Raw genomic sequence first — 71,661 nt, forward strand, 5'->3', positions numbered from 1 at the left:
ATTTTAGAATAAAAATATTTAATAAATATTATATTCCTGAAGTGATAGCGTAAAAATCCAATCTTCCAGATGAACTGAACAGCTGGATAGATCCAGTTATATTAATTGGTTAATATTTCATATAAAAATTATAATTTTATAATTTTTTTAAATATATTTTATGACTTTAAATATATTTTTTTGTTCAATTTATAAAATAAAAAATAGTTGCCTCTATTTTTTAATATCAGTGGTATAGTTAAGTTTAGTCAAGTTTATGGTAACAAATAATTTTAAATAGTGAAATATAGATATATTATAATTAATGAAAATTTACTCCCAAACAGATCACTTGAATAATCTTGCATATGCATTTATGAATTGGTGATAACGGGTGATGCGGTGCATGACAATCCATCGATGCTTGCTCTGTGCTCTACCAGTCCGTTGATGAATGCTTAAGCTCTCCTTGAAGTCAGAGAGAGGGGCAAAGTTTTTGAGCTTGATGCTTTGATTCCAAAAGCGAGATACATGAGGTATTTTTTTTAATCTTGTGCTTGTGTTGCCTTCATTTTTTTTATTTTAGCCTTGCAAGATTTACTATGAAAAGAAAATATAAATATAAGTTGAGTTACAAGTTCTTAATTTTAATATACTGTTTATTAAAATTAGAAAAGATAAATGATAGTTCTTCACTTTCTGGTTATTAATGTTCTGAGCAAAGTTTGTAAAATCTTTGATTTTTTATGTGTAATACTAATCAAAGATTTATTTTTATTGCATAGTGTGTTTTATTGCAGGGGAAACTTTGATGTAAATAGTATTAAGGAATTATCAAGCATTATTTTTTATGTGCGTGTATTTTATTTTATGATGATGTTATCTGTTATTTTATTTAGATCTTTTGAATGCAATGATTTGTAAATTTGAATTTTATTTACTAACCGGTGTTTGTTATTAAATCACCCCCCTCGCTCAAACAAATCAGAAGAAGAAATATTAGGAAGTTCTTACAGGATTGGCACTGACAATTTAAACTAGGTTGCAAGAAATATTTTATATACTTCTGGAATTTACTACAAGAAAATTGGACAGTTAGAATATCAATACTGCACTTGAGGGATTTCACAATTGGCTCCTCTTTCAAGTATTGATCCTATAATAAATAAATGAAAAATGATAGAAGCGTTCGTTTCAGAGCTAGGACAATTAAAATATGTTTTTTATATCGAATACAAGCTCATAAAAAGTAACCAAATAACTCAAAAAAATAATATAGTTTTTCCAGTTTTTAATGTAAATTAATTAAATTAAATTTAAATTGGTTAATTAAAAATAGTTTTAATTTGGTTTTCATTTTAATCTTTTTAAAAAAAATAATGTGATTGTTTTTCAAACAAAAATCAAATTTTTCATTTTAATCTTTTTAAAAAAAATAGTGTGATTGTTTTTCAAACAAAAAATAATTATTCCTGATTAAAAATATGCTTACATAAAGAATTTTTTTTTAAATAACATAATTACAATAAGATTTTAGGAATTTGAAATTATTTTTAAAAAATAACATAGTTTGAAAAGAACCACTATCTAATTTGTACTTTTATTAAAACCATGTTTTAAAATCATGACTGTAATAAAAATAAAGATTCAGAATCACATGATAATTTGATTAGAGATTCATTGTAGATGATATATTTGGTGTCTTATCTTGAAAAATAACAAAAATGGCTACTATTCGGTACCTTATCTTCCATAATTATCCCAATATACTCTGCATTTTTCTTCTTAAAATTTTGCACCCTCCTTATTTTGAAGTGCATCTATATTTTTCTAAATTCTCTCTTAAACAACTTACTTTGTTTCTTTATTTTCCATGCCTTTTCACTACAAACTCATTAATAAACTCCAAAAACCTTGCCAAATCTCAAGTAACTTATGTTTTTTCATCTTTAATCAATGAATTGTGTCACCCTAAAAAAAACCCACAAATCATAATCATAAAGAATATTACAACAAAATTTAAAAGAGACCCATTAATGATATACCTTAATGGAGTCAAGTGAGAGGAGATGTCCATGGTTTTCCGAGAAACAACCTTAAAATCAAAATGGATTTTGATGGCTATTTTATTTGTTAAGACAAGGAGAGAAGAGATGGGGTTGGTGTTGGTGTTGCTATCACTATTATTGCTATTATTAGAGAAGATTAACAAAGGATTATCGCATTATATTAATGCAGTCCATGTAAAATAATTAAGTTAATCCTATTTATCAATTATTCAATATTATTTAACTCCAAGGTAACCCATTAAAAATAATAGTTACTTTCTAATAAAAACACAGTCACAATATTGGTTGTTTAAAACAACCATTATTTCTATTGGCAGCTTATTAATATAATCACGATTATTGTTAGCGGTCAAGTAAAAGTATGTTATTTCCCTTTTTATTAATAGATATATCCTAAAATTGTTTACCAAACTATGCTAGTTTCATAAAAAATCTTTCCGTAAGAGGGTTTTTTATTTTAGCATAATAATAAAAGGGAATTGAGAAAATAACACATTCAATGAAATATTTAGAAAAATAACATAATTTGGATAGTTGAATGCCCCATAACGACTCGCAATTTGCATATTACTCCAGACGAATTAAAACCTCTTACCTCATTTTCTTTCCTTTTCTTTTCTTATTTCCCCACTCCCCCTCTACAACCACTCATGGCGTTGCTTACACCCTTCTTCCTCTCTCTCCTCATTATGAAATACCCATACTACCACGCTGAGACAACCTGTTTTTTTTCTTTCTCCACCCGCGGGTCTTTTTTGAATTTCTGACCTCCACCGCCATTGCCATCACTCGTCACCACCAAGAATCGAATTCAACACTTAGAGATATGTTACACACTTCTCATACATCAATTTAATAGAATTTGTACTAATTTATGTTAATTGTTTATTTTGGTTATTTTAGGGTATAGAATGAAGGTTTTTTAGGAAAAAATAGGGTTTTGTGAATTATGTTAATTAGATATAAAATACATTAATTTGAGTAGTTAATTAATTATTTGTGAAGAAAATCGATTATTTTGGGTTGTTGTAGATTATAAATTGGGGTTAGAGTTATGATTTTTAGGTTAAATTAGGGATTATATAGAATTAAGTATAAAATATGTTAATTAGTTATGAAATATATCAATTAAGTTGTTAATCTTGAGAGAAAATTGATGAATTTGAGTTTTTACTGATTGTGAATTAGGGTTAGGGTTTTTAGGTTAAATTATAGATTTTATCGAATTAGGTACAAAATATGTTAATTAGCTATAAAATATTGTTGCGTTAATAATTTTGTTGCTTATAGAGAAAATAATGGATTTCATTTTTTGTCAATTAAGTTATTGCCAGGATTTCATTTAAATAAACTTTTATTAAAATTAAGTATCTTAATTAACCATATCTTAATTAACCATACAATATTGATAAATTACTTACGAAGTAATATGCTCCTAACTGCTATATTATATGTCTCTTATCGAACCATTTATAATGTTATATGATCAATTTGATTGAAATCTATTTGAAATTAAAGTTGAAATTACTTTGATGATGTACACTAATATTAGTCCAATTTATCATGTTGGTGTACCTATTTATAATGATGAAAATATGAATCCAATATTTGGTTTTACCAAGAACAATAAGTTGTATATTCTAAATTGTATATTTTAAAGCTATGCTTGAAAAGTAGACTTAGATGATGAAACAAATTTATCCAAGTACCTAACTATACAAAGTACCTAACTCTACAAAAAAACAACGCGTGCATCATTTACAGCTGGTCTATTTGGTTTAGATGATAATTTAAGGAACCTAGCATCGACACAATAACTTGTATGTATAAAAGCTCAGTGATTAGGAAGATGATTGTAATTTTGTTAAAGTTGAGAAAGATGGGAAAGATGTTTTGTACTTTTATCGTATACAATGGTATACGATAAGATATTATACTCTTCTATCCCACGTATCCCATATGAAAATGGGACGAATGGATAATTTCTGACAATTATCATGTTCACGTGAAAGGAGGACTCCAGATACAGCTACTAATTTCTCTGTAGTCAACGAATGGGTTAAGAAATCACTTCGACTAAAATCACTCTCGGGTTTTCCTAAATGCGAGGCAGATCAGATTACAAAATACACTTTAACATAATTTTGAAGCCCGATAAGAGAGCCTACACAAGCATCGTGCCAGATATCATTGGACCAGTAGCAACTACCAAGTTGAAACATCCACCAGAATGTCCAGGTATAAACACTAATGCAATTTGGGAAAGCTTGAGACAACGCGGTACTCCTACCGTTGTATATCCATTTGCAATGAAATTCTTTCACATCTGTATTTATTCATGTACACGCGGACAAATATTCCCTTGCTGAGGAAGTATCATTGGCAGTGCTTTTGTTTCTAAAAGTGCAATATCAAAACTCAAACTTCAAGAAGAGAAGCCATCTCTTGCATGGAAGATATGTGAATGTAAATTAAGATCTTACGCCTCCATTACATGGGCAAAAATAGATAGCGAGCAACGAGCATTTCAGACAGAAATTCCATGGTTGCTGATTTTCGTAACCTCCTTGGACAAAGCATTCCTTTCTTGCTTTGCCTCAGATGCAAGGCTGGAAACCTGCAACCCAAATCATCCAATATATGCAAGTTTAAATGCTTTGATAACAAAACAAAGATAAAAAAAAAAAAAAAGTTTAGCAAGATATGATTATGCCTGCACTCAGTCCAGAATTCATTGTAGCAAGTGTAAGCCAAAAAAATTGTGTAATGGCCACAGCAGGAGTGTTCACAAGAAAGCTTGTATCCGCAAAAGTTCTAGCCCTATAATGACATCATAGTGATTTGTTTTCAAGAGGGCATTTACTTTATATAGTGTAGTTAAACTAAATCTATCCCTTAAGACCCTAATGAGTTTTGCCTGAAATTCTAAAATGTTGCTTGCTAGCCCACGCATACATACCCTGAACATGGTGCTATAAGTGACTGGTTTCATCTGTGTGCTAGAGCAATCCCACCCTAAGCTTACATCTGTACAGACTTTTCTTCCATTTTAATGTCACTGCTAAGCAAATAGAAAATGAACTTGGAAAAATTGTTTTCTTTTAACAAAACTAAAGTATAAACCATGATAAATCACAATCATATAATACAACACAAAGTGCAAGTTTTGTATGCTCTTTTCAAATCTTAACAGAATATAAAACCATATGGACACCATGTCTATGGTTAATATCTAAAATGCTTACTTGAGACCGGAATTTAGATGCTTCTGCTCTAGGCAATTCACGAAGGATATCCCTCAACCCTGAAGCAACAAAGCAAATTTGCTGAGCATGTGTTTTATCCATACAACTAGTTAGCTTAATGTGAAAAATAAGGAGACTGTGGTATTACATACCTGTAGCTTGTCGTTCGATCTTATAAGCTGAGCGAATTACACCTTGGATCTGCTTCCCTGCTTGCCTGTAACCACAGATAACACAGTTTCAGCAGGAATAATTAGCCAAATGGAAATATCTCCTTCCATGCTTTTCAAAAGTGATCATCAGAAGCCCTTTCTCTAAATTCACAAACCTGAGCTTTGTCCTTCCCCGGATCAATTCTTCTTCTGCTAATGATGCCCTCCTCTGAAAAACAACATTTTATGTCATGGGGTGCAGCCCAATGAATACATGGAAAAAGATAACTACAAATAACAGCCTGCGGTTTGACCTGAGGAACGCATGCTCTGTACCTACTCCTATGTCTAAAATATATTCCATCCTCATCCTGTATGGTCTCCCCCCCCCCCCAGGTACAGAGTGGAGAATTGGATTCCTCACAAAACATAAACCTGACAATTAATTAATTCTTAGAAGTTCAATGGTCAACTAGCACACCCAAAGAGAGTAAATTAGTTATCCCGCATGTATATGCAATCAGTCTGGTGGTCATAACGCCCATCCCCAACACCAAACCCTCCCAGAATCAATCTTGCCCTACATCCCAGCCTGGTAAGGCAATGAATCTCCCTCAAATATGTTCCAGATGAAGTAGGATTTGCAGTAGTATGGTTGAGAGGGAGCATCTTCCCTACAGACTAATAACCTTTCAGGGCAGAGAGTTCCTGCTGATATTTATATTTCCTTCAGCACTTTGTTTTCTCTGTCAACATGTATTCTTCATTGACTTTGTTGTTGGGGCATGGAGGTTGGAACAGAGAAAAATCAGTACATTTGGCTCCTGTCAAGTTTTCCCAGAGGCACACAGTGCATCACGTGTTCATGATGCCATGCAATGCAAAATATAAACTCCACTTTCTCCGATCAATCATCCTTGCCCTAGATTACCTTGCAGGCTTTATGCTAAATGTAAACTATAGTTCAAGAGTGGGGCCTTCCATTCCATGAATAGCAATAAACAATGAGATTTTGAACCAAGAAACAGCTTTTCTCCTTTTAGAGTTCAGACACGTAGAAACAGAAGATAAAAATAACACATTATCAATAACTTGTCATGAAATAAATGATACGAGTGAGAGTTTACCTCCAACTTCTCACTTTCAGCCTTCAAGAGGCTAATTGACTGTCGCAATTCCTTAACTTTAGCATCAGCTTGGGAAAGCAAGGCCTGTGACAAGCAATAGGGTTGAACTAAAGTTCTGATCAGCACATACATGATTAATGTGCTCACCACAAATGCTTAGCATTAGCATGATGCATCTGCACTCATGGAGTTGTAAACAAATGGATACCAGATAGACTTATCGAATCAAAACTATATCAGCCTTATAAACAACAAAGAAATCCTTGACTGAAGTGATAATGTCGCCCAAAAAACATTTCCCATCATCAGAAAGGTATTTGAAAAACACTGAGCAAGATGCAGTGAAACTCCGTTTTGTAGCATTGCGAAGATGGCTCACATTATGCAAACATGAAGTTTTAGTTGTTTCCAGGGAAAGTGTCTGCTCAAGCCAAGTTTCCTTCACACGGAGCATTACATATTTTTACTGACACATATTACACATGTGTGAATTTATTTGTTCAAGAGTTACAAGTGCAGAAAGAGGAACTGACATCCAGGTGACTTGTGGCCATCTTAGTAACCTTTGGAATGTAATTCCTTTTGTAAGCACATTTAACTTCTGCCAATGAAGGGGCATAGTAAAACCTCATTACAATGGGTTACTAACAGAGAAGTTCTGATTGAAGTGGCATATTTAGAACCTAATTGGTTGCATTTTTTCGTTACAGACCTACTTACTGGGAAAGAAAAGGAAAGAAAAGGTGGGGAGCCTTATGCTCACCTCTTCACTCGTAAAAAGGCGCAAGGTCTTGTAATACAAAATGCGTCTTGGTCCTGCATGACATAAATTGCAGCAATAGCCATCAGTTTGAAAGAAGCAACAAGCTACAGAGACAACTGGAGATGGAAAAAGAAAAAAAATGCTTCTTATATGTTACAAAATTCACCACGCATTGAGACTAAATTAAAAGGCAGCAACATTATCTAAATTCAAAATTTCAATACAATTCACATTCAATCTTATTCAGCGTTATTCCAACTCCTTGTACAACAAATTAATGACCCATTGCATGGTATGACAAACATTTCATTAAATAACATAAAAAGGTAAGCTTTGACTCGTAGAAACAATAATTATTCATAAAAATAATTTGAGGACCGTACTTTTAAGAACTACGAATCCCAAGCCAACGGCAACCGCACTGGTAATCAACGGATGGGAAGCTGCAACATTAATCCCCTCTAAAAAAATCACCAAACATTAAAGCCTCGAAAAACAAATAAAAAACCTCAACTCCAATTACAATGTGAACAATAAATTCTTAATACCTTTAGCCTTGCCAAATAATTTATCTTCATAAACACCAATCTCTGACTTAACATCTTGCAAGGAATCCTACAATTAATTCACAATAAAAAAAACAGTGCATATAAATTTATCCAAAAAAAGTAAGTAAATTTAGTGCCAATGTTTTTAATAGAATAATGAGCTCACAATTGTTTGGCTAAAATGAGCCTGGGAAGTTGTGATGATTTCAGAGAAGCGAGATTTTGAAGATTCAATGGCGATGTCGAGTGAATCTTGGATGGTTTTTTGGTAAACAAGAGCTTGTTGCAATGCGCTGTCGATCCAGGGCGCGGTTTCTTCTACAGCTTTCGATTTTAGTATCGAAGTCAAATCCGTTTCTGCTGTTGGTCGCGGTGGCAGATGGGTGCTTGGCCTCTCCTCCCGTGATGGTGATTCTGCGTCCGTCGGCATTATGGGAGCGATGGTTAGCTTCGATCAGACACGAGGTTCCGTTTTTAATTCGCTTGCGTTTGTGGTGATTTGGGCCTGGATGACTCAACCCTCGCATTTATTCGGGTCGAAAATATAATTTGGGGCAGAACATTAGGTCTTGAGCCCGTAGACGATCATTCAACAAAGAAAAATTGTTAAACGCCGTTAGTTTGTTAGTTAGTTTGTTGGGAAATAATTTTAAAAAAAAATAAATTAAAAAAAATAAATTATTTTTTAATATTTATAAAATAAGTTAAGAAATATTTTTTAGTATTTAATTATATTATATAAAATAAGTTGAAAAATTATTTATTTAGTATTTAATTATGTTATATAAAATAAGTTGAAAATTTATTTTTTAATTTTTTAATTTTTTTAAGTTTATTAGAATAATAAGGAATAAATCTTACAAGTTAAAAAGTTAAATAAGAATGAAATTGAAAAAAAACAATTTTATAAATTATCTCAAATAAAATAAATAATAATCAAAATAACAGAGATCAAATCTAAAAAAATAAAAGATAAAAAATTAAAATAATAATAATTAACATTTCATGAATTATTTCAAATAAAATAAGTAACAATCAAAAGAATAAAGATCAAATTTGATATATCAAATTTTAAATTAAAATATGATAAAAAAAAAATAACAATTATAAAAATGAAAGTTAGAGATAATATAAAAATTAAATTATAAGGGATAAAATTGAAAAAAATATTCAAAATAATATATATATATATATATATATATATATATAGCAATCAAAAGTTTGAAGACTAAATTTAATATAATCAGCAAATAATATAATATTTCTAAATTTTTCATAACTTTTAGAAAGTATTTTCCATCAAAAATATAAAAGAAAAATATTTTCTTGAAAGCCAAGATAAATTTTCTTTTGACTAGAAAGTATTTTCTGTTAATTAACTTTTTTAATGGCAAATAAACACAAAAAAGTTTGGAAAGTGATTTTTCAAAAAGCATTTTTCGAGAAATAGACACATAGGTTTATTTCATTTTACATTTTGTTAAAAATTATGATTTATTCTCTGAATTTTATAATTTCATAGCACATTATATATGTCTATACACACACATAAAAAATTAATAAAAATATTATATTATTTATATATCTATTAATATATTCAATGTAATAATTAAAAAATTTTAATTATTTTAAAATAACAAAATTATTATTCAAAAAAACTCTTTCTTTGTCTGTGAAACATGAAATCTTAATCACTAACTTCAATTCAGTCATATTATATATCATATGTTTTCAAATAGCCTAGCTTAGCTGATTTTTTTAACTAGAAAGATATTTGTCATATTTTATATTACGTTTCAAATAGAGATTGAATAAAATTTAAAAAAAAATATTTGTTCAAAATTAATATTTTTTATTTTTTGATATGTTGATCTCAAATATAATTTTTAAAAAAATATTATTGTAATATATTTCTAAATATAAAATATTTTTAAAAATAATAATTATCACACTTCCGAACACCGCTTCATCTAAGAAAGGGTAAAAGGATAAAAAATAAACTTTTTTTTATATGTATTGTGGATGAAAATATTAATTTTATATTTTCATCAAAGTGTATGACAGTTTTTTAAAGGGTTTATGCTTTTTAAAAATTTAGATATTGTTGCATCATCTAATTGTCAAAGTTTGCTACAGTGAAAGTTTATTCTACAATATAACAACTGGAATATATGAAAAATTAAAATATATGATCATAAGAAAAAATGTTTGAACTTTTGAATTGATATATTATATCATAGAAAAAGAAAAAATTGAATATGTAAAAGACTTAATATGCTTTTGACTATTTTAATTTGTGCAAATTTATAGATGATTTCTTCACTAAAATTAGAGATTAATAGAAAAAATTGAATTAATTTTAGGGATGCATGTTGTTAATGTTTCAAAATAGAAGAAAGAAATATAAAAAGATAAAGATGAAAATACAAAATAAATATTTTTTCAAAACAATTATAAGTAAATTACTATATTTTCAAGAAAAGACGCATAGGTCTGGTATAATAGCTAGACCCAGACTCTTAGGTCTGACGTGACTGTCAAACCCAATGCGTATGAGTCTAACAAAAAGTTGAGTAAAAATTTAAAAATTAACTCACTTTATTAGGTTTAATAGCATTACTAAAACATTCTCCATATTATTAATATTTTTTTATTTTTTAAAATGATATTCACCATTGAACTATTGCCTCCATTAAATTATCACATTATATAATAAATACTTTTTTATGGATAATTAACATATTTATGGCCTCTTTATGGATTCCAATAAACATGAAAGAATATATAGGTGATTGAAATCATAGTTACGAAATTTGGCGTGACTTGACAAGTTGATCTGGGACTCAATGACCACGGGTCTTGGTTGGGTTTTAAATAAGCAAAACCTGAATTTGTAGTTGGCCTGGTTAAACCCAAAAAACATAGCAGGTTAACTCAAAACCCTAGTGACTCGTCGTAACGCGGATGAGATTCCGACCTTTTTATATATTTTTTTAACAAACTCAAAAAATGTAAAATTAATATATGAATACTTAGCCTCATATATTTTTTGTATAGCCTACATCCACATGAAATGTTTCTTAACTTTTCCATAAGGGATAACTATATTCATAGTATGTTTGGGAATGCGGTGCAAATTGTTTCTCTCAAATTTTAATTTTATTTATGTTTTCATATTGTTTTGATGCATTGCTTTCAAAAATGATTTAAAAAAAACAAAAAAAAAACATCATCTTGATGTATTTCTAAGCGAAAAATAATTTAAACTGCTACCGCTACTACAGTCCCAAACAAACCAATAACCTAAATCCATATGAAATGTTTCTTAACTTTTCTATATGGGATATTAAAATCTCAAGCATTTTATTTTTATTTTTACTGGGCTGACACCGACCAAGGGATCGAGTTCTATGTCACACGAGTTAACCCAGGTCAACACCAAACTAGGTTTAATAATTATGATTAAGATTATTAGCAAATAATGAAAGAGATTAATTTGATGGTTAGTAGTAATAAGAAGCTTAAAGGTGGTGGTAAATCCAAATGTGGAGCTTGTTTCACCTAAAAGGATGAAGACTTCACAAAAAAAAAATACCAAGATTAATTACTTTGATAATAAGGATCCTAAAAAAAAGGCTCCTATAAGGAGTGCTTAATAGGTGATACTCCCATGAATGAGATGGCTGAGGAGGACGTCATGGTTTTTAACAATGATTTGGATTTGAAGAATAATGATGAAAAAAATTATTCTATTTATTTTTTGGCAGCAAATAAATATAGACTCTATAAACCTTGTGAAAAAAACCCTAATTATGAAAGTCCTTAAATAAAAAGTAATATATTTATTCTTGGTTGGCGACCTTCTAAAACAATGAAAATTGAAGGAATGATCTACATTTATAGGTTTGGAGAATGAATTATATGTTGCAAATTTTTATACTAAGTATTGTTATTGTACTATTATTATTATTTTTTGTGAATCATGGATGGTTATTGATCATATTTTGATTGTTTAGGAATGGTAGTCAAGTTTTGATTATGACAAGGCTTAAATAGATATAGCATTAGTCTAGGTTAAAATTATGAAGATACTTTTTTGAAATACTGTGATGAGATTATTCTCATGTGTATATGTAATTATATCAGATGTTTTGTTCAAGAAAATAACTAAAAAACACCTGACTACTATATTTTTTCTTGATACAAGTTTTGCTTTTTAATCATTTACTAGTCACTTATTCACATGACATAACAATGAAGTTTTCAACAATACTATTATACTTAGCCAAATTTAGTTGGTCAAGATAATGACTCATCGACCTGCCTCTAAAGTGAGCTAGCTTTCAAAGTAAATCGAGTAAAAGTTAACCTCGTATAGCACAACCGACCTACTAAATTTATGTGACTCGATCAAAACTCGATTTGAATTATAAAAAGATATTGATTTAATGTTCTTTTATTAAAAAAAAAATGGAATAATGATGTATTAGATTAATCCAAATCGAATTAGATTAACTTGTTTAACTCATAGCTCAACTCTTTGCTTTATCCTAGTTTAATACCTTGATTTTTAGAATTTATGTTTTATTTAATTAAATGATTATAAAAATACATTTTCACTGAAAAACAACAAATAAAATCATCGAGAAAAATATATTTTTTTAATCTAAACTTTATCTCTTTATTAACACATATTTTTATTATTCTAACTAATGCATGTTTTTAATAATAAGTATTGTTTTCTAAATAAAAAATAATCATGATCTTAAAAGCAAGTTTTTTTTTGAAAAATATATACAATAATATTCAATATTTAGTATGTGATTAAAGAAGAAAAAAATAAATAATACGATAATATCATGTCAAAAATCTATTAAAAAAATTATTTTCTTGGAATATTTATTCATGTTTTTTTTTGTCATCAAGAACATTATAATTGATACATAAATTATTAGCATTCCCATAAAAATCTATAATACAATTTAAGAACTATAAACAAAAAATATAATAATTTAAATACCATGTTAAGCTCTTTTTTTTTAATATTTCAATCAAAAAATAGAACAAAATTTTAGAAAAAAATAAAGAAAAGGGTTAGGTGCTTGGGATAAAGAGATGAGACCTGCACATATACCTATTAAAAAAAAAAGATAAAGTGCACGTAGACCTGCGAGTCAAGTCCACACATCTGGCCTCCTTTATTTAAAAACAAATAAATAAATCAAATAACATGTAATTTATTTCCCTAGATTTTGACCACTAAAAAAGTTTTTGGAAGATCAAGCTGGGTTTTTTATGGATTTAAAAATCTTTTTTTTTCCACTTGTTTTCACTTAAAAACACCTAGTAAATACTTTTTTGAACATCAATAGATTAGTCTCAACTTAAAATGCCATTAAATTGATTTAAAAATACCAAATTAAACCAAGAGTTTTTTTTTCTCAACTCCACTCTATTTTTCCAACCATATAACAGCTAAAAAACACCTCAATTAAACTCCTCTTATCATGAGAAACACGTTGATGCTAAATTCAAGTTTTTTATCCCTATAATCTAGTAAGTTGATTGTTTTATCTTTCATTAACTATTTTAACGTAAATCTCTCTCTTTTTATAAAATCATATTCATGAAATGTAAAAAAAATGAAAAAAAATGAAAAATGAAGAAACTTTAAAGACTAAAATTGTTAAAAGCATGCCTACTAAACAATTAAAAAAAGAAAGAAACCTATATTTTTATTTCATTGATAAATTTGGTCCCTGTATTTTTTATTTTTTACAAGCAATAAAATAAAATTCTATTTCGCAAAATTAAACATCGACTTGGTGGAGAGACTTTTTTTGACACCACGAGAACTCTATAACAAGCAAAACGAAACAAGTTATCAATTTTAATTCTTAGCTAATGCAATAAGGAAGGATGAATTGAAGAAAAAAAACCAATGATCAAAGTAGAAAATATTACAAGGATAAAAAAAGAAGAAAAAATTACTTTAATCCATAGTGTTTTATGAATGGAGCTATAGTGGTTTTTCCTTTTATTTATCTATGATTTAATTCTCATTAGCAAATCAATTTTCTTGTATCATTATTTATTTAAGTTATTCAAGTTCTTGCTTATTTTACTATTTTAGTCATTTTACTTAACTTTACATTAACGCTATGATAAATATTGTTAATTAAGAATATTTTATCTTTACAGGTAAAAGAGTCCATCTTAAAATTACTTGTTAAATTCTTAAAAATATACTTCAAATCTAACAATGGAATGATAGAAATTAAAAAAAATAGTATTGTGAAAAAAATCGCTTGAAATGATAGGTGATTTTTAGGATCCCACCAAAGATGTTAAAAAAATTAGAAAGAAATGAATGAAAGATCTAGTATAAGTTAACTTTTTTATTATGGTAACTGTTATTCATAATAGGTGTTTTAGAGATATTAATACCTTCTTTAAATTATATCTTAAATTATACTACATAAATCAAAATCTACCAACTTTAATAATCTTAGGTATTTATTAAAATTGATATAATTTAAATACGGTGGTCGATCATACCTAAACAATTGGAGATAACTTGTTATTTTTTATTCAAAACTATTTTGTGACCTCCCGTATCCCAGTAAGGGATTAAACATCGAGGGTTAAACCATTAATAATCATGTGGTAACCTAATCTAATTTGTTGGTTTATGTTTATCTTACTTTTTCTTTTTTGTATTTGTTTTATATACCTATTTAATAGGATTTTTTATTTTTTATTTGTCATTATTGTTTTATTACTAAAAATATTAAAACATTTGGGGTGAAAAACAATTGTTTTCAATGTTCAAATAAACAATGAAACAACCTTTTTTTAATCTATTTTAATTTTTTAAAAAATTTAGCCCCTGGATTTTTTTCCTTTCTATTTACCACGTTTAACAATGAATTAATTGGGTTTTGGCTTCATGATTTGTTTTATTTAACTTAATATAAGGATCTTAAAATATTGATATTTTGGTGTTTGGTGCTCGATTAGACATAATAAAATTTAATATTATGGATTCGAAACAATTAAAGGTTTAGGGACCCAATTCGAACCTAAAACAAATGTCTAGCCTTTTGTTACCGAACAAAGGACAAGATTAGATATATATGGAAAACATGACTGGTATATGTAACAAACGCGCCAATAAGCTAGATAGATGGCAACATTGTGACAATATGTGCAACAACTAACTAGTTTTGGACATGCTTTTTATGTTATCAATAGAATTGTTATAATGGGTGGTTCATTTCTTAGAGAAGCTTGATGATGAAAGGCCTCTAGCATGGTTATTCATTTCTTCTTTCCATTCTTTAATTTTATTGTAGCTCCTTAATTTTTATGCCTAAATCTCTTTTATTTTTTATATCAAATTTGATTTTTATTATTTTAATTGTTATTTTTAGCAATAATTATGGTTCGGTTTCATGAAATTAATGCTTTGTAAACCATAAACTATGTTTGAAATCATGATTGCGAGGGATAATGCAAGATGGAAGAAATATTAAAAAAATATAAATGCAATTTATAAAAAAGCCACATTTTACTGTGAGTTGCAATAGTTAGCTACAATGTTTTTTTTTTGTCATTTGACTTTTTTTTTCTTATTTGAGCCTTTCAAACTAGGTTGACTTAGGATAGAAATTGATGTTTTGTTTATGTTGGCTTTATATGGTGTTTTCACAATGTTAAAAATAACTTTCAATATTAAGTCAATGCTTGATTTGACAAAATAAAATTTAATTTTATTGATTCAAACCAACTACAACTTTAGGAACATGGTTTTAAACCGAAACAAATGTTCAATTTATTTTTCCTCAAAGAAATAACATATTTATCTCTACTTCCCGACTTAATATTTGGTGAGAATTGATAAATTTGTTATCTTTTTTAGCAGATAAAATTATCTAATTATTTCATTGAATGTATATATCAACTTTTTAGATTGTAATTAAAAACAACACCCATTTTTTTATAGAGAAGTTTTTTGTTCCATCTCACAACCAAACACATAGAATCAAACAAGTATAGAAAAAGTAAGGTTGCTAGGTTTTGACATGATTGATGGCATATAAGAACAAGCAGACAAAACAAACAACATGTGATTATAAAGTAGAAAGAGATTAAATGTTAAACCCTTGTTTTATTATATATAGATGTTTTGTAATCATAACCATGTTGTGAGCTTGGGGTTTGTAACTCTTTTTGAAATATATGAAGGCGTATATAAGCTTGTGAAAAGGGTGTTTTGCCTCAGGTTTGGAATGAATCGTAAAAACCCTCATGAAGGAGGGTTTAAGTGCATATAAAAATTACAAAGTAAAAAAAAAATGAATTAATGATACTTACATCTATTTAGGTTTGAACTATAGACCTTATTTATGGAAAACAACAAAAAACAACATGGTTTCCATGGTTTCATCAAAAGAGCTAAAGAATTTTAAAATTTTCCTATGAATGAAAGATAATTAGATATACTTGTATAATGATTAAGAAAAATCTAGTTGTAATAGTCATGCAAATGAATCTATTTTAATTGTCTTGTTTGAAACTAATGTGACAATTAAATTTAAAAGGTTCACATGATAACCTCTAAAAAATATGCATTTTCATAATAAAACAATAATTTTATATCCCATCAAATGAGCTAAAGGATTTTAAAAAATTTCCATATACAAAATATAATTGCATAAATTTTGATATCAATTATGAAAAGTTTAGTGTAAAATGAAAAGAAAGGATATTACCAACAAGTTCATTTTCTTCTAAAAAAAAGTTTGAAGCAAGAGTAATTTTAAAATTCATAAAAAATATCGTGGATTTTTAGATAAATCTTAACACCATTGAATAAAGAAATGTTAAAATTTTAGAAAATAAAGGATGAATGATCCAATAAAAGATAAGTTTGTTAGCATGGTGGACCATCTCATTAGAACCAATAGTTTTCATATAAATATTAGCTATTCGAGTCAAGAAAATAATTGAAAATATTTGTGTAATTAAAAAATTTCTATAATTAGGTTGATATTATAGTCAATAGTAGTTGATTTTGTTAAATATAAATCAAAATTATTATTATCAAGTGAAAGAGACACTTAGTAAATAAGTTCATTAAGTCAAATTGATAAATTTTTTATAATGAGTAACCATTTTTCAAGATGGGTGCATTTAAAGATAGTAATACTTTTAATAGGCACGAGAAAACTCTCGGATCCTAAATTATAATACGTAGATCAAAACCTATCAATTTTAATAAATCTTTGGTTATTATTAAAATTACTATAAATTAAATATGGTATCAGACCACACTAAATAAATATTAATATTGATTCATATTTTTATATTCAAAATCTTTTTATAAGCTTTTATGTCATATTAATAGACAGGTTATGATAATCATGAGTCTAGTAAAGACAATAATAAAAGACAATCAAGCAAAGCTCATTAAAACTCATCAAGTTCTTGGTACTCTTAAAAACACATTAATACTAGAATTAAGATACGAACATGCAAAGTTTAGGTTTAGAAATTTTATAACCAAAATTTAAGTATTGACACATGAGTTTATATTTTAAAATTCTCTTTTTTATATTTATGCATGTTCTTTGTTAATATTTATAATACTATTAGTGAACCTTTTAAATACTAGTTAACGAGCAAAACACCTTTTGATAATATGGTGTCTCATGGGCTGCATCACAACAAAAACATTATTTTTTATGTTTTTGCTGGTGAAATGAAATTATAATAACACCATATTATCAAATGAACACTTGTAAAAGATAACATGTTGAAACAACTCTACACCAAACCAAGAGAAAAAAATAAAAAATACATTAATCATTTTTTTTACACATGTTACTCTAATTAAAATAAACCTATTTAATTACAAAATTTGAGCCCATTGTTTTACTATCATCCTAAAACATTCAATTATATAATAAAAATTAAAAGATATATTTTTTAATATTTAAGCAATTATGATATAATTTTACCATGGAAACATGAGTTGTTTAGTAACAATTAAAACATTAAATAATTAGAAATAAATATTTAAGTATTGGGTTGATAATTAATTTCAAGAGTCTTTTATTATTATATAATTAAATAAAAATATTTTTAAAACATTATTAACCTTCTAAGTGTCAATTGTTTAAAGATTATAAAGAATTTTGTTTAGTATCAGGGACTTTTTTAGAATTAAAAATTAATTTAGAGATAATGATTATGATTTTTCGTGATCCTGCAAATGCAAATACAAATGCAAAACATAGAGAAGCGAATCATTTTTGTTCGCTACGTGGCACGTAAATAACTCGACATATTCATCCCTACCCACACCCTGTGGTGAGCGTAGCGAAACCCAGACAAACACCACACTTGTCATTTGCTCTAAAATGTTACACTCAACATAACAGAACCTCTCTTCATCAATTCTCAGTTTGCTTTTCGTGTAAAAATCTGCAGAACCACCACCTTCCTGCTTTCTCTCACTGTAAAACCAAAAAGCTAAAAAAAACCTAATTTATCTCCCACTCACCGAGTCACTCGCCATGATTGAGTTATCTTCAACAGTACCGAGTCAGATTCGGTTCCTCCTTCAATCCTTGAACGAAGCTAACGTTGATTCCGTCTTTCGTGACCTCTGTCAGGTACTCTCTTTACATTGCTTTATTATCCCTAATTTTGCTATCGATCGTTTATTTTTCACACTCTTTCTCTCTCTTTTAATTTTTTTCTAAAAACCCTAAAATTTCACGCTTTTTTTGACCGGCTATCTTTGGAAACAAAAATAAGAAATTATTTTAAACATGGAAGTTAATTTAGTTATTATTAGGTCAGAGTTTGTTTTTGTTTTTAAATTTAATTATTTGTTGCTGGCTAAGATTCAGAGGTTTTGTTTGGGTGTCGTGGATTAATGCAGTTTATGGAGTATGAACTTGAAGGAAGTATTTTGACGCTCCAAACATGTTTGGATTATTTGAAGACTGACTTGAAAAACTTGCATTTGGAACCTGTACTTGCATCGGTTTTCAAGTTTGTTTTGGACAAACCCAATTTTGCTACCGTGTTTTGTCAGTCTTTGAAAAGCACGGAGATCACTGAAGATTTCTTAGAGAAGTTGTCCAATTTATTGAAATTATCTGTGGCTGAGAAAATTGGCACTGGTCTCGCGCTCTCTGAATCAGAGAATGCTGATACCAGGACGTTCGGTGAGTTGTTGTTTTAATTTTTTTTTCTTGCACTTTATTGGGTTGGAGTTTTATTGTACATTATATTGATGGGCTTGTTGGTTTTTCAGCCAAGAAGTTCTGTTTGGCTAAAATTGAGGAATTGTGTGCAAATCCTGTTCCAATGAACTCTGTTGAGCAAATTCAGAATATTGTTATGTTCCTCCAGCGGTCTGAGGGGCTTTCCAAGCATGTTGATAACTTTATGCAGATGTTGTCGTTAATGCAGTCCAAAGATGTTGTCCCATTTGTTTTAACTCCGTTGATTTCTGATGAATTGCGCGAGGCCAATTTTTTGAGGTAGTCTCATTTCTTACTTGGCCTGGTAATTGACTATAACTATAAAACTCAGTGGTCTATAATACCTGCAATGCACTTTTTTTGGTTTTGTAGGAATATGGATCTCTTCCATGGAAGTACAGATAGTGAATTTGATGCTATTTTAGCTGAAATGGAGGAGGAGATGAGCCTGGGAGATATTGTGAAAGAGTTAGGCTATGGGTGCACATTTGATGTGTTGCACTGCAAAGAAATATTATCCCCTTTTCTTCCACTGACAGAAGTTACCATTTCTAAGATACTTGGAACAATTGCCCGAAACCTTACCGGTCTTGAGGACAACCAGAGCACATTTTCAACGTTTGGCTTGGCTCTTGGTTTTAACATTACAACTGATCTTCCACAGTTAAGCTCCTGGGACATTGATGTCCTTGTAAAGACTATCAAGCAACTTGTGAGTTCAGTTCTGTTTTTATTATCTTTGCCGTTTGCTTTGAATGTGACATTTTCTTAGAGGAGTTTCCTAAATCATTGCATATTTATGTTTTTTACAGGCTCCTGGTACTAACTGGATTCAAGTTATTGAAAACCTGGATCATGAAGGATTTTACATACCTAATGAGGAGGCATTTTCCTTTCTGATGTCTGTATATAGACAGACATGCCAGGTACATCTTCGTAATATGTGAAATACTTGCACTGGTAGAGTCGTGTCAAGATCTGTTTCTGGATATACAAGGTTTTTTGTTTTGTTTTTTGTGAATGATATTTATATCATCAAGAAACAACCAAGCAGGGGACTAAAACCTGCTACAAATCCCAGAAACCAATACAAAGACAATGCTAGAATGAAGACTAAACATTGAAGCTGATAATGATCAAATTACCGAGATCAGCAAATTTTAGGATTGTTTCAAGCCTCATGTAGAAAACTCGTATTGCACAATCTGAACTGAATCAATTGAACAATCTGAGCATCTACAACAGTGGCTCGGGAGCTTTTTCCATTGAAGATCCCGACATCCCTCTCCTTCCGAACAGAATCAATGACCCCACACAAAGCAGGCCCGAGGATAACAGAAGAAAAGCACTTCTTCTTCAAAATTCTATTGGCATAATCAAACTCATATTGCCAATCTCCTACAGCTCTTTGAATTCCACACAATTGGAAAATAGAACTCCAAGCATCTTTAGCAAACGAGCAAGTAAAAAACATATGATCCCATCTTCCCTCTCTTGACTTCACAGAACAGATAGGGGCTCGATATTTATCCCCACTCTCACTTGTTGAACTTTAGTAGAAAGCCTATTTAGGATAGGCAGCCAAGCATCGAAACTTTGTCTAGGTACATATAGAGACCCCAAGTCAGCTTAAACAACTCAACTCTACAGTTCTATGCTCTTATTGATCCCCACAAACTTTTGCATGTAAAGTTACCTCCAGGAGCGAGTTTCCATAAGACCCTGTCATCTTCACCATTGGAAGGAGATATAATGCCACGTATAGCACTCTGAATTTTCACCATATCATCTGTTCATGGATGTGGCCACCTCCATTCCCCGTCGCTAATTACAGCCGCAACATACATGATCATCATTAACATATATGATTCTTAAGCAATATTTTTAACTAATGGTCCATGTGGGTGCCAATTATTGCTTAAACAGGGATTTTTGTTGTCTGGTTATGAATCTGTATCTTTGATATTTGCAGGATCCGTTCCCTCTCCATGCCATCTATGGGTCTCTTTGGAAGAATACTGAAGGTCAGCTATCTTTTCTGAAACATGCAGTACTGGCACCGCCAGAAGTGTTTACCTTTGCCCATTCTGGAAGGCAGCTGGTATGGTGCCTTTGTACCCTTTTTTTTGCTTCTGTTCTGAGGTAATCCCTTTTCTAATAATGAAAAGTTATTTGCTATTCTTGCAGAACTATATTGATGCTTTGCATGGCCATAAGCTTCAAGCTGGGCATTCTAATCATGCGTGGGTGTGCCTTGACCTTTTGGATATGCTTTGTCAACTGGCTGAGAGGGGTCATGCTAGTTCTGTTCGATCAATGCTTGAGTATCCTCTCAAGCACTGTCCAGAATTGTTGCTTCTTGGGATGTCACATATCAATGTACTTCTCTTGTTTTATTCATGATTCTTGGAATTATATCCTACATATTTATTTGGCTGATCAATTTTACCTCTCTTATTGCAGACTGCCTACAGCCTCCTCCAATATGAAGTGTCTTTTATGGTTTTCCCTCTTATAATCAGAAGTGCTGCTGGTAGTGGTATGATGCTTTACCTCTGGCATCTGAACCCTAATCTTGTGTTGCGGGGATTTGTAGATGCTCACAATGTTGAACCAAACATCATGACTGAGATATTGGATGCTTGTCAAGAGCTAAAGGTTAATGGAGAGGATTCACGATTTGTTTTTTGTTCTAGCTGTTTCACAGTTCCATCACGTCCAGCAAAATTTTAAAGCTGCCCTTTTGTGGGAACTTTTTCCATAACCTTGCATTATTCTTACTGATTTATTCATTTCTGGATTCATCTTTTAGTTATGCTTCTTTGTTGCTAGTTTTGTGCACGATTAATTCGGAGCTCATATTTCTTGTTCCTTGCGCAGATTTTGTCATCAGTATTAGACATGATTCCCTTTCCTTCTGGTATTAGATTAGCAGCCCTTGCTTCAAGAAAAGAGCTTATAGACCTTGAAAAGTGGCTGGGTAATAATTTAATTACATACAAGGATTCATTCTTCGAGGTAATGTTCAGCTGTCCTTCTAAATTCCTCATGAAGGTGCCGATAACTTTTGGTTTTGCCAAATCTTATCTCTGGGATTCTAAATGCATTTTACTATGGCCAAGTTAAATTACAGTTTAGTGATGGAAATAGCTATACATGACATGGTGTGTATTTTCCAACTGTGCAGGAATGTCTCAAGTTTCTTAAGGAGATTCAGCCTGGTGGATCACAGGATTTTTCTGCCAAACCTATTCATTCGCAAAGTACCATTGTGAATCTTTATTCAGAGACTGGTTCATCCTTCCTGAAGGTTCTAACCTCTACACTTAATTTATTCTGGTCTTCTCCATACAATTGCATGTTGATATTCTAAATCTCTGCATACTTTTCAGGTCCTTAAAGCCCATAGCAGTTTAGTTATATCTACCCAACTTTCTGAGGAAATGGAAAGGTTGCATGTAACAGTTATGGACTCTAATCCAAGGCTGCAGAATGGTAGCTCGGCAGATTCATCTACCCCTGAGGGGTTTTCAGATGATGTTGAGGCAGAGGCAAACTCTTATTTCCATCAAATGTTTTCTGGTCATCTGACAATAGATTCCATGGTTCAAATGCTTGCTCGATTCAAGGAATCTCCTGTGAAAAGGTATAATGTTAAATCTTTATAAAGCATGTGCTTCCTTAGGAATCTTACTACTGGTGTCTGTGAGATTGTGGTTGTGAATGCGGTTCAAAGTATTTTTCACTTAGAAATGCATCAGAATAATATTTTTTTTTAATTTTTTTTGATATTAGGCATCAAAATGATCTGAAAACATAAAAAAATAATTTTTAACAAAAAAAAATCAAAATTTGAGGGAATGTTGTTTGCGTTCCCAAACAGACTCTACATCCCATGTCCTTAAACTTTATTAGTAATCTAATTATAATAAATGCATTTATAGAGTGGTGGAAGTTAGCCTTAAAATTATACTAACCACAATAATTTTGGTGAAGAAATACGTTTGATTCTTACTCCATGTTTTGTTCATACATCCTGGATTGTTTTTCCTTGCATACGTTGCATGTGTTTGTCTCCTCCAAGCATTTGAAATTATTGTAGTTATTTTTATCAGTGTTTTTTTGACAGACAAGTATGAAAAATAGTCTCAATCCGGTGTTAGTGTGAAAGCTGATGATACCTTTTTGGAACTGTATCATCTTAGTTTTAGATGATTTTTGTGGTGTTCATTTGAGGGTTTTGATGTTTAATTTTTTTTTATTTTTTTTGCGGGTCCTATCAGAGACTTTTGGTTTCAGTGGTACGACTAATCACTTGTTGAAATCACTTACAGGGAACAATTGATTTTTGAGTGCATGATTGGCAATCTATTTGAAGAATATAGATTCTTCCCTAAGTATCCAGAAAGGCAACTAAAAATTGCTGCTCTTCTTTTTGGTGAGCTTCATTGCAGAGGTTAAAGTTAATAGCATGGCTCATCTTTCTAGCCTTCTAGTCCAATTCCTGGTATCAAGTCACCTTGATTGGCTGTGTTGTAATAATTATGCTTAAGAGCTCAAGTTCTTGGTGCTGCTTGTGCAATTTTAACTCTGCTATCAGATACTTTGTTGTTTTTAATCATATTGAACCTCCTTTTGCCTGTCCATGAGTTTGGAGTTTCAACATGTATTTGCTTGTCCAAAATAGGACCCCTTTGTAGAAAAATGTTATGGTATTTGATTTTTGATATGTGTAATTCACAACTGCACACCTATTTTTTTGTATCATTCTTTCGAAAAAAAAATATTGTGATGAATTCTATGTAGTTTAGCTGATATAAGTTTGCATTTCAGAATATATTTTTTATTTGATTGCATACAACTTGATTGAAGAAGTTGACTGCTTACTGCTTGAATGAAAATCCATTTATAAAATCAGATATCTATTTGCCTGTGATTGCTACTGGTATTTGCATTTTTGTAGCATGAGGCATGAAGCTGTGAATATCTGCATGACTTTGGCTTGGAGTTTCAGTACCTGCTTTAAGTAATCTCGAGATATATATACGTATGCAAATAAATGTGATTTGGAATGTGTTCAGCAGATTTATGTGGTTGTGTTTTTGAATTGCATTTCAGGTTCTGTTATCAAGCACCAGCTTGTAACTCATCTCACTCTTGGGATTGCCTTGCGTGGTGTTTTAGACGCACTTCGGAAACCTCCAGATTCCAAAGTCTGTCATCATCCCTAAGCGACATTCAACCATTCTATCTATCTATCTATCTATCTATCTATATGCATATATATAATGTCGTGTATGACTACTGTTTGCAGATGTTTGTGTTTGGGACCAAGGCTTTGGAGAAGTTTGTGGATCGTTTGATTGAATGGCCACAGTATTGCAATCACATCTTACAAATATCTCATCTGCGTGGCACTCATGCTGAGCTTGTTGCTTTCATTGAACGAGCACTTGCCAGGATTTCGTCAGGGCATTTGGAATCAGATGGAATTAACAATGCTTCTGCTGCTCATCACCATGGTTTGTATCAGGCTGCCTCAGTAAATGGAGAGGTTAGTAACTGTGTTTTTTTTTTTTGATGCTTAGAATTTGTGCTCCTTCTTTTGTCTTGTGCATTAATAACTTTAACTGGATTCATGAATGTTTGACAAGCTTACACCTGAGATGTTCAGAAGATATTTGGCATAATTTGTTTAAAATGATGGAAACTTGATGCATAAAGATTTGGCAAGGGTTCCATCTAAGATATTTAGATTAAAATTCACATGAAAATTAGTTTCTTTGATGTGGTGGAATTTTTAAAATTTTGTTATTAACCTTTGTTTTCAATCCAGAAACATATTTGCAGTAGAAGTAGCGATTGGTGATAAGTCAGTGCAATAGTGTCAGGGAGCTGAAGTTTTGGGCACACATGCATGCCCATCTCTTTATTGCAAAATACATAAATCATAGCACATCTGATTCTTCTTTCATTTTATTTTCAACCATGGATTGCAACTATGAACATTCTCTGGATTTTATATTGTCTCATGTGAATGCATCAGATATCTCATAACTTTTTTCAAGGATGTTTAGTGCTCCAATTAATAGTCTGTATTTTGACTACCCTCTTAAAGAAATAAAATTAAGGTGATCGGGGACATTTTGAGCTGGTGTTCCATGTTCAGGTAAAACTTTTAATTTGTATGTTACCACTACACTCTTGGCACCACCATCTCTGCATCTGCTTCTCACTGGGACCATTGTACCTCCAGCTCCTTGATCCCATTGCATTGTCTTATCAATACATTACTGCTTCTGTTTCAAATTTGTTTGTCCATTGAAATATGACATTTTTATATCATAATCTGATCATAACTGCAACTAGATTAGGGGCTAAACTAGTTGGTCAAACTAATTAATAGTCTCAACAGCCTTTGTAGTTTTGTTGTCTAACCTTGTGTCAACATTGCAGTCAAATAGCATTAATATTCAACAGGCTGGGCAGCAGCTTTCCTCTACACTCCATCTTCAACAGAGACATGAAAGTTCTCTTGATGACCGTTTAAAAGCATCTGCTGTTCCATTTAATGAGACTAAACAATTTGCATCTGCGGCTCCATTTAATGAGAGTAAACAATTTCTATCTTCCAGTGTGCAATCTTCAGTTGCCCCCTCAAGTGATGTTTCTAGCATTCAGAAGGTAGCCTCCGCTATCAATTAATGTGATGGGGCTAATATTTGAATTTCATTCCTATAGTTCATCTTATTCTTAAGTTGTGATTGCAGGGTACAGTTACTTCTTCGGCTTTGTTGTCTTCTCCTGGTTCTGTCCGTCCTTTCCGAGCAGTTACCTCCACCAGTAAGCTCATTAAATGATCATGATATTTGCATTAATCTACCATATCTTCAACTGTTTTAAACATGCTTTTGTTAACATTATTTATGGATCAATATTCAATACAGGGTTTGGCTCTGCATTGAACATCGAAACACTTATGGCTGCTGCTGAGAGAAGAGAAACACCAATAGAGGTACTACGTTTCACATAAGTGGTGGTATTTTCTACAGATAATGTCTGGAGGCCTATGGTAGCATTCAATTTTTTCTCTAGAGATGTGTAGAGGCCCCTTTAAGTATGAAATTGAATACAAGCTACTGCCTTTTTTTCCCCTATTAATTTTATCCGTCAAGGAATTTTTTTTTTTTTTTTACTTGTAACTACTATCCTCACACCTTATTTATGCTGATAACTTATTTGGGAAAGAAAAGGTTTCTTGGTCATTTAAGGATTAAACTTTGAATGGAGCTACCCTTTCTATTCTTTTGAAGTTAGGAAGTTTCAAAAAATTGGTATTTATTTTGAAGTCTTTAAATTCTACAGTGGCAATTTGTTTCATAAGGGGCCGAGCTGAGCCATCTACTCTAGCTTTTACCATGTAATATGTCCCTGAATCTTCCTTTTCAATGGGCCTTGGTTATTGGTGGTCAAGCAATTTGTATGCTATGGGGGGCACTGCACATCATGTAATGATGAGTGTCATCTTTATTAGCATTTGGGAAGCTTTCTTTGTATGCTTCGCTAATAAGGTTGTTGTGTTGCAAGCCCTTAGCCTTTGTTGGATAAATAGGAGGGTGTTTCCAAGTGGGTAGAGGAGCTTTTACCCTTGCATTTGTGGCTTGGAAAGAGAATGGTCCTTGAATCTGGAATATTTCTACATTTAAAAATAGAGAATTTTAAAAAAATTACTCTTAAAGAAGCTGTTGTGGATATAATTTAATCTTGGTCTTCTCATGGTGTTTGCTTGCAGGAATTTTTTCTGATGGCCTTTAACATTGCAAAGTTAATTTCTTATTAATTTCTCTTTGAATTATTTTGTTTTCATATTTGTTCCTTGTATGAAGGAGTCCTAAGCCTTTTACTTCTCTTTCAAATATCATATTAATAAAGATAAATAATTTCATATTTTCTTGTGCACTGTAGTTATTTGGTTTTAATTTTTGTTTACAGGCTCCAGCATCAGAGATTCATGACAAAGTATCATTCATGATTAATAATATTTCAGTTGCAAATGTTGAACCTAAAGCAAAAGAATTTACTGAAATACTAAAGGAGCAGTACTATCCCTGGTTTGCGCAGTACATGGTCATGAAAAGGTCAGAACCCTCTTCCAATTTTCCTTTCCCGATTCTTTATTTTGGGTAATTTTTTCTATGCATATTTATCTCTATGCTTAAGTAATATGTTAATTATTTGTGTTGTTTCCTCTTCCTTATGGGTCTTGATTAATGTTTTCATTCAGAGCAAGCATTGAGCCCAATTTTCATGATTTGTACTTGAAGTTCCTTGATAAAGTTAATTCAAAAGCTTTAAATAAGGAGATTGTCCAAGCCACCTATGAAAACTGCAAGGTTTGTGTCATGATGTGTACTTTGTGCTCTGGGCATTGTTAAGCAACTTCATTTTCTGAAAATCAATTTACATGAATAAGTCCTTTTCAGTTTAAAAGTAGAATAGATAAGTATTACCTTTTGTTCTGTTTTCAGGTTCTTTTGGGATCAGAGCTTATAAAATCTAGTTCAGAAGAGCGTTCATTGCTTAAAAATTTGGGAAGCTGGCTTGGGAAATTAACTATTGGAAGGAACCAAGTTCTGAGGGCACGTGAGATAGATCCCAAATCTTTGATCATGGAGGTGATTCTTTTAGATGGAGAAGTGTTGTTCTTTAATAATAAGTCCTCATTCGATTTTTCTTTTTCATCTTTATTTTTTATCAATTAAGAATTATATATTCACTCGAGTTAATCTTGTCACTGGGCAGGCATATGAGAAGGGATTGATGATTGCAGTTATACCATTTACATCCAAGGTATGCATGTTGACAATATGAATGTCTCTGAATTTGGTTGCTGTATAATTCTTACATTCTGTTGCTTGCTGCAGGTTCTAGAGCCATGCCAAAACAGTCTAGCATACCAACCTCCTAATCCTTGGACTATTGGCATTCTTGGATTGCTGGCTGAGATCTACTCAATGCCGAACTTGAAAATGAACCTCAAATTTGATATAGAGGTATTGGAATACAATCAGCACTTGCCAACTGCTTGTACATTTTTTTTGGTTATAGAAGCCCTACCATGATGATGCTGTTTCTGGTTGTTTGTTAATAATATTCTTCTGGCACTTCAGGTATTGTTCAAGAACCTTGGTGTAGATATGAAGGACATAGCACCGACTTCTCTTCTTAAGGACCGGAAAAGGGAAATCGAAGGGAATCCTGATTTTTCCAATAAAGATGTAGGAGCATCCCAACCGCAGATGCTTCCAGAAGTTAAATCTGGAATTATATCTCCCCTAAATCATGTTGAGCTACCACTTGAGGTTGCAAGCCCACCTAATTCTGGCGTTCATACTCATATGTTATCTCAGGTTTGTGTGCATTTGGTTTTCTATTTTTTTCCAAGCAGCTTTTGATATGTTTCTGAGGTTTAATCTGCTTGGTGTCTTAAGTACACCTCTCCCGTCCATCTTTCTTCGGGTACATTGATGGAGGATGAAAAACTAGCTGCATTAGGCTTGTCTGATCAGCTCCCTTCTGCACAAGGACTATTCCAAGCTACTCCATCCCAGTCAACATTTCCAGCCAGTCAGGTGCATTGAAGTTCATATGCTGTTAGTCTGACAATAGACTGACTTATTGGTCTCTAATTTACAAGTTCTCTGGTGTTTGCAGCTTCCCACAGCAATACCTAACATCGGAACTCATGTTATTATCAATCAGAAGTTAAATTCTTGGGGCTTACATGTGCATTTTCAAAGGTTCAAACTGTTTCTACATTAGTCTCATCATGCTTTATAGTTACTTTGTTTCGTGTTTGTCTGATAGTCTTTATCTCGTTAACAATTTACAGACTGGTTCCTGCTGTAATGGACAGAGCCATCAAAGATATTGTGTCTGGTATTGTTCAGAGAAGTGTTTCTATTGCAACACAGACAACAAAAGAGCTTGTTTTGAAGGTTTGGACGTTGACTTAAACAAAGAATTTAGTGCCATATATACCGGGGCTTGCTGTATCTATCTTGGCAGCAAGCTCCACAGGCACTGTCATCTCATCTTGATCAAAATTCTCTTTTCTTCAGTTGCTAACACATTCATATTTTGTCTCTTAACCATAGCATTGTTATCTGGAATCAAATATATCCACATGTTTTAGAAACTTTTAACATTGTTATTTCTCAGACATGTTCTAATGCCTTCCAATCATGTCTTACTCAATTATAGGATTATGCCATGGAATCCGATGAAACACGAATATATAATGCAGCGCACTTAATGGTTGCCAGTTTGGCTGGAAGCTTAGCTCATGTAACATGCAAGGTCTTTTCTGTCACAGAACTTCTTAGCTCTTCTTTCTCCTTTGTTTATTTGGAACTTGAAGCGAGATCATTTTATTTGATATTCTTTTTTCTCATTACGAGAAATTGGTGCTCTCTTTTTTCCAGGAGCCATTACGTAGTTCAATATCAAGTCAGCTAAGGAATTCAGTTCAGGGTTTCTCCTTAACAAGTGAAATTCTGGAGCATGCTGTGCAACTTGTTACTAATGATAACCTTGATCTTGGGTGTGCGGTGATCGAACAGGCTGCTACTGATAAGGTTCTGGTTTTAGCTTTGATATACACCTACTTCATTAACCACTTCTTAGTTTGGGGGTGTTTTTATTCTTGAGTAATATGGCATGCATATAATTTATGCATCATGTCTATACTAGTTAATGTTAATGAGTTTGGCTCTCCCCCATTTATGGTGCTCATGTCAAGATCCCAGTAGTAGTTTAGAGTAGGCAAGGGTTAGTTAAGGTGTTCCTTGGAAGCACCTGTTTGTTGGTGTGGGATGAAGAGCCTGACATGTATCATCCACTATGTTGCTTTTTACTTGGGCATGTGCAACAGGTGTGATCTAAGTGTAAAAACTGGTAAATTTTAAATTTTAGGAAATGGTGACTTAGCATTGTCCAAAATTTGGAAATGAAAAAGGGAATGTGTTAACCATGAATATCCACATATTTAGTTTTAGAATATTGGATTTTCTGCTTACCAGGAATAGACTCATTTTGAATTGGGCATTATTTACACGAGGGCTGTATTTATTTAGGTTAGTTCAAAACTGTTGCAACTCCTCCATTACAAAATCATGCTTTAAAAATTGGGCAATTTGAATACACAAAATGGCTGGCTTTGTAACCTTGGTTTAAGTGCTACTGTTTTGCTCACACTCACTACTGCTGTCTGAAAAACCCTCTTTGTTATTTAGTATCTTGCCTCTCTCTCTCTCTCTCTCTCTCTCTCTCTCTCTCTCTCTCTCTCTCTCTCTCTCTCTCTCTCTCTCTCTCTCTCTCTCTCTCTCTCTCTCTCTCTCTCTCTCTCTCTCGCTCGCGCGTGCGCGCTCAATGTCTCTGCCATCAAGATTCATAAGCTGCTTGTTGTCAGTGTCTCCCAATTTACTTGTGTCATGTCAACATAGGTGTGACTGGACAAAGCGGAGTCCTTGCAACATATCATGGCTGTATATGAAGTTACTCTGGGAGAGTAGGATATATCAGATGCTTTTTTAGGGGCACTAAAAAGTTAATTGGATGGAATTAAAATCCTGAATCTTAAAAATTATTCACATTTGAGGAAACTGTGGTATTGGGTGGTCCTTTTGGTTTCCATATGGAACTTTGCTTCTATGACACTTTCAGGAGTGTGTTTAGCTAATTTTCAGTAGAATTTAAGTTCTAGTTTGTAAGGTTTTTGCTTTGGTATTGTTTGTTGTTGGCTAATGTTCTCTATTCTTGGTTGGTTGCTTATCCTTGTCCAGTCATTATTTTCATTCTAGTTATGTGTTTTCTTTTGTTGAGAAAGAACCAGGCATGGTATGCAGCAAATCAATATTAGTTTGGGCTTGTTCACATAAATAATATGAAAAAATCATCACGAAATAGCTCTACACTATCTGATCAAAGATGTGGCAGATTAATGTAGTCCTCTTGTCATGGGTGTTTCATGCAGGCCATACAAACCATTGACACGGAAATAGCTCAACAACTTCTAAGAAGGAAGCATAGAGATGGTGTTGGTCCAGCATTTTTTGATGCAAACATGTACACCCAAAGTTCTATGGGCGTTGTACCTGAGGCCCTTCGCCCCAAGCCTGGTCACTTGACTCTCTCTCAACAGCGAGTTTATGAGGTAAATGCCAGTTGATCTCTTCCATATGGTATGTGTGGTTCTCAGAAAGAAAGCACTTAAAAGTTAATAATTCCCTCCCTGAACTCCCTCCTTCCTTTTCCCTGTTGTATGCAGGATTTTGTTCGGCTTCCGTGGCAAAACCAATCTAGCCAGAGCTCAAATGTCATTCCTACGGGTTCTCCTTCTTCTGGTGCTACTGGTCTTGCTAGTGCATACGGTTCAGTTTCATTGGATGTGGCTTCAGAAGCTATTGAATCTAATTCAGCTGCACTTCTTAGGTGTTCTATGGTTATTTATTGGTACTTGATATTTCTGGTTTTTCAAAATTTTGAATGCTGAAGTTTCAAAATTCTGCATTTTATGTTTCAGTGCTGCTTCAATTCATAGTGTGACAGCTGATGGTGTTATCCAACAAAGTTCTGAAAACAATTCCACCAGTGCTTCGATTCCTGCTACCACTTCCTCTGAACCTAGTCCAGTGGAATCCTCAGATGTTGTAAAGGTTGGAAGAAATTTTGCTACTTATGTTTTGATTTGACATGGTTGGGGCCAATTTTTTTTTTTTTTTTTAAATTTGTGGTACCTTTTTGTCTGAAGGAAGCGGGAGTTTCTTCCCAACCGTCATCTTCACCAGTTGCTTCTGAGCGTGTTGGGAGTAGCATTGCAGATGCTTCATTGAACACTAGGGATGCATTGGACAAGTACCAGATTATTGCGCAGAAGGTTTGTTTGAATCCTTTTGCTTGTGTCTAAATCGCCACATCCATTTTATTGATTGTCATGTTTCAGAGCAAGTGGTTAGTTGTATGCCTAGGTGAGTTTGTTTTTATGTAAGATGCACCCATCCTTTCTTTTGGACATGGTTTTGGGAGAATAATATATACATGCACCCAGGTCAAATGTTTTATCTTCCCAATTAGGCTAAGGGATAGGGGATGTAATTGTAACCAGTGGCCTCTGTGATGTCATTGTTGCAATGATGTTTGATCTTCTTGCATGTACTTGTTTTAGTTGTTGCACTGAAAAAGGTTATATTCTTCTGCTGATATCCCATCTTATATGGTTTCAGTTGGAGACTTTGGTGACTAGTGATTCTAGAGAAGCTGAAATCCAGGTACTGCTTTTTTCCATTCCTTTTGCTATGTGTTGCTACCAAATCACACATTCTTGACTGTCATCTAATTTTGTATCCTTTTACACTATCTGTTGATATGGTTCTGAAATATATTCTTCTGCCCACACCTAATTTTCTTACGTCTCTTATTGTTTTTATGTGAATCTGAGTTTGGTCATCTAAAATATAACTGTCCTTTTGGTGTTCAGGGGGTAGTTGCAGAGGTTCCTGAAATCATAAGTAGATGTGTCAGTCGAGATGAGGCTGCCTTGGCTGTAGCACAAAAGGTGTGCTTCCTTTTTCATTGACTACTTATGATATTTTCTATTGTCTGGTTATAGTGGTTGCTGCTTCTTGTTCACTAATGATTTCTTCTGGCTGTTCTAATATCCATTGAACTAAACAATTGCTCATAGTTTTTTCTATGTTTTTCATGAGTAGAGTTTTTCTAATTGTCATACAGGTTTTCAAGGGTTTATATGAGAATGCATCAAACAGTTTTCACGTTAATGCCTGCCTTGCTATTCTGGCTGCTATTCGTGATGTGTGCAAGCTTGTGGTTAAAGAACTCACTAGCTGGGTATGCCTTACTGACTTTTTATGTATTAGGTTGTTCATGACATTCTCTAGCTCTTTTGTATTGTAGTCATGACTATTGGTAGCAGAGTGAGTCGGTATCCAGATGCAGTAACTTATATTCTTCCTCTTTAATTCAAACGATAACAAGTTTTTCTTGTCTTGATTTTGTTTAATTGTTCTTCTATTTGCATTTATGGATGTTAATTACACCAGTTTTCTATTTTTTACAGGTGATTTACTCAGATGAGGAGCGAAAGTTCAATAAAGATATTACCCTTGGCCTGATGCATAGTGAATTGCTCAACCTTGCAGAGTACAATGTTCATATGGCAAAACTCATTGATGGGGGAAGGAATAGTACGTCTAGGGAATTCTTATTGTATAATGGGTAGACATTATCGCACTTGATTTGATTAACTAATTCCATAAAATGTCCAGAGGTGGCAATGGACTTCGCTGTTTCCCTCATCCAAGCTTTGATTGTTGAAGAATCCAGTGTCATCTCTGAACTCCACAATCTTGTCGATGCTCTGGCCAAGGTTGTATTCTTACATCTTTATGTTAGGAGTTCATTATATGCTGTTTTGTTTGACTTTTCTTGGTGATTCTGACTTATAGCTTGCTGCAAAACCTGGATCATCTGAGTCATTACAACAGCTTATTGAGATTGCTAGGAATCCTGGTGTCAATGCAGCTGCTCTAACTAGTCCAGCTCTTGGAAAGGAGGACAAGACAAGACAGTCTAGAGACAAAGTCAGTGGAGATTGCATGGTTTATACATCACTACCTTTTGTGCTTGGTCTGATTCTTGAACTTCATACTTTTTTATTTTTTGGAAACAGCCTTCCAATCAGTTGATAGCTAGCAGGGAAGAATATAGCAACATTGAACCTGTGGAACCAGATGGTTTTCATGAGCAGGTATCTGGAGCTCAAATAGTTTAATGAGAAGTTTAGGGCTCTTAGATTTTTCTCTAATTGGCATTTGCAAGCAGTTTTTTTTTTTTTTTTGTTCTTTCCTTACATTACCTGGGGAAGTCTATTGCTTTGCTAGCTTGCTGTAATTGCTGAAACCTGACAGCGATGCCACTTGCTGTCTGAGATTGATCAAAGTGTTTTGAGCTTCTCTAAGGTCATTTCTTGGAAGATACATTGAGATTATAAGGGGCCATGTGATCTTATGGGTAAAAGGATTTTTAGAATACATTGATCTATCTGCCCCACTCTTACGCAACACAAACATCACTTATTGATGACATGTATCTCCATTGTGCTGTCTTTGTTTTGCTTTAATAGTTGGGAAGTGTGTGTGAAAATTATTAATGCTTTTTCTGGTATTTTTGAGATGTTTATATTTTTCGTGTGAAATGTAGGTTTCCATGCTTTTTGCGGAATGGTATCGGATATGTGAACTTCCTGGTGCAAATGACACAGCTTCTACCCATTACATCTTACAGCTGCATAAAAATGGATTGCTGAAGGGGGACGAGGTGACAGATCGCTTTTTTCGCGCACTCATGGTACTTTTCCTTTCCTTTTAACTTATATTTCAGGGATAATTTTCAAGATGCAATTTTATAATTTCTACAAAATATTTCAGGAGCTCTCTGTTGCGCACTGCTTGTCCTCTGAGGTGATCAATTCCAGTGTACTGCAATCACCTCATCAAATGCAGAATCTCTCCTTCCTTGCTATTGATATCTATGCAAAATTGGTCATTGCAATCCTAAAGGTAAGCTTTTATTCTAATTAACAGCATTGTACTGCTGTTCCTTTGATCTTGTATTTAGTTTATGATGCTGTAACATCTTTCATTTTATACTTCGTCTCATCAGGTGGAGCAGGGATCAAGCAAACTCTTTCCTTTGTCAAAGGTAAATCTTATCCATAGGGGCTTGCATTTTTCAGTTACATCAAGATCATTAGAATTTTATCTTGGAGCAAAATCACTACCATTGCTCTGTTTCTTAGATTTTTATGGTATTTCAACAGATCTTGTCCATCACTGTGAAATTCATACAAAAGGATTCAGAGGAGAAGAAAAATTCTTTTAATGCAAGACCATATTTCAGATTGTTTATAAGTTGGCTTCAAGATCTCCTTTCCCCGGAGCCTGTTGTCGATGGTGTAAACTTTCAGGTATTGCTTATTTGGACTCCCTCAGACATCATTGTGCCTATTCAAAGAAGCATATGCTCACTGATGTTAATTGCACATGCTACAGATCTTGACAGCCTTTGCTGGTGCATTCCACAGTCTGCAGCCCCTTAAAGTTCCTGGTTTCAGGTCTGTATCATGAACTTTGCAACTACTAGCTAATGCTATTTGATAAGATCGTAGACAATATAACAATATCTTGAAAGGTACATCGAGCTTCTTTTTGTAAAGTAGCTGGCATAAAAGAAGGCATCCATAACAGAAATATATGGGTTGGAGACCATGTCTTTAAGTAGGATACAAGAATACAATTTTGCTAACTCGCTAGATGCCTCATTCAGTTACACCCATTTAACATACTGGGAGGGTTGTGTAAAATTGTTCTATTTCTGGTCCTTATGTTTAGGCTTGTTCCATGGTTGTAGACTTCTTTATTTGCATCTAGACTATTCTTAGTTTTTGACCATCTTCCATGATCCTTTCAGTTCTTGATTAAACAAGACTGTACCTGTCCTCCCTCCATCCAAACAGAAACAAAAGGGAAGATGAGGGAGGAAACAGATCTCAAAGTTGACCCTAGGGAAAAATTCCATTAACAAAATCACAAGGAGTAGGGAAGTGATGTTTTCAAGAAAGACAATAGCCACCTATAATTACAATCAAGGAAATTTCTTTCTGAATTTCTAATATTGATGGTAGTGAATCCAGCACATGATGGTGAGCAATCTTGTATAATGTTTCACCGATATGAGGAATGCAGTTTCAATACTGTCGATAAATTGGATTTTCAAATTCCTGTCATGAAATGCTGTGGTTTTCTTAACTGGTGTAGAAAGTTCTGTCAAGTTGTTTCTCTGGTGATAAAGAATAAGGTACAATGTTGATGGTAGATAATAGATGCTCATACCTCGTTTTTACAAGCTTCCAATGTTATGCAGTACATGGGAAGAACCAAATTTTTGTGATGTGCATTGTTCCCCACTCCATTCACAGCTATGATTCTTTTAACTTACGAGCAAAGAGATCTAGTTCATCATCTGTCATACTTGTTGTGCCATAGATTTTATCTATTCAGGATTGGCAATTTACACTCAGAAAGTACCTTTTCCCTTGCTTTTCATGCATCACTTATTTGGTCAAAATGCTTCTGCAGCTATGTATGGCTCTCATTGGTGAGTCATAGGAGTTTCATGCCAAGATTACTCATAGGAAATGCACAGAAGGGCTGGCCCTATGTTCAGCGGTTGCTGGTAGACTTGTTCCAGTTCCTGGAGCCCTATTTGAGGAATGCCGAGCTGGCAGTGCCAGTATGTCACTTGCATTAACCCCAGTTCTTGCAGCTCATTGTTAACTTAATATGATGTGTCTGATCTAGTTCCTTTTTGTAGGTTCACTTGCTATATAAAGGTACACTTAGGGTGCTTTTGGTGCTGCTACATGATTTCCCTGAGTTCCTTTGTGATTACCATTTCACTTTCTGTGATGTGATTCCTCCAAGCTGCATACAAATGCGTAATATTATTCTCAGTGCTTTCCCCCTCAATATGAGGCTTCCAGATCCATCAACTCCCAACTTAAAGGTCTGTTATTTTTATTCAATAATCAATTACTTATCTAACAAATCCTGTAATGACTTTCATGGTTGTGTAATTTGATCTCGGAGGGTTTGGTTCTTTGTTTAAAATTTTCAGATTGATTTGCTTCCGGAAATTAGGGAACCTCCTCACATTCTCTCTGAGGTTGATGCAGCTCTTAAAGTAAAGCAGATGAAAGCTGATGTAGATGAGTATCTCAAGGTATTTTCTGTTCGCCCTCTTTATGCTACAGTTTGATGTTTTCTCTTGGTTCTTGAACTACATAAAAACACATGTTTCTTCATATACATCCGTTACCTTTATCACCTTCTGCAATCATTTTTGCTTGACATTTTTTGTTCTATTTCGCACACTACACACCATTATAAGCATTCACATCCTGATCTGCCGCATATTGTTTTGATATCATCCTTGTTAGTATTTTTTTCTTAGTTATTTAATTTGAATGTCTGCAGACTAGGCAACAGGGTTCTTCTTTCCTGACTGAATTGAAGCAGAGATTGCTCCTTTCACCTAGTGAAGCTGCATCTGCCGGAACCCGTTATAATGTACCGTTGATCAACTCCCTTGTCCTTTATGCTGGAATGCAGGTATGTCTATTCTGTTAGCCATTTTCTTCATGTGTTGTCCTTTTGTTGTCTTGCGGACAATCTGCTGTTATCTATGTTTGTATAGTATGGTTTTTTTCTGTGTTTAAACGTTTGGAATTTTAGCCTTTTTTGTTTTTTACTATATGGATTGATAATTTTAGTTTCTCTTGCTGTGAGGATTTTCCTAATGCAGAAGATGATAGCATACTAGGAAAATGATCTAAATACCTTGAGAGAATGCTTGCATTTCTTTCCCTGCTGATGCCCTTTATTGACATTTTTGTTCTGTTTAGATTGTGAAGTTTTGGTTGATTTTTAGTTTAGTCAGGTGGAATTCCATAAGTGAAGGGATAGGCAGCAAAACAATGGATTCTTATCTTTATTTCATCATTTTCTTTTCTTTCTTTCTTTTAAAAATGGCTTCACTGAAGTTCTATTGTTATATAGGCCATCCAGCAGCTGCAGGCAAGAACATCCCATGGACAATCGGCAGGAAATACTGTTCCTTTAGCTGTATTTTTGGTGGATGCTGCTTTAGATATCTACCAGACGCTTATACTGGACCTAGACACAGAGGGCCGATACCTCTTTCTAAATGCTGTTGCTAATCAACTGCGCTATCCGAATAACCACACGCATTACTTCTCCTTTGTTCTGCTTTACTTATTTGCTGAATCAAACCAGGTAAAATGTGGTTTTTGTTTGGTTTTTGCTGCTGCAAATGTGTCTTCTATCTTGTCCTGTCACATCTATCTAGTTTCTGAAAAGTACACCTCCAAATCACTGAATCTAGTTGTATAACTTGGTAAGTGGCACTTAAAATTTGAATCAGGGTCTATTATGGATTTTTAGTTCGAAAAAAGATGTACTCGTTTTTGTGAGATATCTCGGGCACCCTCTTGATCATAACCCCTTGTAATCTTATATCAATGAGAGAGCTCCACGAGAGGTATTGTGGCGAGTATCTGAAGAGGGCACTTGAAAGGTCCCTTTTCCAGATTTCACGAATCTATGAAATGGGCCTTTTCAGTTTTGATGAATTAAATGATTTATTTAGTTACTTTGGTTGCATCAAATGCCTGTGTTCATTACTTTGGTTTTGGCCGTCAGCAGGAAATTATCCAAGAGCAGATTGCAAGAGTTCTTTTGGAACGTCTAATTGTTACTCGCCCACATCCGTGGGGCCTTCTGATTACTTTCATCGAGCTCATCAAGGTGATCACTCTTTAAGAATATTGCATTGCGTGATCTGAATTAACTGCAGGTTTATCGTTTTGATTTATTTGTATGAATTTGGCAGAATCCTAGATACAACTTTTGGAATCGATCATTCATAAGGTGCGCGCCGGAGATAGAGAAACTATTTGAGTCAGTTGCTAGATCATGCGGGGGCTTGAAGCCCATGGATGACAGCATGGTCTCTGGTTGGGTTTCTGAGAGCGCACATTGACCCTTTTGACATCCCTGTCCGATTTGGGCGCGGGCGCCCCTTGAAATCTACAAATCATATATGGGGCACCACTTGAAGTTTCCAAATTACGCATTATTCTGCGACTAGATTTTTTTGGCCGCATTTCGAAAACCCTATCCTATTTTGTACCCTGTACTGTACAGATGTATGGCAGGAAATCTGAACCCGATTTTCCGAGTTGAATCATCTGTACCTGGATGAGCTTGGATTCTTTCGTAGTTATTGATATTTCTTTTTAAAGTAGATTTGCTTGGCCTTTGCTATCATATTAGATGTGCTGTGCTACCACAAGAAAGACAGCAAAAACAACCACCACAAAATTTCTCCACGGAGAATCACCGCACCAAAACACAAATCAGAATTTTATACCTTAATATTTTTTATAATTAAAACTTAATATCACCGCTGTTCTAAGCTTTATTATATATCGGGAAAAACATATTAACCAAGTTGAAAAGATAATAAAAAAGTTTTAAACTAGGTAAAAGAAAATAAAAAATCAACTGAAAAAATACAATAAATAAATCTCATACAATAAACTTTCGAGGTCTGAAATTATCTGGCAAAATTTCAATCCATTCAATAAAAAATTATATTTATTAACATAAAACCACGTGTTAGACATCTTTATAATTAACATAAAACTGCCAAATTCCGATTCAATTAAAAATTATATTTGTGATCATAAAACTGGAACACATTAACTCATAAGATGAGAGTTTCTGGTTAGTACTTGCACAGATGAGAGGGATGGTTAATGCCTGTTACCTCCATACAACTTGCAAAGAGATGGAAAAGAAAACCCTTGTCGATAATACCTCAAATGATAGAATTATCATACATGGGCCAGATGACTGAAACTCTTTCGATTCTCAGGGTGTTGTGAGCAGAAAACGTGAGAATTGCAACAACAATTAGTCAATAAGATTCAAAACCAACATCCATCTGCTTAAAACATTAGTGTATTGATTCAAAATCGAAAATTCAAGCTCAAGGCACCAAACGGAGCTTCCTATCATTTTAAGCCTCCCTACGAACAAGGTAAAGCTTGCCCACAACATGGAGAATAGCAACAAAAGCAATGAAACCAATGCTCATAACAAGAACAACATTTGGAGATATCTTAAGTCCAGGCGCATCATCAGTATAAAACTGAAGCATAGTCCCCGCTGCTCCTGCTCCTCCTGAAGCTCCACCACTGACTGTCCTCCTCCTACGCATGCTTGCAGCTGCTGCTGCACTTCCTCTTGGGGGAGCAGTTCCGCCTACAGCCATTTCTATAAATAAAAACAAATCAGCTAGTTCAGTCCCCATTACATGTTAATTGGCCATATCTTCAAATGTAGAGCTCACAAAAAAATATAACAAATCCCCCACTATCGGTTTCAACAAACAAACAAACAAACCCTTGTGATTGCGAAATTGCTTACGAAATAAAACATGTTTAAATCTTAATAATCAAAATAAAAAAATAGATCCAACCATGAGGCAGATCTATATGAAGATACTAATAATTAGCATAATACCTAGTTTTTTTTTCTTAAAGAGAATTCAGGGGCAAATCTCAGCAATCTGATGCAAAAAAGAAAAACAAAACAAAAAAACAGATCTAAGGATTTTCAAAAATAAAATCGATCCAGAAATTCATTAATAAAAAGAAATCAAATGGAAATCGAGATGAAGCATTCACCTTAATTGATTCGAAGACGAAATAGAGAGATTTTGATGGACTAGAATTTCGATTTCTTCTCCTCTTTCGTTTTTGCGGTGTCAAAATCCACTCTCTTAGAAACGGGGCTGTTCGTATGCGCGCTTATATGCTTTCCACGCTTTTATATCTAATAGTGTTTAGCCACGTCATATTTCAAACCAATTAGACGTCAAATACGCCTGCCTAATACTTGGGCTTGTTTTGGTTCACTGGTTGGACCTAAGAAACTAGCTTGGGTAAACTTCAAATCTCTAAATCGGATCTTATGTTCAGAAATTAGAATCTTCCAGTGATTTTGATATTTAGACTAAAATATAAGAAATTTAGACAGAAAATATTTAAACGGATTCGATTCAATTTCAATGAAAACATTTGCACTCCATATTTTTGAAAAATGTTCTTTGTATTGAAAAGATAAAAGCACAATGATATATTCTAAACTAGCCTTGCTTGTTGTGCTTTATCGGAAGCCAAATTATTTTTTTATGTAAAAAATAATGATTTGATGTTGAATGGGGTAAAAAAAAAATGATAAACCAATGTTATTGACATGCTTTTAACCATGCTCATGCTAATTAAGCAAATGTTATTGACATGCTTTTAACCATGCTAATTAGGGTTAAGCAAACTCAGGATATCAAGTTAAATTTACAATTCAGATGATACTATTTTATTATCAAGTTAAATTTATAATTCAGATGATACTATTTTATTATTCAGTGAATAATATAAATGTCTTGGCAACTAAAGTGTGTTTTGCAAATATCAATTAGTTGTTTTTAATAACATTGATAAAAATTGAGAATGATGTATTTCAAACATATTTGTATTTATTTTTGTCTAATAATTTTTCTAAGATACTATTGATAGGGGGTCGTGGATGGACTTGTAGAGGAATGTCTTGCAGCTTGGAATCTAATTGGGAAAATTGATAGTTCAGGTAATAAATTGAGAAGGATAGATATTTAGCAGTCTAATACCGAGGTCTGCTATATATATTCTTTTCCTTTTATCTCTCTTCTACTTCACGTTGCAAGATGAGCGCCGGCCGCAAGTAAGGTTCTAGTCTAGCGGTGGGAGGGGCTTGTCCCCTTCCTCCGTACTTGGGTTCGAGTCGGTGGGAGGGGCTTGTCCCCTTCCTCCACACCTGGGTTCGAGTTTTACCATGCATGCCTGTCACCCCCACGGTGCCTTACCTGTTCATTGGGCTTGCAGGATGTTCAGTGGGCCATGTGGATTAGTCGTGGTGCGCGTAAGCTGACCCGGACACCCCACGTAAATAAAAAAAAAGAAAAAAAGATGAGCACCGCCCACGTAAATCAAAAAAAAGAAAAAAGATGAGCGCTGGCCAATGGTCCCAGAATACAAAAGACCACCTGTGAATTCACAATCACAACCGTTAATCGCACACAATTTAATAATCCTCAATGTTCTGGTTGATGAGCCAATATTTTATTAATATATATTTACATACTTTTATTAAAAAGCATTAAATAAAAAAGATATATAAATATAGTTTTCTTAAATTTATGGGTGTAGTTAGTTGAATCTAGTGTTAGCTAGACCCAGTTATGATTGGGTTTAACATTGCGCCAGACTCATACATGTTAGATTTGACGCTGGTCAAACCCAGTAAATAATTAGATCTAGCATTGCCAAACCCCTCTATTACAAGACCTGGTAGTGTGCTGGACCCAGACACGATGGTCTAACGCCGGCCAATCCCAAGAGATAGTTAATTTTAACACTATCAATTCTATAGATTTTTACATAAAATTATAGATGAGTAATTTGTCAATAATAAGCTTAATTAAACAAGTTTATACTCTACTAATATCATTAGATGTATTAAAGTCTATCATAGTCTGTTATATCTTTAATTTTTTAGTAGTATAAAATGAGTAAAATATAACTAAAAATTCAACTTAACATATCATAAAGGTAAAATTATGCCCAATCCTTTTTCTTCATGAAAAATCAAAACTCATGAGTTATAAATATATCATGAATCCTTTAAGATAAAAGTTCACAATCTTTATTCTTTACAACATACATATTTGAGAGCATTTTTCTTTAAAATATTATTATAATTTATTTTTTAAAACAAGATACTTACTTAAGTAAATAAAAATCCATATATTCATCAAAATAAATTTTTTTATGAATATTAACCCTAAAGTATCTTAATTTATCAAATATAAACTATCAATCACCTATAACAAAAAGAATAGGCAAGTTAACAACCATCTAGGTGGTGGCCAAGTGGTAAAGACTTGGGACTAAGGGATTTGCTCTCTCTGTAGTCTCAGGTTCAAGTCCTTAGTTACTCATATGATGGCCACTGAAGACTTATATGGTCCTTAACTTCAAGGCCCGTGGGATTAGTCGTGGTGCGTGCAAGCTGGCTCGGACACCCATGTTAATCTAAAAAAAAAAAAAATAGGTAAGGTTTTTAGAACCAATTGATTAACTAATTATTTAATTATTTAATATTTATTAAAATAAAAATTTTACAAAAACTATCTTAACTTACTAATTACAAGCTATCAACCACGCATATAACAAAAAGGATAGACAAGATTTTTAGAATAATTAATTAATTAATTAATTGTCTAACTACTTATATTACTCGAATTTTTTGGACTTGTGAACATATACCAATTCAAGCCATTGATTTGAATCTAAATTGTTACTAGGTAGTTGAGTAATTTTGCGTGTGGATAATTATTTTACTTTGAAAAGAAATTATGAGCATTGAACCAAACAGCAATTCCATTACTAAAGAAGAAGAAGAAGAGAGAAGATAATCCCATCCCAGTAATCAAACGACCCAAGATCAATGATATAACGTCTTCTCATGCTTACCTTTTGCCCCCCACCTGATCACTTTCTTCAATGTTTCAGCATCCATGTTTCATACGGTATACACTGCCATTTGATCTCTTTTGCTCCCATATTGCTGCCTGAACAACATCCCTCCCTTCATTCAGCCTGTAATTTTACTTCTCACTGCATCCTGGTCCTCTGCAGACAAGCGAAAAATAATTTGATCGTCGCTGCAGGCCTGAAACTTCTGCAAGTTTTTGTGAGGATAGGGAAGACATCCAACGGATACCTCTTGTCAATGCTTTTAATTATGTTGGTCATTTTTGCAAGATTAAGAAAGCAAAGAAATCCTCAGCAAAGTCGTGAATCATGCATAGTTCTCAAAACATACGAGATCCACAAAAACAAAGGATGAATCAATCTAGTGATTGTTGTTGTATTAGCGTGTGTATCAGGGCTAAAATGTGATATTACATGTGGTGATCAACTTCCTGAGGAAGGTGAAGTATCCACAATATGAAACCACTGTTGCGCTTTTTCTAATTCTAACAACTCAGCTAACTATTCACTAGCTGAATTAGAATATCTAACCTATTTGAATGTTGGAGAAAACTTCCCCAGTTACAAGCTAACAAAAGATATTCAACTTGACATACATTTCAATCCCATAAATCAAAGAAGGTGATAGGACATTGACATAAGCTCCCTTTAGCAGGCTCTTTATGAAGTTCACCAGCAATCCCTCCTCTGTTACCTCTACGCTAAATCATCTAAATTAGATATGATAGTGATTACTGTCTATGGACTGCATGCTTAGTGCCAAAATAGTTTGCAGCTGCCAAGAAAATCATTTTGTTCTCCATATTGAAGCCAAGATTCCTAGAGCATCAAATGGTCTGCTCAAACTTTCAATCCCTTGAAAAATCTGCCACCCTTATTTCCCACTCCAGTCCCTGCAAGACCTGATGACAGGAGAGATCTGGAATCTGGTCGCCATTTCAACTCTTTCAGAACAGAAAACAGAGTAGCAAGATCAGGAGTTATTTCACTGTCCTTTATATTGTTACTGGAAATTACTATTAATCTTTGAAGTTCCTTCCAATTCAGAATAACTGACTCCAAACCCCCTGTCGTCAGCAGAGAGCATCCCTCCAAAGACAAAAGCCTTACCCTCCTATAAAGAAAGGAAACAAAATGGCCCATCAAAAGATTGGTTGAAAGCACTGCATTAAGTAACATGCCAAATTTCAAATTGTTTCCATCCTTGACATTTTATAAAAATAATTGTTATGGGAATAGGTAATGAACCACGGTATCGAATCATGTGAGCTTGCTTGCTCATTCTTATACTAAATTTGGCAAACAAAGCATAACTACCCAAAAATCCAGGCTATTATAATCTACATCAGTCAATTTTCCTGCAAATTTAAATAGGCTTTAATCCACAGTTCCAAATGAAGAAAGGTACCGAGTTATGAGATTGGAAAGGATGAACTTGATCATACATGATGAAATAAAAGCTATTCGTCGATATCATGCATGACATACACATTGAAATTTCGTGGTTTAAGTTCACATTTTGGAGACAAAATTTAAGTCGTCTACCAACTCTTATTAAAATCATAGGCATAGTTCGAAACTAATACAAAATCGAGACAATAGCAAAAACCAGAATGACAAAAACTCATACCTACAAACGCTTGCAGCTGCAAACACTTCATCTTCCAATCGCCAACAGTTCTGCAAAACAATTTCCCTAACAGTCTTGCAAACCAAAAATAAAGCCTTCACTGCTTGTTTATCCCTCATCTGACACCGTTGGACATGCAACTCTTCAAGTGTAGGACAAGACCCCAAATGTTCAAGCAGACCAGGACTTGAATCAACACTCTTACATGATTGCAACCTCAAAGTCTTCAGATTTTCACAAAATGATAATGCAGCCAACCACCCACCATCCATTCTATGATCACAAATAGTCAATTCTTCAAGCATTTGACAACACTGCCCAATTGCCTTAATCCCATCATAGCTCCCTTCGCATCCACATAACTCAAGCTTTACTAACCTCCTACAACCTTGAGCTAAAATCGTCAATCCAATATCACTCACCACCGAATTATAAAAACCATCAACGCAACCAATCAATTTCAAAACTTGCAAATTCCTACACCCGGAAATCCCCTTCAAAGACATATCCCCGCAACAATGCAACTCCAATTCTTGCAAAATTTCACACTTGCTCGAGATACTCAACAACCCGTTTTCGCTCGTGCCAAATACAACAATTCTCCTCAAATTGGGATACGATTTACTAATCAATTGAACCCCATTATCAATCAAATCCGACGACAATAAATCATTCTCTTCAATAAACCCATCAGACAACAACTTAGTACCAACATAAACAGAAAAATTATTCCTAGTGATCAAAATCCCGGAATTCCTAGGCATTTTAATACAAGCATGAACAATATCAATGCTTTCCAAATTTGGGAACCGGGTAAAAACCCGACCCGAATTAACAAAACCAAAATCCATAACCTTTATTGAATGCACCAAACGTCCATGAAGGAAGAACCATCTTTTGCAAACAAGAGAGTTAGAAACATACTGTGAAATCGGGACTTTATTGAAGACTTGAAGGAGGAGCTCATCAGAGAGAAGGGAAGTGTAATCAGGTCGGTTCGGGTCATTCGATGGGAGACCAAAGATTTTATCTGGGTCAGATGGGGGTGATACTAGCGGGCTATTTGAGAGAGATTTCATTTTCAAAGTTACATGCTTTAGTGCTTGTTCTTTGAACCACAACTCCGGGAAGCTTAAGGTTCTTGTTTTGCTGTTTAAGGATGTTGGTGTTGGGTTTGGTATTAGTGGTGGCTTTTGATTGTTATTAGGGTTAGGGTTTGTTGTTTTATCCTCTGGTGATTGTGACATTTTTTCTTCTGGGGTAAAAATATCTTCTTTTCTCTCTGTAATTAGAGGGTTTCTTGCTTTTAATTCGTCACTCTCCCTTCGATTCTTTCAAGAGAGAACATTAATCTTGTTTGGATTTGTTGGATTGTGTGGGGGTGTCTTCTTTTTTTCCCTCCATTCATTTGGTCATGATTTCACAAGGTTGGTTGTGATTCAGCAGGCAGATGTCCATGTCTCGCTGTACCCTTTTGGTTGGATCATGTTTGTGTAATGGGCCCTCTTGATGCTATGCTGTAATATTGTTGGATTGATGCAGATGAATAATAAGTGCTTTGAATTTTTTTTCTTGCAGCATAATAATTGCGAGCATTTAAAATCTGTCCCATTTGAGATGTGTAGTAAATGTTTGTGTAGGTAAGTATTTGGCTTCCACTTGGAAGGCCCTCACGGAAGATAGAAAACCTCCTCCATAGGGCATGAATGTATAACAGCGCGAATTTCTAATTGATTTTCACCCTGAGGGAAGCATGCATGGAATTTCTTTAACCATGAAATATTTTAATATAAATCGATGTGCGTTTAATGATATAAAATAAAAATAATAATTATTAACGTTGATAGAATATTAAAGTAGAAAGAAAAGAAATATATCTATATATTTATTTATTTAATAACGTAAAACATCGTGTTCTTCATAAATTTTAATTTATTTAATTATATGAAAATCAAGATGGATTTTCATCACAAATGTAATAATTTAAATTACGTAAAAAAATTAAATGTTAGTATAACTTTTTTTTTCTTAATGTAATTTTTAAGCCAGACTTGTATATTTCTTTAGCCATGTTGTTAATTGAATAGAAATTGTAAATAATTAAAAACAATGCCCAAAAGAATTCAAATGATTTGAAATAAGGATAAAAAAATATCTATTTATCAAAACCTCTTTTCCTTATTAATTCATTCTTTTATCATATAATTTTTTTTATCAAAAGTTTTGTTTTTTAAACGAAAACTTATCATAATCTTAAAAAATAAGTTTTGATAAAAAAAATAAAAAAACCTTTGATGATTTTGATACAAATATATTAAAAAATATATCTATAATAAACTTGAGGAAATTATATAAAGAACTTAGATATTCATTCATATCTAGAACATAATTAAGATAATATTACCCTGAAAAAAGATGATACTATTTAAAAACAATAACATAATTAAGCAATCATTTAAACATCATTTAACTAATTTTATTTAAAAATAATCCAATTATAAAATACTAAATTGAGAAAAAGAAAGATAAAAGAATTGAAGAGCCAGGCGTGTATGAGTTGGATATGTATGTTTGGCCTACATGTAAACCCAAGTCTACACACCCTTTTCTTTTCTTAAAGAGAGGGTACCTTTTCATATATTATCTGAAGTGATTTTCTTCTTTTTTTTAAATTTTTTTATATATATAACATGTCATCCATATTGGCACACAATGAGCCATCCATATGTCATCTTTTTTGGTCATTAAAGGTGGCTTTGGTGATAGAAAAATCAAGATCTAGATTTTTGTATTCTAAAAACCCATATTCCAAACCATTTTTCACCAAAAAAAACTAAAATAAACCCATGAACCTCTTTTGTAGTGTTTCTAACAACAAAACATATTCTAACCACCCCAAATACTCAGAGTAAAAAAAGAAGAAGTTCCTATCTAGTTTTCTTTAGCATATATAAAGGTGAAAATAACCTTCAATGAATTTTTTTTTTTCAAAAACAAACTTATATACATCCCAATCAAAGTATTTCTCTTAAAAAATCTCACACATGTGGGTCTATAATAACCCGTTCACTAGGACAAGTTGAAGAAAAATAAAGAATCAAATAAAAAAAAAATCTACCTTATTAGTCTTGGTTAACCCATCTAAATCATGATTTAGATTAAAGATTTAATAGGATTAATTTTTTTTAATTTTATTATATATTTAATTTTATTATATAATAAAAAATATAAAAATTAATTTACTATAAACCCATTATCAAGAGATAAAATTCAATAAATTATAAATGATAGGATTTTTAAAAAAAAAATTAGATTGGCCATGTTTGAGTGACCATTATGACCGGACTTGTTACAGCTTGTGGCGATGAGGAAGGCCTGCATATCTAGGCCAGTATGTTTTTAATCGGTCCCTTTTTTATTAAAAAAATAAAATACATAGACAATATATCATCTATGAGTTGAAACACAATATTATTCCCACAACTTTTAACAAGACACATACAACGATGTTATAAAATAATTAAAAAATTTACTTATTTACATGAATAGTTAAACCTACCTTTATCATTTAGTTGCTTGGTTAATGGCATGAGCTAGCATATATGTGCTTTGATCAAATTATGATATTAAAAATGTTTCCAAAAACACACATGTGTCGGTAATTATTTGAAGATAACATCTGTCCCGCAGTTTTGTCCCTAGAGATTGCTTGGTTCCTCATGCCAGTGGCACTGTATCTGCCTTTGCTTTTTCATCAGCTGGCTGCCACAAAAAAAAAAAAAAATTTCCGCTCTTAATTCCACAAGCAACAGTGTTCCTTCTTATCCTTAGCACCACAACTGTTTTGGATAGCCCAAGCATCTTTTATCGAGTTTGCTATCGATTCTCCCTAATAATAGCATCCTCCTCCCTTTTTGCTAGCGCATTCAGGCCTGTGTAGTTTTTCTGGTTATTTATATAACTCAACCTCCAAATTAGCTGTATAAAAAAATCCCAATTCAGCTAGTATATCCTTAGGTTTTATTTTTGAAAAAGTAAAAAAAATAAATTAAAAATACTTCTTGCACCATGATCAATTGAAATCGATCTAAACTAAAACTTTATATCAATGGAGAATAATATATAAGAATTTTAATATGATTTAAAGACATTAAAAAAAATTATAAAGAAAATAGAAATACAATATAAGATAGGGAGAAAAACAAGTTTCTATTATCAGAAAAACAGCACTCGGGGAATATTTGCTTCTAAGCTTTCTGAGTTCCTGCTAAATTATCTATTTATAGATTACATTTTTTTTTATGAGGGATTTTGATAGTTACGAATCAGGAATGGAGGGAAGAAGTAAAGCAGATATGTGAAGAATATGGATTGAAAAAACAGCACACGGGGAATATGAAGAACAATAGAGCCCTTATGCTTTGACTAATTAAATGGCTGGAAGCTGCGGTTAATTGGAGTTAGCTAGAATCATCTGATAGCAGTTAGTTGAGTGGTTGGAAAGGTCAATATTTGATTAATTCTTGTATATAAGCCTTGTACCTAACCTTGGAGATCAAGCAAGAAATAATAGAATGCAAAAGCAATCCATTCACCTCTCTTTCTCTTTTTTATACCTTTAATTCTCTCAAATTCATCAGACAAGTACTTAACAATTGGCTAGTAGGAGAGCTAGCCTGATTTTAGATAAAAAATTAAGCAACCATGGTGGAAAAAATTACATGCCATGTTAAAGAGCAAGAAAGAGATAATGAGCAATTCAACTCGAAGTTGGGTGCCATTATTGTTTCATTAAAGATTTCAACAAAAGGCCAAGAGATCGATCAAAAGAGCAGAACTGTAGCAGATTCTGATGGTATTCTACCTCATCCCAGAATAAATAAAAGAAATAAAGGATATTCAAAGGGGAGGATACAACATGGCCTTACCCAAAGTAGGATATAATATAGAATTATTAGCCTTTAAAGGAGAAAACCCTAGGTGTAATTGTTTGAGAAAGTGTAAAAAGTTCTTCATGATAATTAAAATTCACTCCTGGACAACAAAGGGTGGAGATAACTTCATTATACCTGGAGGGAAAAACATAGGCTTGGTATGAGGAATTCTTGTCTGGAGGAGAAGATTTTTCCAGCTAGGAAGAACTTGCTAAAGGATTTTGTATGAGATTTGGCAACAGATATGATGTAGTGGAGGAATTTAATAAATTAGCGCAAAATAAAAATATGAAAGAGCTTGTAAAGAAATTTAAAGAACTCAAGTCTCTCATGAATGCATTGAATCCATCATTACTAGAAGCTTACTACATTTTACTCTTTTTTAGTGGATTAAAAGATGACATAAGATCCTTAAACCTGCTACATTAACACAAGCCTTTGAACATGCTAAGTGTAAGTAGGAATCAAATTGTACATTGGCTAAGAAAGTTAAGATTCTTCCAAAAACTAGCCTTCTTTTTTTTGTGCAATAAAAGCTACTGGTAATAGCTAGTAGGAATTAAATTGTGCATTGGTTAAGAAAGCTAAGATTCTTCCAAAAACTAGCCTGTGTTTTTGTGCAAGAAAAGCTACAGGTAATCTATCAACCTAATTTTTTTAATCATTTTAGGGTAGAACCAACATTGAGGCAAAAACATTATGTAGACACTTTAGACAAGAACAAAAAAGAAAACCAAATATGGAAATAAATTTGTATTGGGCATTAATGTTTTATAGTATTTCGTCTATGTATCATTCTAAGACGATTATATAACCCATTACTTGTTAAAGTTTAAATCCTTTCCAATAAAAGTTTAATGATTATATTTTTATAATTGCTTGGTAATGCTTTCCATTCCTCATTGATGCATAATACTTTAAACTCATCGGTCATTATGTGGCATAATTAATAAAGTTGAAGGAAAGACATTTCAAGATTGAAAAGTTCAAAGAATTTAATTTATTACTCAAAATAATGAAGTTTTAATTTTTTAAACATTAAGATGAACTTTTTATCATTATTAATCTCTCATAATTGTATTGTGAGAATATTTATATATTAGTAAGATATGATGTTTTATATATTAAACTCATTAATAGTTGTACTTAGCGAAGAAAGATGGCCTCTAGCTTATTTCAACAAAGTTTTGAGCTCAAGGAATCTTGGTTTATTCATTTATAAAAGTAGTAAATCAACATCTTAATGGCAATTAAGAGATGAAGGCACTACCTTGAACATGACTGTTTTAATATTAAGATTGATCATAAAAATTTGAAGCTCTTGTTGGAATAGAAGAAACATACTTCAATCTATAAAAAAGGCTTGACAAAACTATTAAGGTTAAGGCATATAATTCAATATAAAAAAGGTAAAGAAAACATTATGTTTATTGTCCTTTCTGTTTTAGTTTTTTTATTTTAATCTTATTTTTTTAATAAAAAATTAAAATCAATTAGTTTTTAGTTAAGATTAAATTACAGAGAAAAAAAAATAAGAATCAAATTAAAAATAATTTGCACAATTCAACAATAATAATATATGAGAGGATGGATAATATAACCTTTTACAGTGAAAAAATAATGTGTTTTAGTGTTATATTTAATACTTGATTCTATATGAACACACATGCTTTTAACACGTTGACAAGGAAAGAAAGGTGAGCTAGTTTATATAATGTGTTAAAATCGAACGTGAAAACTTCAAAAACACCTTTAAACCAAAAGTTAAGATTCTTCCAAAAACTAGCCTCTTTTTTTTTTTCGTGCAATAAAACCTACAGGTAATAGCTAGTAGGAATTAAATTGTGCATTGGTTAAGAAAGTTAAGATTCTTCCAAAAACTAGCCTGTGTTTTTGTGCAAGAAAAGCTACAGGTAATCTATCAACCTAATTTTTTTAATCATTTTAGGGTAGAACCAACAATGGGGCAAAAACATTATGTTGAAACTTTAGACAAGAACAATAAAGAAAACCAAATATGGAAATAAGTTTGTATTGGGCATTAATGTTTTATGAGTATTTTGTCTATGTATCATTCTAAGACGATTATATAACCCATTACTTGTTAAAGTTTAAATCCTTTCCAATAAAAGTTTAATGATTATATTTTTATAATTGCTTGGTAATGCTTTCCATTCCTCATTGATGCATAATACTTTAAACTCATCCACGATCATTATGTGGCATAATTAATAAAGTTGAAGGAAAGACATTTCAAGATTGAAAAGTTCAAAGAATTTAATTTATTACTCAAAATAATGAAGTTTTAATTTTTTAAACATTAAGATGAACTTTTTATCATTATTAATATCTCATAATTGTATTGTGAGAATATTTATATATTAGTAAGATATGATGTTTTAGATATTAAACTCACTAATAGTTGTACTTAGCCAAGAAAGATGGCCTCTAGCTTATTTCAACAAAGTTTTGAGCTCAAGGAATCTTGATTTATCCATTTATAAAAGAAGTAAATGAACATCTTGATGGTAATTAAGAGATAAGGCACTACCTTGAACATGACTGCTTTAATATTAAGATTGATGATAAAAATTTGAAGCTCTTGTTGGAATAGAAGAAACATACTTCAATCTATAAAAAAGGCTTGACAAAACTATTAAGGTTAAGGCATATAATTCAATATAAAAAAGGTAAAGAAAACATTATGTTTATCGTCCTTTCTATTTCAACTTTTTTTTGTTTTAATCTTATCTTTTTATAAAAAAATTAAAATCAATTTGTTTTTAGTTAAGATTGAATTGCAGAGAAAAAAAATTAAGAATCAAATTAAAAAGAATTTGTACAATTCAACAATAATAATATACGAGAGGAAGAATAATATAACTTGGTAGAGTGAAAAAAAATCATGATTTTTAGTGATATATTTACTACTTAATTCTATATGAACACATGTGCTTTTAACACGTTGACAAGCAAAGAAAGGTAAGCGAGTTTATATAATGTGTTAAAATGGAACGTGAAAATTTCAAAAACACCTTTAAATTATTGGGTTGTATCAAAGTAGTCCCTAATTGTAAGAATATTTCTAGTTATATACCCAACAAGTTTACTGTAATTAAAAACAAGTTACGATCAATTATTTTTATTCTTTGATATTTTAAATTACTATTTATTTTGTTTTTTTTTAATTATGTGACAAGGAAAATGATTTATAAGATCTATGAAAGGGACACAAATGAAATTAGTGAAACCAAAACTATCGAGTTGAACTATATTGAAACTACAAGGACCGTAACATAACTTTTGCTAACCTCCTCCCCTCCATTGACCGCCAGGACAGCTCTCTTGCTAACCAATCATCTCAAATGATCATCAAACAATCATTTTAATTAACCTGCCTCCACACGATAATAGGACTTTAAAAAGCATTTTGAAATTCAAATTTAAATACAAGAAATTTAAATTTTAGTTTTAAGATCTAAAGTCTTGACGTTTTAAAATAATCAAAATCCAACGATGCTTGAACTGCGGAAATTTACCGAGTTCTCTCTACTCTTTTCTCTCTCTCTTATATATTTCTTTTATTTTTTCTAATTCCTTACCGTTTACATCTATTTTCTTCACGTTCACAATTTAATATATAGTTTTAACCAACATGTACCCTTAGGATGACATATAGGAATCACAATTAATACTCCGGTCAGATTTTTTAATATTTATACCTTATAGAATACTTATTTTTTAAAGATTTAGATAGTTATGCACTACTTATTAAGTTTCAGGTATTTATATAAATATTTATTATCTGATTATTATTTAATAAAAATAAAAATATTAAATAATAAAATGTTAAAATAATATGTATGTGCTATATATATATATATATATTTTCAGGGTTAGATTCAAGTAAATTTTGAGTAAAAATATTTATACTCTAGAATAAAATAACTAACTAGAAAATTACCTATCTATTCAGGTTGGATTGGATAAATATTCATCAAATTCAAATTAAATTCTTATTCCATGCGCCATATGAGATGTTGTCAAATGTGCTGGTTGACAACGTGTTGTCAACCAATCACTACTGTAAACTTTAACACCGGAGAAATTCTCTTGGTAGTGGTTCCGGATAGACCTGGCGCTGTCAATTATTTAATATTTGATTTATGATTTCTAATTGAAAAAATAGAAAAGAAAAAACCCTCACATATTTTTCTTTAATTTGCTTCCCCCCCCTCAATTTTAATGCATATGGACGAGAGTATCTCCCTCTCTCTCCTCCAAAAAACCTCTCATCCATCACAACAATTAAAGGGTGAAAATTTCCACAAAAGCCATGACAACAACTCCATTCTCTCATAATAAGAAATATTGAAAAAGTAGCATCACTCTTCGAACGCACGAAAGTTATTTGCAGAATTTATCCAAAGAAGAAGATACCGCTCCATTTCAATTTCATCCTAGTTGGTACTACCAGGAAAACTTTGTCAAAATGAGTCACCAGTGTGTTCCCAGCTGGGAACTTGATGACAATCCCACCACAGCTCCGAAGGTCTCACTTCGCTCCCACTCCAATTCAGGCGCACCATACATGCCCATGTAGTCTCTCAAAATCCATGCGCGCTAATATATTAGATTGTTTTCATTTGTTGATGGATGCATAGTGATAGAGGATGCTTTTTGGTGCAGGTTAAACTACGAAGTAGCAGAGCTAACATGGGAGAACGGCCAGCTAGCCATGCACGGCCTAGGGCAACCGCGCGTGCCAGCCAAACCAATAGCCTCCACTTCACCCTCCAAGTACACATGGGACAAGCCACGCGCCAGCGGCACCCTTGAATCCATAGTCAATCTAGCCACATGTATACCTCAGTGCAATAAGCAAACTTTTGACAATAGTGGTTCAGACCATGACCTTGTGCCATGGTTTAACCACCATAGAGCTTCAGCCTCCGCCACAATGACTATGGACGCTTTGGTCCCTTGCTCCAAGCGGTCTGATCAGGAACGGACCACACGAGTGATAGACTCCAGCCCCGCCGGATTAGGCACTGATTGCGTGGTGGGATGCTCCACTCGCGTGGGGTCTTGCAGTGCCCCAACTGCAACGCAAAACGAGGTCGTGGGTCTCCTCACCAGGAAACGTGAGAAGGTGGCGCGTGTCCCAGTCCCGGCTGAGTGGAGCAGAGACCAAAGCGTCAATCGTGGTGCCACGTTTAGCAAGAAGGACAGCCAGCAAGTGACGGTGGACAGTTGCGAGAGAGAGTTAGGTGTTGGGTTTACTTCCACTTCTTTCGGGTCGCAAGAAAACACCAGTTCTGGAACCAAGCCATGTACTAAAACCATCACAGCAGATGAGAATGACTCTGTTTGTCACAGGAGACCACAGGCAAGTTAATTTTGTTTTGGATATATAGTTAGTTTATTTTTTATTTTTTAATTTATTGAGTGTTTCTTGGGGTTTGTTTTGGTTTTTTAAAGAGGGAGGCAGGTGACGAAGATGACAAGAAGAAAGGAAATGGGAAATCCTCAGTTTCTAATAGACGAAGCAGGGCTGCTGCTGTTCATAACCAATCTGAACGTGTATGTCCTCTCTCCTGGAAAAATGTTTTTACAGCTCGAAGTAAAATCAAAAGGATAATTAATAAAAGATTATGATCTGTTCTCTTTAATTTCATAATAATAATGATTGGTTTCATAATTAGCGATATTACATGGTATTATAAGATTTGATTGAGCAAATATAGACTGGATTAACATGGGGGATCTCCTGTTCTAGATTCACTTGCGACAAATTCTTTTTAACTAATTGTTTAATTACATCTAAGATTTTTAACTCTCTACATATGTATATATATAATTTCACGTATCTTCCTATCATGATTGCTGGTACAGAATCCTTTTTTTTTTTTTTTAATGTTGCCTTCGATTTTATTGGCAGAAAAGGAGAGATAAGATAAACCAGAGGATGAAGACACTGCAGAAACTGGTCCCCAATTCCAGCAAGGTAAGAAAAGTTTCTTCGGTAGCTTTTCAGTATATCAATCTGTTTGCATTACAAAGAAGCTCTTAAATTTGACTGATGAGTTCCATAATATTTTTGGTAATATTAGATATTCTTTGGCTGTGCTTTCTTTATTTGGAATTGTGAACTCCTCCTTGAAAATTGGAGCGTGGTCTTCATCTTTATATTGCAAAAATAAATCAGTCATTAACAGACAGTATTTCTCATCATTTAACTAAGCAAATTAATGATCTGCGCCTTATTTTTGGTGAGTTTATTCTTCCAAATTGTTTTTTTTTTTTCAATCCTGATCAGGCTAGGTATTTCCATGTGAAGAATGTTTATCCCATGAGAATATATCAACAAGAAAAGAAGGCTAATCTAAAGGTAGTCGGTGAAAATGACCGACCCAACTAGTTCCAAGTGTGATGAGCAGAAGGGAAAGAAGAAAGAACCGGCATAAAAATAACTACTATCACAAAAGCCGTTCCCACATCGCTAGCTGTTATTTATTCTAAAGCATGAGCTTACCTGCCTTGTCCTTAAGCATAGTCACACCTACCTTTCTAATCCTGGTTTTAGTGTGGAACTATCATCATCATTTATAAGAATCCTAGTCACATTGCTAAAGCGTCGGCATCTGCATCGCAGTTCCAAACTTTCGGGCTCTCTTTTATTCCCACTAGGGGACGCCATGGTCACAGAAAGTGTGCCCAACTTGCTACTCAATAAAGCGAGCTTGGTTCTGAGGATTTTTGTAGACTGGAAACCTTGGGATCAACCGTATAAAAAATCTACTGGTAGTAAATTCTAAGATTAGGGTCTCGCCTTTGTCAATATATACATCTGGGGAGTAATGTATTTTTTTTTCTTCAAAGAAAAAGTACTAATCAATATATACACATGGTCTTTCTACCCTTAGATTCATGTCGTATGAGGCAGCTGCAGAGATAGCTTCAATTATAAATACTCAAAATCGGACAAAACAGACCACCATGGTATAAATGCAGTCCAACACATCCTTTTGCTTTCAAATGGCTTGGAATATCTTGGGACTGATCAAGTGATCCTAGTCCACAAACCCAAATTGTGGGGACAACATGACAGAAGGTTGTTTGGTATGAAGACAACTGCCAGCTACCGCATAAATCCTTCTACTTATGTAGGCCCTAATGCCCTGGTGTTTATGCATTATTTCAATTTACATTCGTTGTCATTGCCTCATTTATCTTGGCAATTAAAATTCTGACACATGATGATTTATTTACCTGAGCGCTTAAATGAATGCAAACATTATTAATTTGTATTATTAACTATATATAATTTATTTCCATATGTTTTCTTGGTTTGTATTAGACGGACAAAGCCTCAATGCTTGATGAAGTGATTGAATATTTGAAACAACTGCAAGCACAAGTACAAATGGTGATCAGAATGAATATGCAGCCAATGATGTTACCAATGGCTTTGCAACAGCAACTTCAGATGTCAATGATGGCTCCACTCAGCATGGGGATGGCTGGTATGGGAATGGGAATGGGTGTTGTGGACATGAACACGCTTGCAGCTCGTTCCAACATTACAGGGGTTTCTCCAGTTCTTCACCCCACTGCTTTCATGCCCATGACCACATGGGATGGGTCTAATTGTCATGAACGGTTACCAACTGCAGCTCCTTCAGCAACGGTAATGCCAGACCCACTGTCTGCATTCCTTGCGTGCCAATCACAGGTAATTAAGTTTAATCTGCTTAAAATCCTCAAGATATGGTAATTTTTCAATCTCATGTTGAAGGGTTCTAGAAAATAATATGGCATTATTTTATCTGTGTGGAATGAGGACGTAGCAAATAAAATCTTCTGATATATTGCCTGCATAATATCATAATTGCGATATTAATGTATTAACCACACATTTTTGTTGCAGCCAATGACCATGGATGCTTACAGCAGGATGGCTTCAATGTACCAGCAGCTACATCAACAATCTCCTGCTTCTAATTCCAAGAGCTAAGTTTTATGCTATGCATACTGGTGTCTTTTTTAGACAAAATCTTGGCTGGCCACAGACAAAAGGCAAAAAGCTCCGCTTATGAGTGTGATTATATGTTTGCTTGCAATGGTTATATATATAAGTCTGAAACATGCACTATTTTGTTTGATTTATTCAAGCTGCACGGTTCAGTAAGGAAGCAAGGCTGATGCTCTTCACGCAGTCTAGGATCACTTTAGTTAATTATTTCACTTTTTTCTATAGTTTTTATTTATCAATTTCCAACTTAAATTTTGTAATACGTTTATATTTATGATCTCCCTTACAAGGACAAGGTGTAATGATTTACAACTTCGGGCATATTATTTTGGGGATTTGTTTTACTTTGATCAGTCTTATGCGGGGATTTATACATGTTATTAACCATCGTGCGTGGATCATACTTTACCAAATTCCCTTGGTCCAGACTACCCCTGGCCGTAAAACAAATCAGAGTTTTTCTCATCACCAAAAAAGAAAAATTATAATGATTTGTGGAATACAATTTAAGCTATATTTTGATATGGAGGAGGAAAAATAATTTATTATATACATTGAAATGGTTGAGTGGGGTTTATATGATTGAGAAGTGTCTTTATAGAGTAGGACGTTTAGCGTTATGGTTGCTTGACACATGATCTTGATAGGTTTGATGTTACAGAAGAAGAAGAAGAAGAAGATGGGAAAATCGATGTAGACATTACTATTTATCATGACAATTGCTATTTTGTCCTTTCTAAAAAAATTCAAAAAAATTCAATGGCATTATTGTTATGAATATTTTGATATTTGTACAAGTTTTATCGCTTATTATCAAATTGACCGAAGGTATAGTTTTTTTAACTTTTTAAAAACACTGTGGAGCAGGGGCGGAATTAGGGGTGGCAAGCAGGCCCGAGCCTTGCAAAAAAATTTAAATTTTTTTTATTTAATATTTTTAATTTAAATAAATAAACTTTTTAATAATATATATATTATTATATTAATTTTGGCCTCACAATAAAATAAACCTAGCTCCGCCCCTCCAGTTAAGTGATCCTTTTTTTTAAGAACAAAAATTTGAGAAGTGTCATCTAGAAGCTTTTTAATCATTGTAATTTATATATATATACAGTAAAATAAAATAATTTAATTATTTTTAAAGTCAAAATTTGTAAAGCTTGTGCTAAAGGGTTATTTTTGTCTTTTTATTATGATTTTTTTTGTTATTATGAACTTGATAAATGGAAAATTAGTCTTTTAATTAACATAAAATAATATTTTAATGGCAAAGTAATTACATGTGAGAAACACTAGTATTTTTTTAGCAGTGCGTGGGACACTTTTAAATGACCAAAAACTCTTTCCTACAATGTTATTGAAATCTTTGTGACATTCTTTTTCTGTTTTTAATTTTATTTTTCAACCTCAATTTATGATTTATTTATTTTTTTTAGATTTGATTTTTATTTTTTTATTTATAATTTTTTTTCTTTTTTTTTTTTAGAATTTCTATTTGTTTTTGATTTTATAATTCAATCCCAATTATTGATTTATTATTTTTCCAATTTAATCCTCATCTTTTTTTTTGTTTTTTATTTTGTTTTTGTTAATTTTTTTTAATTTCAATTTTTAATAACAAAATTATAATCTTCCTCTCTTAATTTCTATTTTTGGTTTTATATCTTTTTTTATACATATATATTTTAAATTTTATCCTTTAACATTTGATTGGTTAAATTTTTTCAGATATGATATTTTCAATTTAATCATCCAGGTCACGTATTTGAAAAGTTGACATCGTTGACATATTTTTTTTAAAAAAAACTTATTTTTATTTTTAATTTTATATTTTAATATTTTTTATATATAAAAGAATGAGCTGTATAGTTTCTTTTATTTTCTTTTCTACTAGGTTATCCTAATCTGATGATATAAGGCTGTCAGGTTGGTGAATTACCCCGAGTTGGCTCACTTTTTATTACTCAAGTTACAACTTTATAACAACTTTATTATATTAACTTGGATTAACTCTAAATAATTTTTTTTATTTGTTATATTTAATTATTTATAACTCAAGGTTGTAAAATTTATTTCCTCTTTACAATGCTCTTGTGGTACTCAAATATTTTTTTTTGAAAGAGATAATTCAACCTCACGATGTCGTGTGAACCCATTATACTGTTCACATGACTTTTATGAAAAGTTTTATTATATGCTCTTTTAATCAGTTTTACAACAAGTGGTTTATAAAACATATGAATTTTTTAGCTACAAATTTACATAATTATTTGAAGATTTTGTTAAGAGTTTCTATTCTAAAAATATTTCTTAAGTAATTGAGCAATGAAAAGTAATAAAAAAATACTAGTGTTAATTTTTTTTATTAATTTAAAATATATTTTTAAATATATAATAAGAAACTTATTAATTTCAAATCTAAACATGATTTTTCTTAATAATTTTAAAATTAATTCTAAGAAGACATTATTAAAATTTCATAAAATACTTGATTTCCCACTTAATTTTAAAATACATTGAAGGATTGAATTAACAACTTTATTTTTATAAAATATAAATATTTTTTAAGTAAAAGATTGTATGTAGATGACACGAAAAGGTCCGCTCTTTTTTGTAAATATATATTATCAGGACACAAACTTCTTAGTTATTATAATGATATCTCCTTGATTTCTTTGTTTCTTTTTGAAAAAACGATACCTTAGATATTGTTGGACTCTATACTATATATCTTACAAATTAATGATAATCTTTTTTATGACAACAAAGAAATTTAATCTTCAAACGATTTCATATTAAAACACTAAAGTAGGTTTAATAATTGATAATATTTCGTATGCAATTGATAGTTTTTGCTTATTCTATTACATGAATACTTATTAACTTGTGAGAAATCTCTTTTCTCTATTAAATTATTTTTTAATATTAAAACATATGGGCAAAATAGGTAGCTGTATATTCTAGCTACCCTCTTCAAAAACAGAAATGACAGCATTCAGCTTCAAGAATCCAAGCTCCAACCTTTACCATTTGACTTCTTTCTTGAGGTATTGATGTGGGTTCAGGGGTCATATCATCTCTATTCATTGGCGAAGGATTGTTCATTATGATTATTGGGGGATATTTAACGGTGCAAGGGAGGGGAAAATATTGCTACAGAGAGACATATAACATGAATTGTCTGCTAAAAGACGAACACTTAAATGATTGGATGCTCGTTTGTCAACTTCATATTAAGATCTCACCACTCGTTTGTCTAGAACAAAAGCAATCATGTATATTGATATTTATGAATCCTTCTTGGTCTTCCAGATCACCCATGCATGGAATCAAGGCAATTTCCAGGTCACCGTGTTGTTTGATCTTGATTAAAATTACCTCTATATTTCTCTTCTATGCATTTGTAATATTTACTGTAAGATCTTAAACTGTATTCATCCCTAGATTGATAGTTTGTTGTTTTCTCTAACTTGATAAACTCGTCATCTAGGTCTAAAGTGACAAAGAAAGGTCAAATCTTGCTAGTTTTTAAACTTACGAACACGCTAAGCTGACGAATTGTATCATTCTGTCAGCTTAGAAGCTTATTCTTGCAGTGTTACACCTAGATGATGCGTCCGGTGCGAGTCGGGGCCTTTTTTTTTTTTTTAAATGCAGGTCCTTAATGTAATGATAATGTGCTCTTCAACAAGAATTTTTTTTTAACTCTGAACTCAAAATTCTATGCATACGTATAAATTGGGAATTATATATACTGATAAATTGTTAATACTAATTAAAAATAAAAATACTGTTTGTTTTTGTGGTGTAAAAGTATTTTAAAAAATTTGATTTTTTTTACTTTAAACTTTTTTTTTGTATTTTTAAATAGTTTTGAAGTGCTAATGCTAAAAATAAATTTAAAAAATAAAAAATAATATTGTTTTGATATATTTTTAAGTAAAAAAACTTTAAAAATTAACCATTATCAAGATATTAAACGGGTTTTAAGTAGGGAAATAGAGAAACATGTAATATAGTGCTATGGTGATATTTCAATTTCTTTTATTTAATAACATCAGAAATACTGTTTTTATAAGAAAAATAATACTTTAAATTTTGTTAATTTGCAATTCAATTCTTCCTTTTCTTATTAATATTTTAAATCCCAACAAAAAAATTTAACCTTTTGCTATAAAACTAAAAGCATTTAGAAAACATACCAAAAGCTTTTCAATGATTTAAAATAAGTATAAAAAATATACATCTCTAATTAAAACACCTTCATGTCATGACATGCTTAAATTTGACACAAGTGCATTGAAAAATATAAAAATAATTCAGAACTTGCATGTTACCGTGGAGAACTAACACAATCAACAAGCAATATAAAAAAGACAATAAATCATAAGGACACAAAATTATACTAAAAACAAATCATATAAAAACTTTTTTTAAAAAATTATTATTAAATATTTTTTATTCAAGTAATTTGTCTCTTTATAAGGTTTATATCTCCTTAAATAAACTTAAAAACTTACTTAAACCAATATGGAAACCTAAAAAAAATAAAAGTCCTAAAAAAACTAGGAAAAAACATCTTGAATAAATCTAGAAAAATAATAAAAGAGTTTTAAATAAAATAAAAAAAATTATCTAGAAAAATAATAAAAGAGTTTTAAATCAAATAAAATCATAAATTAACTAGGAAACTAATGTAATTCTCACATGGTATCTTATGGAATTTATTGCAAGGTCTTTCTAATGTTTAATCGCCTGAAATTTTAACCCAATATAAAATAAAACCTCTAAAAATATCTAGTAAAATTTCAATATAATCCAATGAATAAATTATAAATATTAATTTAAAATTAACTAAATATTGAAAGATAACATTGATAAAAATAAAATAAAAAGCTAAAAAAATTCAATTGAATAAAAAAAAAGGGAAGATGGAATACTTATTACAAAAGAACTATCTGACATTGTTATTAAACCTGACCCAATGAATCAATTTTGAAATATTTTGACCCAACTCCTTATCTAGTCTAGATATCTGACATTGTTATTAAACCTGACCCAGTGGATCAATCTTGAAATCTTTTGACCCAACTCCTTATCTAGTCTAGGTTTAAAATTAAATCATATGAAAGTTAACTCTAAGTTAAAATTAAATTATATAAAAGTTAACTCTACGTAATCTAGGTGACTTGGGGTATCCAAAAATAACTAAAAAAACTGATAAAAATATAGTTTGATTTTAAAAAAAAATTAAGATGATATTTTTTTTTACTATTATGATGGTAATATATTTGATCAATTCAAGTTTCGCGACTTAATTCACAAAACTCACAAGTCAAATTATGTAATCGTGTGGGTTTTAAAACTTGTTTTTTAATTTTTTTATTTAATATTATAATAATAAAAATAGATACTTATAAAAATTAAGCATGAATCAAATATTGGAGTATTGTTTAAAACTATAGAAAACATATAAAAATAATCAATTTAAAATTAATAAAATATTAAATAATATAATTGAAAGAAAAAAATAAAAATATATAATTTGAAAAAGAAAAAAAAAGATGGCCGTGAACTTTTGTAGTAGTTAGTAAAATAATAGTAATGAGTCCTATGTATGCATGCCTGTATTCACATGATCGTTTGCCGAATTGATACACAAAATATTGGGGGGGTGGGGATGGCAGAATTAGTGCATATGATTTGTTATTCTAGTGGAAGAGCCAGCGCGGATTTGAGAATGATCAAGGGTGGGATTTAGATATGTTATATGACCAGAGGAGGAGGTGACGAATGCCTGGTTTTTTAAGCGCTACAAAGAGAGGGTGGAATTAATTATGACAAGAGATGTATATTATATTGATTTTCATTATGATTGATACAGCTATCTGTGCAAAACAACATAGAATGGACCAAAGATGGTCTGATCTAGCATCAAATCGTTGTCTGTTGTGAAAGGACTTGCGAGCAAGAAGCACCACAATTGCTTCTCTTTATATATAGCAGCTAACAGATGAAGTACCATAGGAAGTATCCTCAATCCCATGGATGTTTCTAGGTGGGTGCAATGGACCTGCTTTTTTGCATTTTTCGTTTCCTTCGTTAAACTGTAAGAAACGTAATATGGGTCCCCTGTAGGCAATAATTAGATATGAGAGGAACAAATGATTATCCAAGGGACGCTTGGACTGAGAGATCACCACTTGCTTTATGCTGAAAATCTAGCCCTTTTGGTTTATGCTCCATGGTGATCTTGTCCTTTAGGCTAATTTCATTTTCATGACACTATGCTACGTTTATGATCATGTACCTGCTTCTCCTTTTAAATTATTGATAACCCTAGTACATATTAGTTCTTCCAAAACCAGTTTCAGGCGTGTGGAAGCATCAAAATAGGCAGCCACATGCGCATTAAGATCAATCTCATGCTAGTTCAATTCTCCTGGGCTTTTTTTTTTCCCTCTGAGAAAGCTCCTGGGCACACTTGATTTGCTTGAAGTCATCAAAAAAATCTCATTTCCAGAGTCTGGTTCAATGTCTGCAGCTCGCTCCACTCCTTAAAAATGTGGTCAGCAATGATTCTGAATCTGTTTCCAGCCCCTTTAAAAGATGGTCTAGAGTCAAAAGCAAAATATTCGAAACAGTGACCAGAACTGAAATATTAACCTGAAGTGAGTGGCATGATATATGTCAACTTGGTATTATCATGGAAGGCCAGCTTTATACATGGACAAGAGGTTAAAACTTCTTGGACCAGATGTTGAACCGATCTCCACATGCACATGATCACTACAAGGTAGAGATCGTTCGAGTCCGTGTCATAATTCATGTAGGGGATAGGAAGAGATACCTTCTAGTCTTGGAGTGGGACCTTCTTCTTTTTTTTTTCTTTTTTTTCCCTTTAATTCCCAACAACTAAATTTTATCGTCAACTAAGATCTAAAGGTTATAACATCTCGGTACATTTATTTCTCTGAGAATATTTTACTTGAACCCGATCTGTGTGTCAGAAGAACTTTAATTGATCGGTGTAGTGACTGATCGCTTGCTGCTACTCTTGCACAAGTAAGATAGTTGAGATTTGAATCTCATCTTTATTAGTTATTTCCCGGCTGCGGATCCGTGATACGAAGACGCGGGATCAAATTATTTTTCTGTTTTTTTTTAAATAATGTAAAAATATTATTTTAACAAAATTATAATTCAAGTCACAGACCGGACTGTATTAAATAAATTATTTTTATTTTAATTAGATGATAAAAAATAATAATAATTAATAATTAATAATTTTTTAAAAAAATCTCAATAAATTAGCTCGGATCAACACGAGTTAACATGACAAACTTGTAATGCTGATAATCAAGGCTAAGCTAACATGGGATATCTCACAAAACACACAATTTAAGTCTTGAGATCGAGATAACTCGATAAAAAAAATAAAAAAGCTCATTTCAAAAAAATGTTGAACAATGAAAGGTGGAAAGAAATTAAGTAAAAGAAAAAAAAAACAATGTCAATTTCCATTAACTTTTCAAACTCATGATTTGAATTATTAGACCAGAAGCACCATATCTAAAAAAATCATGAAACCCACTTCAAAATCATTCAAATATTGATGGATGAAATTAAAAAAAAATCAATTATACAAAAAGATTCAAAATAACAAGTAGCAATGACATAATGAGGATCAAAATTGAAATACAAACTAAAATTTATTTTCCATTAAAGGGTGAAAATAAAAATCAATTTAACAAAAGGATCCAAAAAATTAAAATAAAAAAAAACATTTAACAAAAGGATCCAAAAAAATTAAAATAATAAAAAAAATAAGGTTGAACATTAAAATAAAAAAAATTGATTGAAAGGTAAAATTGAAAAGAAAAATCAATTCAACAAAAGAAACAAAAAAAAAATAAAAAAAAAAACAAAGATCAAATTGGAAAAAAAATAGCATATCCTAAATTGATATTGAAAGATAAAATTGAAAACAAATAAAAATTTACAAAAAGACCAAGAATAAAAATTAAACCAAAAGAATAAGGATCTAAATGGTAATTTCCATAAATTAAAAGACAACATTGAAATTTTTAGGGGTGGCAAGAGAAAAAGGGGGAAAAAAGTGTTGTCAACAATAAATCATGCCATCATTAATCACACATCACCATCACCCTAAGAAAGATTTTTTTTATGATTGAATTAAGTAGGATTTGTTTGAAATTGAAATTTACATTACTTGAAAGATCCAAGCGAGGGTAGTTAAAGAGAAGTACGAGAAACAATTGACATTGATACAAAAAAAGTTATAATTATGATAAACAATAATTGTATCATTGATCTTGTTCACACCTTATAATTGCTTGTTATACCATATGAAATGTTGATCAATAACAATTTAAGGACATTTTCTTTTCTAACAAAAAATATAAAAATATATATACTTTTAATTTTTTACCCTCACATAACACATTATTGTGACCTGAATAGACTAAGATAATAGTACATAGATGTCCAACTAGATGAAAAATGAAAAAAAGATCCAAAAAGACTCATTATCTACATAATAAGATAGATGTTAGAGGGGGATAAACAAAATTAATATGATATATACAGTAAAAGAGATCATAACATGAAACATGTCAAACTATACAACATATCTGAATGTTTGCATTTGTTTCTACTTCATGCATAAATTTATGTTTTTTTTTATTGCAATATTAACAACTTGTTTTGACATATTCACAAGACATACATGGTGCGAGCTAGAAAACATGCATCGATTACTGGTGGCCACCGACAAGACCACTTGACTGTGCATCTAATTCCAATGATATATCAGTTTTGCTAATAGCATCATTCCATGGAAATTTAGAATAGATGAGAGAGTCGACTTATATAAAAATATAATTCACTTAAATTTAAGCTCATAATTATTTTAATCATTGTGTATAAATTGATTTATTTTTAAAACGATGATCCTATGGCATCTTGCCAGCATATTATAATGGGTTTGAATGAGCATGTTCATCCATACATTATAGAGACTAGTTTTTTTTTAGATTAGCATGCTTTGAGACATTTATCTTAATCATGGATTAATCAAAGCATTAGTGAAGCATTAGCATGCTTTGAGACATTTATCTTAATTATGGATTAATCAAAGCATTAGTGAAATAAAGGTGTGAGACCCACACATTCCTGCTAAGTGTTAGAAAGATGGCACCCATACTACAGAATGTTCTCATATTAGTTGCCCTCTCCATAGATAAAGCCTTTATCATAGACCTGGAAAGGCGAATTAATTTATATAAATTATGTGCAACTCATAATTTATTAAATGTTATTATTACCTAAATCATATGAAGAATTAGCTTTAGGTATCAGCATTGAACATATTAGTACCCCAACTTTCTAGATGTTTGATATGAAGATGCTTCTACGACTAAAGCTACATTAATTTACATTTATGGTTCTAAGTTAGCATTTTAAATGGAACTAATTCTAACAAACAAAGTAAATTCTTTATTGAAAAATACTTAAAATAATTATACATGGAGAAATAGTTAACACCCGTCTATTTGTGTCCTTTTCTTCATACATGATATACATAGTTAATGGTAGAAATAAGTAAGCACAACCCTTCATTTGCAATTAAAAATGACCTTAAAGTTCCCAAGCAGTGTAAAGAAAAGCATCGACACTACATAGATTGTAGTACTCGTGAATATAAGACTTTTAAACATATGTATGATACATGCTCGAGTATACATAACCAACCAATTCTTTATCACATCTTTTAAGGGTTTTCAAATTAGTGTCCAACCACGCCAATTTGATGTTATCGCCTCTATAAGCAGTGTTTAAGGTATGTATACTAGGACTTTGTTTATTTAGAGGCTAGTTAATATGGTGACATCCTACAATATAGATACAATCTCACCAATATAGAGGTAAACATATGTGGCCCTCAGATCTCTATTGTTTAACCAATGCCACAATTAATTTTTGGTCAAGATGTATGGCACGTAGCTGGCTAATCTTATAAAAAAATATAAATAAAATATAAGTGAACATACTCGTGCAAATCCATAATGGCATACTAATAAGGTGTCATAGGATTGTTGCTCTAAAAATCATGAAATTTGTAATGCAAGTGTAAATAAATTTTAGTTTTTTTCTAATAAATGTCGAGTTAATTGACCTCTCTATTCCAAATATCTTTAGAGCAATGTTGGTCTTGCAACAAAACCGACATATCATCTAAACCATAAATAATGATAACATAATAGGTAAAAATCTAAATTTATCAACTTTCTTAGTAAATAAAGCAATTATAAACTCAATAAATGTATTTCACTTCTAATTAATATATTTTATATCTAATTTAACATAATCTCTAATTTAACCTAAAATCCTTAACCCTAACCCTAATTCACAATAAAAAAACAATCCAAAATCATCAATTTTCTTCACAAATAATGAAGTAAATAGCTCAAATTAATGTATTTTATAATTAATTAATATAATTTAAATATAATTCATAAAAACCCATATTTTTTTCCTAAAAAATCCTAATTTTAAACCATAAATTATTCAAAATCAATAATTAGCATAAATTCTATTAAATGGATAGAGAATACCTTTGAGCGTTGAATTTAGGTAATGATGATGACAAGTGGTGGCGGTGGTGGTCGAGATTACAAATATCACTCACAAGTTGAAATAGAGAGACTTAGATGTTGCATAGGAGAAAGTGGAGATAGTGTCATAGTGGTAGTGTGAGCGTTTCACAGTAAGGAAAGAAAAAGAATGGTGTGAGAAATGATGTGCCACGGGTTGTGGTTTGGGGGTATAAGAAAAAAAAAGGGAAAGAAAATATGGGTAGTATATTAATTCATTTAGAGTCGCAGATAAGGCTTGCGACTCATTAAATTATGTTATTTTTCTCCATATTTTTCTAGAGTGTGTTATTTTCCCTTGTTTTTTTACTTTGCTAAATTGTTTTTAAAAAAATATGTTATTATTAATAATGAAATTTACTATATTGCATTGTTTTAACAATACAACTCATTAAATATGATATTTTAAAAAATGATTTATTTAACTTTTTCTATTTTAAAAAAAATCACTAAGTATGTCAATTTATACATTACCCTTCTCTTGATTGTTGAGGTATTGTAAAACATATCCTTCATTACCTAAAAGCTATAGAATTGAATATGATTTGTATCGCACCCGATATTATAATGATCTTTAAAAATTCTATTTTTTTTATAAAGAATATATTTCTAATATTTTGTTCTTTGATGAGCAAATATCTTGTTTAAAAAGTCCTCACCTACTATTATAATAACTAGAAATGTTAATTAATCAACAGAGATTTTAAGGTACGAAACTAGTTATGCAAAAAGAAAAATATTATTACCTTATAAGCATCGTACTTGAGATAGGCTGCATTGCTGATTTCGTCTTAAATTACTAAGTGTTTGTCATATTATGCTACCGGCAATCTACTTAAAATATTTTTTATTATGACGTCAATGAGTATTTGAATACGAATATTTCAAACTCTAGTATTGATAAATATCATGTAGTTAAAAAAACATATAGTATTCCTGGCTCTTGTACTAGTGAATAAACCAAAAAAATAAATTCGAAATAGTTTTTTTTAAGAAAAATAAATATACTGAATACTGAATTTGCATTTCATAGTAAAAATTTACAAATCAAATATTCACTGAAACACCCTAAAAAAACATAAGAGACCAACAAATAAATTTAAAAAGATCTATAAATTTTTTTATATTAAAAAATAACTCGTTTGATGAAGTATCAAAATAAAATTAAATAATTGGGCCAATTGAGCATGAGATCAAGCCCAGCCTTTTTTTTTAGACTGGATTTAGTTGAGTCTGTATAGACTAGGCCAGACGTAGCAACCCAGATTGGTCACTGGCCTAATGACCAGGCTAGCCAGCTGGAGGCGCGCGCACCGCATAGTGAAGGCTTGATTAAATTCAAGCTGCACAGTGACTATGTAATGAAAAATGGAAGAGGGAACGAAAAACTTACCTGATCTGCCGGCGTTGCTGGAGGCGAAAGACCGGGAATAACACTGGCTTTGGACGATTCTCTTCTCTTTCTTTCTGTTTTCTATTTGCTTTCTCCTCTGGTTTCCTCTGTTCTTGCCTAATCCTCCTACCCCGTGTTTGTTCCTTCTCTTTCATCCCTGTCTTCTGGTTCTCACGCGTTCCTCTGTTTTTTTGAGAAGAAACAGGGGATAACAGTCCTGCTATTCTGGTTCGTCCTTTTCTATTGTTCTTTTGTTCTCTCTCTGTGTTTATTTCCTGGTTTTTCCTCTCTCTCTACTGGTTTTTTTTTCCCATGTTTGCTCCTCTAGTTTTTCTGCTCGTCCGTCCACTGTCTTTGGTCTTTTGTTTTTTTGTTTTTTTGTTCTAGTCTCTCTGTTTTTGTTTGCCTACTGTGTTTGTGTTCTAAAGACGAAGGCGAAGCTGGGGTACGCTGGCCTTTTGTTCTCTTCCCCTGTTTCTGTCTCGTTTGCTTCTCCAGTCGTCTCCTCTGTTCTCTGTTTCTTTTTTTTGTCTTCGTTCCTGTCTTTTTTTGGTCCCCTGCCCCGGTTCGTGGCGTTTCTCTGGCTTTTATAAGGCCAGAGAATGCCATGCAGTGGTACCGGCACGCATCGTGGGGGGGAGGGATAGTAGCCGTGAGACGTGCCCCATAACTGAAACAATCTAGTGCTTTTACTGCTGAAACGTCTCCAGACTCTCCACTGCCTTTCCTGCTCAAATAGTTTCCGAGGAAGAAAGCAATGAATAGTTTTTTCTGAAACGGCTCCGTTTTCCCAGTTCAAATGGTTATTTTCGATTTGGTCATTGGAGTTTCGCAATTCTGTAATCAATTCCCTGTATAAATTGTAATTGGACCCCTGGATTTTAGAATTATTTACAGAACAATCCTTTCCATGTTTCTGATTTATTCAATTCAATCCTTAATTGATCTAAAATTTGTTATTTCTTCAATTATGCTTTTGATTTCATTAATTAAACTAATTTCAAGTTCAATCAAGTCCCAAAATCTATCATTTCTACAATTAAGCTCCTGGTTTGATTAATTAAATTAATCCATTGTTTAATTAAATCCTCAATATTTTAATTTATATTGATCTAAATTTCAATTTATTATTTTTATAAAATAAGATAAAAATAGAAAAAGTAAAAAATAAGGTTATGACAGTTTGCATTTGAGTCGTGACTCCTTTCACCAATTGCATGCATGCTTTTATTGACGCCGAGCTAGGAGTAGTGATGATTGAAAATTGAAAATTGGATATATTATATTTGTTGGATGTTCAGGAAACTAATATTAGTTATGTGGATATGCTGTAGGCTGTGGATGATATTAGTTATGTGCACCCAACATAAGCTGGCCCATATTAGATATTGAGTTCTCTCATTTTCAATTCCCTTTAGATTGGGCCTATCCGATCATCGGCGGGCTAGGGAAACCTATATGTTATCTAACTAAAACCACTCAAGTCTTCTATTGTGGACTGTCTTCTTTGTAAGC

General features: G+C 32.2%; 5 protein-coding genes across 7 annotated transcripts; 2 read left to right on the forward strand and 3 right to left on the reverse strand.

Annotated features, from left to right (window-relative positions):
* Positions 1 to 4,213: 4,213 nt before the first annotated feature.
* Positions 4,214 to 8,401, reverse strand: LOC105120771 (alanine-tRNA ligase). Its single transcript, XM_011019142.1, has 9 exons — positions 8,050 to 8,401; positions 7,884 to 7,950; positions 7,719 to 7,796; positions 7,336 to 7,388; positions 6,573 to 6,656; positions 5,622 to 5,674; positions 5,446 to 5,510; positions 5,294 to 5,352; positions 4,214 to 4,665 (listed from the first exon to the last, which is right to left on the reverse strand). Exons 1-9 carry the CDS (start codon positions 8,311 to 8,313, stop codon positions 4,576 to 4,578), a joined length of 813 nt encoding a protein of 270 aa, XP_011017444.1. The 5' UTR covers positions 8,314 to 8,401; the 3' UTR covers positions 4,214 to 4,575.
* Positions 8,402 to 18,241: 9,840 nt separating this feature from the next.
* LOC105120772 (CCR4-NOT transcription complex subunit 1-like) lies at positions 18,242 to 39,147 on the forward strand. 2 transcript variants are annotated; one of them, XM_011019145.1, is made up of 52 exons: positions 18,242 to 18,562; positions 18,835 to 19,123; positions 19,213 to 19,441; positions 19,535 to 19,874; positions 19,975 to 20,088; positions 21,135 to 21,263; positions 21,350 to 21,541; positions 21,626 to 21,820; positions 22,043 to 22,180; positions 22,350 to 22,472; positions 22,555 to 22,808; positions 23,497 to 23,600; positions 24,281 to 24,375; positions 24,477 to 24,716; positions 25,619 to 25,846; positions 25,933 to 26,005; positions 26,110 to 26,177; positions 27,155 to 27,300; positions 27,447 to 27,555; positions 27,691 to 27,837; positions 27,965 to 28,012; positions 28,087 to 28,215; positions 28,333 to 28,572; positions 28,654 to 28,794; positions 28,877 to 28,962; positions 29,055 to 29,160; positions 29,426 to 29,521; positions 29,647 to 29,799; positions 31,197 to 31,376; positions 31,491 to 31,654; positions 31,746 to 31,878; positions 31,974 to 32,099; positions 32,446 to 32,490; positions 32,700 to 32,777; positions 32,954 to 33,070; positions 33,300 to 33,426; positions 33,508 to 33,608; positions 33,688 to 33,822; positions 33,912 to 33,989; positions 34,442 to 34,588; positions 34,669 to 34,800; positions 34,904 to 34,942; positions 35,061 to 35,207; positions 35,293 to 35,354; positions 36,379 to 36,532; positions 36,614 to 36,805; positions 36,917 to 37,021; positions 37,276 to 37,410; positions 37,858 to 38,094; positions 38,524 to 38,625; positions 38,711 to 38,870; positions 38,913 to 39,147. In XM_011019145.1, the coding sequence occupies exons 1-51, from the start codon at positions 18,464 to 18,466 to the stop codon at positions 38,858 to 38,860; spliced, it is 7,197 nt and encodes a 2,398-aa protein (XP_011017447.1). In that variant the 5' UTR covers positions 18,242 to 18,463; the 3' UTR covers positions 38,861 to 38,870; positions 38,913 to 39,147. The 2 variants fall into 2 exon arrangements, with proteins under 2 accessions (XP_011017447.1, XP_011017445.1); XM_011019143.1 differs by having other exon boundaries at positions 18,243 to 18,562; positions 38,711 to 39,147.
* Positions 39,148 to 39,759: 612 nt separating this feature from the next.
* On the reverse strand, positions 39,760 to 40,700 carry LOC105120773 (protein transport protein Sec61 subunit beta-like). 2 transcript variants are annotated; one of them, XM_011019146.1, is made up of 3 exons: positions 40,572 to 40,700; positions 40,408 to 40,453; positions 39,760 to 40,158 (listed from the first exon to the last, which is right to left on the reverse strand). In XM_011019146.1, exon 3 carries the CDS (start codon positions 40,154 to 40,156, stop codon positions 39,902 to 39,904), a length of 255 nt encoding a protein of 84 aa, XP_011017448.1. In that variant the 5' UTR covers positions 40,157 to 40,158; positions 40,408 to 40,453; positions 40,572 to 40,700; the 3' UTR covers positions 39,760 to 39,901. The 2 variants fall into 2 exon arrangements, with proteins under 2 accessions (XP_011017448.1, XP_011017449.1); XM_011019147.1 differs by lacking the exon at positions 40,408 to 40,453.
* A 3,261-nt stretch (positions 40,701 to 43,961) lies between these two features.
* LOC105120774 (F-box protein At5g51370-like) lies at positions 43,962 to 46,529 on the reverse strand. Its single transcript, XM_011019148.1, has 2 exons — positions 45,109 to 46,529; positions 43,962 to 44,592 (listed from the first exon to the last, which is right to left on the reverse strand). The coding sequence occupies exons 1-2, from the start codon at positions 46,353 to 46,355 to the stop codon at positions 44,319 to 44,321; spliced, it is 1,521 nt and encodes a 506-aa protein (XP_011017450.1). The 5' UTR covers positions 46,356 to 46,529; the 3' UTR covers positions 43,962 to 44,318.
* A 7,750-nt stretch (positions 46,530 to 54,279) lies between these two features.
* On the forward strand, positions 54,280 to 58,425 carry LOC105120775 (transcription factor UNE10-like). Its single transcript, XM_011019149.1, has 6 exons — positions 54,280 to 54,641; positions 54,732 to 55,431; positions 55,524 to 55,625; positions 55,984 to 56,049; positions 57,403 to 57,777; positions 57,973 to 58,425. The coding sequence occupies exons 1-6, from the start codon at positions 54,535 to 54,537 to the stop codon at positions 58,057 to 58,059; spliced, it is 1,437 nt and encodes a 478-aa protein (XP_011017451.1). The 5' UTR covers positions 54,280 to 54,534; the 3' UTR covers positions 58,060 to 58,425.
* The last annotated feature ends 13,236 nt before the right edge of the window (positions 58,426 to 71,661 follow it).

Source organism: Populus euphratica, unplaced genomic scaffold (genome assembly GCF_000495115.2).
Source record: "Populus euphratica unplaced genomic scaffold, PopEup_1.0 scaffold6.1, whole genome shotgun sequence".
Taxonomy (NCBI): Eukaryota; Viridiplantae; Streptophyta; class Magnoliopsida; order Malpighiales; family Salicaceae; genus Populus; species Populus euphratica.

Excerpts from the sequence above, each read along its gene's own strand:
- LOC105120774 (XM_011019148.1), bottom strand. The coding sequence starts at position 46,355 with ATGTCACAATCACCAGAGGATAAAACAACAAACCCTAACCCTAATAAC. Across the intron at positions 44,593-45,108 it reads GCAGCTGCAAGCGTTTGTAG|GAGGGTAAGGCTTTTGTCTT; the intron begins GTATGAGTTTTT and ends CTTTCTTTATAG.
- LOC105120771 (XM_011019142.1), bottom strand. The coding sequence starts at position 8,313 with ATGCCGACGGACGCAGAATCACCATCACGGGAGGAGAGGCCAAGCACC. Across the intron at positions 7,797-7,883 it reads ATTATTTGGCAAGGCTAAAG|AGGGGATTAATGTTGCAGCT; the intron begins GTATTAAGAATT and ends TGATTTTTTTAG. Across the intron at positions 4,666-5,293 it reads CATCTAAATTCCGGTCTCAA|GTTTCCAGCCTTGCATCTGA; the intron begins GTAAGCATTTTA and ends TTTGGGTTGCAG.
- LOC105120775 (XM_011019149.1), top strand. The coding sequence starts at position 54,535 with ATGAGTCACCAGTGTGTTCCCAGCTGGGAACTTGATGACAATCCCACC. Across the intron at positions 55,432-55,523 it reads TTTGTCACAGGAGACCACAG|AGGGAGGCAGGTGACGAAGA; the intron begins GCAAGTTAATTT and ends GGTTTTTTAAAG. Across the intron at positions 56,050-57,402 it reads TGGTCCCCAATTCCAGCAAG|ACGGACAAAGCCTCAATGCT; the intron begins GTAAGAAAAGTT and ends GGTTTGTATTAG.
- LOC105120772 (XM_011019145.1), top strand. The coding sequence starts at position 18,464 with ATGATTGAGTTATCTTCAACAGTACCGAGTCAGATTCGGTTCCTCCTT. Across the intron at positions 25,847-25,932 it reads ATGTTTCTAGCATTCAGAAG|GGTACAGTTACTTCTTCGGC; the intron begins GTAGCCTCCGCT and ends TTGTGATTGCAG. Across the intron at positions 33,609-33,687 it reads TTGTCGATGCTCTGGCCAAG|CTTGCTGCAAAACCTGGATC; the intron begins GTTGTATTCTTA and ends TCTGACTTATAG.
- LOC105120773 (XM_011019147.1), bottom strand. The coding sequence starts at position 40,156 with ATGGCTGTAGGCGGAACTGCTCCCCCAAGAGGAAGTGCAGCAGCAGCT.